Source organism: Camellia sinensis, chromosome 3 (genome assembly GCF_055761805.1).
Source record: "Camellia sinensis isolate YWXY chromosome 3, ASM5576180v1, whole genome shotgun sequence".
In the NCBI taxonomy this organism is placed as follows: Eukaryota; Viridiplantae; Streptophyta; class Magnoliopsida; order Ericales; family Theaceae; genus Camellia; species Camellia sinensis.
This window is the reverse complement of record NC_138963.1, coordinates 44,042,301-44,114,389: the sequence shown is the minus strand read 5'-3', so window position 1 is coordinate 44,114,389 and position 72,089 is coordinate 44,042,301. Positions and strand designations below refer to the sequence as shown.

Below are 72,089 nucleotides of genomic sequence, written 5' to 3'. Positions count from 1 at the left end.
CTACCAATACAGATATATTTCTGGAGACTGTTTCGGATTTATCTCAAAAATATTTTATATATCTATATATATATTAAACACGTTGTCCAATAACAAATAATTTAAGGATACAATATCATGAAACACAAGTATCTCCAACATAATACAAATTTAGATATTTGAAAGAGAGTATGAAACACAAACTTGTAACATTTTAATATTACAAACCACTAATAAATATATTTGATCCAATATATATAATTAGAAATTCAAAAAATTATGTACCATTCAATGTCATGGATTTACATTTTGGGGGCCGATATTATCCGGCATTGATGACATTCATCAAGAAATTAGATAGAATGGAATTAGCCTAGGTGTATCCTGTTTTTTCTTTGATGTGAAATGTATCAATCGGTACTATACAAAATTGACAACATTAATCATAACATAGGCTAATTTTATCTGGTATTAATTAAATTGACGCTAAAACTTACAATTAATGACCTTTTTCCGTAATAAATTTTTTAAACTATCATTGAAAGTTGAAAATTAATGACATTTTTTTAGGATGATTTTTTTAAACTGTCGCTAAAACTTAAAATTAGTGACATTTTTTATGATAAAATTTTTAAACTGTCATTGAAAATTAGCAATTAATGACATTCTTTAATATTATTTGACAAAAAATATCATCAATTATTATAAAACTTATTGAATAATAAATTCATCTATAAAAACTTACATGTAAATCCCCTAATTTGTATATAGTATATGGATTTTCGATAATGAGTCATATATATTCCATTTAGGTAGTGGAGTTAACCTGACTTCTTTGGTCGGCAGAGGGATATAAGGCTCGCATCTTCTACTCTTTTTGTGCTTATATGTTTGTTTTGGAATTCTTTTGATTGCAAACTATAAGTTTAATTATTTTTTAAGAGAAAAAGATGGAATTCACAATTTAATTCTTATAATTTTACTTAGGGTGATATAACAGGATATGTATCAATTTTTTATTTATCATAACTCAACTATGTAAGGTTCGACACCCTTGTCATGTCATTGTAGGTAAATTGTGATGCTTAAATTGTATTACGTCTCCAACATTTTTCATTTTTATATTTATTTTTATTTTTAATGAATTGGTTTTAAATTTTGAATGAAAATATGTTTCTTAGAATAGAAAATCCTAAAAAATTTAAAATAAAAACAAAAAAAATACAAAAAAAATTTATAGGCTTTTGTTATTTATAAATTGTGACTTATTTTCATCTTTTGCAATTTTTTTTTTTTTTTTTAGGATTTCTAGACCGATCTCAAAAGTAAATTATATATATCTGTAAAATATATATATATATATATATAAACAAAAAAAAAATTATAAAAAAAAAAAAGAAGAAGAAGAGAGAGAGAGTTTGAAGCGAAGGAACATTGATTAAAGGATGGATTGGGGTACAGCCATATGAGACTAATGTTGTAAGATATTTATTTCCAATGCCCATTAGTTTGAAATTTGTTTCGTTAGGCAGGCATGCAGTGTGGGCCGAATTATTTATTCAACAACTCTACAAATTTACTCTTATCAACTTGAAATTTATTTAGAAAAAAAAAAATCAGCAGTTCAAATTAATTTTACTTATGTGTCTCACATTTTATCAATTTAATCTCTATCATACAAATTTATTCAGAATAAATTATGAATTCCTAAGGATGGATTCACAGCATTTTTCTTATTTATCATCATATGGAGAGCTGAAAACTTCACTCTATTGAAATGGTTATCTCTTTTTGAATTATATTTTCTTCGACCATTCAACAATCAAAAGTAATATTTTACATTTATTTTATTTTAACTAAGTAATCCCATTATATAAACTAGAAGGTTGCACACAATATGTGTGTAACATTTTATTATTCAAATTTAAAAATAAACCTACAAATTTGATTTTTAAAATTTGAAACTGTTATGGCCGTTAAACTATCATGAACAACGTGTATGTAGGTATAGGGGAAATTTTTATTATTATTATTTTTATTCAATTTACATGTGACAGAAGTTTTGAGAGGTCAAATTTAGATCTCACTTAATATAATAAGAATAATGCTTGGAACCCCTTTTGGGGTCACCTATAGATAACTCCTAACAATTTTCTGAACGTGAGAGACATGCCGTATTAATCTCTCTAATCCAAGCATGTCAAACAAACACGACATTTATGGAGTTGGGGTCACTGCTGTGTGGCTTGCACAACAGTCACACAGTAGTGACGGATAAAAATTTTAATAATAAATTTTAATATTTTAATAAATTTATGAGGGCACTTTATAATTTTAATATTTTTTGATGATCAATAAAATAATAATAAATTTATGAGCTAAATTTAAGTATAAAAATTTAATTATTCATTATTAATAGTAACTAATCAAAATTCTATAATAATGTGGAATAACTTGAATGCAATAGTAATGTAAATATGCAATTTTAGCACAAAAAGTTATAAATTAAAATTCTTAATTTTAGAAAATAGAAGCCAATCATTTATAGCACAAATCATTCTAAAATTTCTATAATTTTTATTTGATAGAAAAATGTTAGAGAGAGAGAGTGATTATAAAAATGTGTTTTGCATAAAAATTATTAGATAATCTCAAAATATTATGTGATGTTGATCACATGGTGCTTCAAATATAAGAAATCGTAATGCACACTAAGTGATTCACTTATTATTTTTCAATTACCTAATAATAATGAGCAGGCGCACTTTGGAAAGATTGATAAAAAGCTAGCTTTTTGGCTTTTTAGCCAAAAAATGTAGCTTTTTTACCCAAAATAACTCAGTTTTTTGCCAAAAAAGTCACCAAAAAAATCAAAAAATTAACTTTTTACCAACTTCTCAAAACACCACTATACTATATCCATAAAATTTGACACTATATTATTAATTTAAACTACCACATAAATAACACCACGTGACATTCTAAGAGTACAAAACAAACTACATATTGTGAACAATGCAACATGGCGCTCTAAGAGTACAAAATATATTACATATGGTGAACAACGCAGCAAAAAAAAATAAATAAATAAACCTAACCAAAGAGCATAAGTAAGCGGTTACATTTTGTATTAAAAATAATAAAAATTCTCAAAATTGAGGGGGACACGTGACACCCCTCGTCCTTCTTTAGCTCCGCCATTGACAACAGTGACTGTTGTGTAGCTCATGAGAATTATTTTGAATTTTATTTTTATCATCCAAATTGTTTAAAGAACATCAAGTGGAACACACCTGTAAAAAATCAAGTTGATTGGATGTCGATAGACCCTTCATCAACTCACACTTGTATTCAATTTAATACTTACATATTTATTTTTTATATATACAAATTTGAGTTGCTGAATGATGTATCGATATCCAATCAATTTGATTTTTTACAGGTATGTTTTACTCGATATTTTTTAAAAATTGAACGATTCGAATAATGAAAATAAAATCCAAAATAATTTCTATGAACTGCACAACAGTGACCCCTGATCCAACATACATACATGGTCACATTTGGAGAAGCCTAATCACTAATGAATTGGAAAGAATAAAAAAAACATTATCATTTTTATATAATTTTATCCTTTTAAGAGGTCAGAAATGATTTTTAAATTTTTTTTTCAAAAAAAGAAAAATTGATTTTTATTTTATCAAATTGATTTTAATTTTTTTTAAATTAAATTTTTTTCTCAAAAAGAAACCAAACATGACCTTGATCTTTTCGTTTTGTTTCATCCCAAATTTCTTTTTTTTAAGTTGGCTCTTAAATAATAATTAAAAAAAAAAGAATATCATAAAAACATTCTAGAGAGAAATTCATCATCTAATAATTGGCATCTACGTCTAGACATATATCACAAATAATATAGGGTAAATTACTCTGACTGCCTTAATATTTTAATTAACACTAGGACTATTTTTTGTTAATAATTTATTAATTATATAGATGAAAAAATAATATTATTATTTTTTTATATTAAAATGCATACGTTATTGAATTTTATATTTTTATACCATCTGTATAAATTTTGGTCAATTTAATCTTACTACAAGAGAGATCAGTATAATTTACTCAATGAATTTGATTTGTCTCAAGTTGTCGTTTCAACTTGAGAGAGCGTTTGGGTTTGATAAACCTATTTTAAAACCAATTTCAGTGATACGAACTGAGAGGGAGATTTATGAGCTGAATTGGGCCGTGGTAAAGGCCGGGGAAATTGTGGGCCGTGGTAATGGCCGTGCAAATTGTGGGCCGAACACAATTGGGCCGTGGTTGCTTGGACTTGTCCGGAAAGGTTTTGCTTGGTTAAGGCACAGGGCATGTGGGACCGAGCTACTTGACTTGTTGGTGCGGAAGCCGATCTACTGGGAGTTCGGCTGAGATGTCTGCCTATCTACATGGGTTCCACGGTTCATGCGTTAGCTCGGCAGGAAGACCGACGGCTAACCGACTCGACCTACCTCGAGCTCGGCTTGCCGGAATGCAGCCAAGTTCTATTGTACAGGAGCTCGGCAAATGGTTCATTAAGGTATGCCGCGCAGCGCGGTCAGGAGAAACCGAGGAGGTTCCGCCGGTCTGCCGAGCTCCGCCGAGGTATCCTAACCATTTGGTTAGGTGGTGATTGCTGGATTTGTGCTGACAAATGGGATAGCAGCACCACGTGTCGAGAGACTAACGGGAGTAGATTTAGGGCGCAGAAGGTATATAAGCGAGTCTGTGCCCCCCATGCCTGGGCAGATAAAATTGGGTGAGAAAAACACTTAACACAACTTAGCCCTCTCTCTCTGTGTCTATCCCTGTGTGTGTGTCTAACTTGATCGTCGGAGGGGTTTTTCGGCCACACACTGCCGGGTAGCTCACCGCCGTTGTGCTCGCAGGTCGATCGGACAGGCAGGAGCTTGGAAGAAAGGAGTGCGGGCTTGCCTGAATATTTGCTCCCCGCACAATTGGCGCCGTCTGTGAGAATTCGACAGACAAAACCTTGTCTTTCAGGCTCATCTGATCGCCATCCATGGCGAACATCGAGGAGATTCCATTGTCCGCCGTCAACGGAGTTACCCCGGAGTCGGGCTGACGGAGAAAAGGACATCCAACCATCATTCCTCCGATGGCGGACCTAGAGACTTCTCTTGGAGGACATTCAAGAGACGCGCGGGATAAGCGCGGAAGAAGCTTTGGACATTCACGGAGTCCAGACGGTCACCAACGGCGGAGAGAATCGCACGCCAGGCGACTAGAACACAAGCTAAAGGACCAAGACGCCGTCATCCGGAGAATAGCGGCAGAGATGGAGGATCTTAAGCGACGTGTCAAAGGGAATGGTGTAACTGGAGTGGGAGACCACAGTGAGCGCACCCAACCCCGCCGTTCATGCAGTTAGAGCCAGCGGCGTACTCCGTTCATCTCAATCACCAGAAGTTATTAGGTTGGAGATTCCGACGCGCACGTAGAGAAGTCCAGCTTGCAAGACAGCACCTATCAACCCTCACGTCTGGTGACGACGTCGAGGTATTCTTATTCTGCTCATTCAGAGGATTTGCGGGTAGTCTTGAAGGAACGGGCTCGCCGGCGGGAGGCTCAGAGGGTGCCGGCGTTCCAGCGGCTATCCTATGGGGTTCACACCAGTGAAGAGGTCGGAATGCCTCCACCTCGCCTAGCTGTGCCTCTCCTTCTAGACACAGACTTGGCAAGACTGAGCGCCACCCCTTTCTCCGTGGAGATAGAAACAACACCGCTTCCCTGCGGGCTTCCACCAGCCTAAGTTCACGCTCTACGACAGAAAAACCGATCCCTATATGCATGTAAGCCACTTCCGGCAGGGCATGGCCGGACATAGGCGGAATGACGCTCTTATGTGCCTTATCTTCCCATCAAGTTTAGGCGAGCTGGGCTTGAAATGGTTTGAGAGGCTACTGGATGGGAGCATAAAAAGGTGACAGCAGTTGGCCGAAACCTTTGTAACGCGCTTCAAAACCAACACCAAAATGCCAAAGGAAGTTGACCACCTTCTCAGTGTCAAGATGGAGCCAAGCGACACACTGAAGGCATACAACTCTAGATATTGGGAAACCTTCAATGAGATCTTGGATTGCCCGGTCAACCTGGCAATCACCCAATACAAGCACGGTCTCCCGATCGGGCATAGGCTAAGGGACTCGCTTACAATGAACCAGTCGCCATCCATGGGGCAACTGATGCAGCGCATCAATGAGCACATCCGAGTAGAGGATGATGCAACGGCGTCCACCGCGAAGACAACCTCGGTGGCAACAGACAAAAAGGCCTTACAAGATAACCAGTCTGGCGAGTAAGGGGGCATACCACTTAGAAGATTTGGATGGCAAAGGCGTACCCCGGCCATAGAATGCGGCTAACCTCAAACAATTATATTCTTATCATTCTGAAGTAATTTTTTGAGGAAGAACTTGTTTCCCCTACACTTCTGAATGTGATACTCTCTTTGTCAATGTAATAAAAGTGAATTACTTTTGCTGAAGAACTTTTCTGATTCAGCCGAGATGATTTACTCCGGCCAAATGAGTTGATGATTTGCTCAACTCTGAAATTTCAGCCGAGATGATGTACTCCGGCTAAATGAGTTGATGATTTGCTCAACTATGAAATTTCAGCCGAGATGCTGTACTCTGGCTAAATGAGTTGATGATTTGCTCAACTCTGAAGTTTCAGCCGAGATGATGTACTTCGGCTAAATGAGTTGATGATTTGCTCAACTGTAAAGTTTCAGCCGAGATGATGTACTCGGGCTAAATGAGTTGATGATTTGCTCAACTCTGAAGTTTCAACCGAGATGATTTACTCCAGCCAAATGAGTTGATGATTTGCTCAACTCTGAATTTTCAGCCGAAATGATTTACTCCGGCTAAATGAGTTGATGATTTGCTCAACTCTGAAGTTTCAGCCGAGATGATGTACTCCGGCCAAATGAGTTAATGATTTGCTCAACTCTGAAGTTTCAGCCAAAATGATGTACTCCGGCCAAATGAGTTGATGATTTGCTCAACTCTGAAGTTTCAGCCGAGATGATTTACTCCGGCCAAATGAGTTGATGATTTGCTCAACTCAAGGCTCTAGCCGAGATGCTTTATCCCGGCGGGAAGCTCAGAGGATGGCGGTGTGAACAACCGTGGAAAAGATCTACAGAGTTTGGTTTTGGAAGACGTCAGTCAGAAGGCCGAGGAAAATGGGCAATTGACAATCATTTTGGTAGAAAGACCAGAGTTCCTTGTCGAGCTGATCTTGCTCGCCAAGAAGGAAGTCGCAGAGCGGACCTTGCTCGCCTTCTTTGGAGTTCCTTGCCAAGCTGATCTTGCTCGCCAAGAAGGAAGTCGCGGAGCGGACCTTGCTCGCCTTCTTTGGAGTTCCTTGCCGAGCTGATCTTGCTCGCCAAGAAGGAAGTCGCGGTGCAGACCTTGCTCACCTTCTTTGGAGTTCCTTGCCGAGCTGATCTTGCTCGCCAAGAAGGAAGTCGCGGTGCGGACCTTGCTTGCCTTCTTTGGAGTTCCTTGCCGAGCTAATCTTGCTCGCCAAGAAGGAAGTCGCGGAGCGGACCTTGCTCGCCTTCCTTGGAGTTCCTTGCCGAGTTGATCTTGCTCGGCAAGAAGGAAGTCGCGGAGCGGACCTTGTTCGCCTTCCTTGGAGTTCCTTGCCGAGCTGATCTTGCTCGCCAAGAAGGCCTTCTTTGGAGTTCCTTGCCGAGCTAATCTTGCTCGCCAAGAAGGAAGTCGCGGAGCGGACCTTGCTCGCCTTCCTTGGAGTTCCTTGCCGAGTTGATCTTGCTCGGCAAGAAGGAAGCCGCGGAGCGGACCTTGTTCGCCTTCCTTGGAGTTCCTTGCCGAGCTGATCTTGCTCGCCAAGAAGGAAGTCGCGGAGCGGACCTTGCTCGCCTTCTTTGGAGTTCCTTGCCAAGCTAATCTTGCTCGCCAAGAAGGAAGTCACGGAGGGGACCTTGCTCGCCTTCTTTGGAGTTCCTTGCCGAGCTGATCTTGCTCGCCAAGAAGGAAGTCATGGAGCGGACCTTACTCGCCTTCCTTGGAGTTCCTTGCCGAGCTGATCTTGCTCGCCAAGAAAGAAGTCACGGAGCGGACCTTGCTCGCCTTCTTTGGAGTTCCTTGCCGAGCTAATCTTGCTCGCCAAGAAGGAGGTCGTGGAGCGGACCTTGCTCGCCTTCCTTGGAGTTCCTTGCCGAGCTGATCTTGCTCGCCAAGAAAGAAGTCGCGGAGCGGACCTTGCTCACCTTCTTTAGAGTACCTTGCCGAGCTGATCTTGCTCGCCAAGAAGGAAGTCGCGAAGCGGACCTTGCTCGCCTTCTTTGGAGTTCCTTGCCGAGCTAATCTTGCTCGCCAAGAAGGAAGTCACGGAGGGGACCTTGCTCGCCTTCTTTGGAGTTCCTTGCCGAGCTGATCTTGCTCGCCAAGAAGGAAGTCATGGAGCGGACCTTGCTCGCCTTCCTTGGAGTTCCTTGCCGAGCTGATCTTGCTCGCCAAGAAAGAAGTCGCGGAGCGGACCTTGCTCGTCTTTTTTGGAGTTCCTTGCCGAGCTGATGTTGCTCGCTAAGAAGGAAGTCGCGGAGCGGACCTTGCTCGCCTTTTTTGGAGTTCCTTGCCGAGCTGATCTTGCTCGCCAAGAAGGAAGTCGCGGAACGGACCTTGCTCACCTTCCTTGGAGTTCCTTGCTGAGCTGATCTTGCTCGCCAAGAAGGAAGTCGCGGAGCGGACCTTGCTCACCTTCTTTGGAGTACCTTGCCGAGCTGATGTTGCTCGCCAAGAAGGAAGTCGCGGAGCGGACCTTGCTCGCCTTCTTTGGAGTTCCTTGCCGAGCTGACCTTGCTCGCCAAGAAGGAAGTCGCAAAGCGGACCTTGCTCGCCTTCTTTGTAGTTCCTTGCCGAGCTGACCTTGTTCGCCAAGAAGGAAGTCGCGGAGCGGACCTTGCTCGCCTTCTTTGGAGTTCCTTGCCGAGCTGATCTTGCTCGCCAAGAACGAAGTCGCGGAACGGACCTTGCTTACCTTCCTTGGAGTTCCTTGCCGAGCTGATCTTGCTCGCCAAGAAGGAAGTCGCGGAGCGGACCTTGCTCACCTTCTTTGGAGTACCTTGCCGAGCTGATTTTGCTCGCCAAGAAGGAAGTCGCGGAGCGGACCTTGCTCGCCTTCTTTGGAGTTCCTTGCCGAACTGACCTTGCTCGCCAAGAAGGAAGTCGCGAAGCGGACCTTGCTCGCCTTCTTTGTAGTTCCTTGCCGAGCTGACCTTGCTCGCCAAGAAGGAAGTCACGGAGCGGACCTTGCTCGCCTTCTTTGGAGTTCCTCGCCGAGCTGATTTTGCCCGCCAGGAAGGCAAGTTGAGGCTTCAGCCAAGCAAGCCAAGAAACCGAGCAAGAGGAATAGCACAGTTGATGTCTTGCAAACTAAGGACCGAGGAAGAGTCTATCCCGGTCAAATCATGTAATCCCAGTCATGCTTGTGTGGACGGAATTAAGGGGCAATTGAGAAGGAGATTTATGAGCTGAATTGGGCCGTGGTAAAGGCCGGGGAAATTGTGGATCGTGGTAATGGCCGTGCAAATTGTGGGCCGAACACAATTGGGCCGTGGTTGCTTGGACCTGTCCGGAAAGGTTTTGCTTGGTTAAGGCACAGGGCATGTGGGACCGAGCTACTTGACTTGTTGGTGCGGAAGCCGATCTACTGGGAGTTCGGCTGAGATGTCTGCCTATCTGCATGGGTTCCACGGTTCATGCGTTAGCTCGGCAGGAAGACCGACGACTAACCTACTCGACCTACCTCGAGCTCGGCTTGCCGGAATGCAGCCGAGTTCGGTTGTACAGGAGCTCGGCGAATGGTTCATTAAGGTATGTCGTGCAGCGCGATCAGGAGAAACCGAGGAGGTTCCGCCGGTCTGCCAAACTCTGCCGAGGTATCCTAACAGTTTGGTTAGGTGGTGATTGCTGGATTTGTGCTAACAGATGGGATAGCAGCACCACGTGTCGAGAGGCTAATGGGAGTAGATTTGGGGCGCAGAAGGTATATAAGCGAGTCTGCGCCCTCCATGCCTGGGCAGATAAAATTGGGTGAGAAAAACACTTAACACAACTTAGCCCTCTCTCTCTCTGTCTATCCCTGTGTGTGTGTCTAACTTGATCGTCGGAGGGGTTTTCCGGCCACACACCGCCGGGTAGCTCACCGCCGTTGTGCTCGCAGGTCGATCGAGCAGGCAGGAGCTTGGAAGAAAGGAGTGCGGGCTTGCCTGAATATTTGCTCCCCGCACACGAACGATTCACTTTTTAAAGCTCATTAAGTATAATATTCATACAAAAAATTAAAATAATTGAATATCGATAAGTATATGTTTAAATTATATTTATTTAAAAAGAAAAATAGATAACAAATATAATTTCAAGAATAGTCATATATTTTTTGTAGTATAAATTTCATTCAAACGTATAATTGTCGATATCTGATTATCCTAATTTTTTGCATGTACTCAATTGATTATCGTAATTTTTTGGAGGTACTCACCAAGTTTTAAAAAGTAAATAATTCGAATCACTAAAATCGATTCCAAAATTGTCATACCAAACGTTTACATATATACATCTCCATCTATCTATATTATCATTAAGGCCTCGTTTGGGAACAAACTTTTTTAGTGACTTTTTGATTTTTTGACTAAAATGTGATATACAAAAAAAAATTAGTATGTTTGATATGACTTTTTGAAGGCTAAAGTAGAGAAAAAATAAAATCTTTGACTTTTTGGTATAATTGTTGACTTTTTAATTTTTTTAATAATTTTTTGACTTTTTAACTAAAATAATCACTTGTCAAACGAGGCCTAAATGAAGGCTAGAGGTAAACAAGCTTTGAACATATCTACCTATCTAGGGAAATTCTAATATACATGCACTTTTGTAAAATCTATCTAGCAAGGCACGTATTGTAATATTAAATTTTTTTATTTTTTTATTTGAATTACACTCTAGTAGATAGTTGACAATAATTGTAATGCAACTTTATACCTTAGTTTTAATAAATAAGACTTTTATCACTTTCCTAATATATCATATATGGTAAAAGTTTTATTTTAATTTTATTTATTTTACCCCTAATACATGATAAATTATTCAATACTATTAGGTAAGTCTAAGTGATGCTCCAAATGAAGAGTTATTTGTCTAAATCTTGAAACCCACCACTTTTATGTTAGAATTTTATGGGATAATGTGTTAAGTGTCAACTTAGGCCTATTTTAGGAAGTGGGTTATAATCCACTTCCCAGATTATAACACACTTCTTTTCTCACAAAAAAACTGTTTATAAGTAATTTTTTATTAAAAAATTGATTATAACCATCTTATAAAATAAAGTATTACTCCCAAGAGTATTAAATGATTTCTAAAGTAGTGTAAGTGATGCTCCAAATGAAGGGTTATTTGAATAATTTCTCCCAATATATGTAGGGGTGTTTAGAAATAAGATTTGGTTAAAATAGTTCATTAAAAGAAAAAATAGATTAAAATAATTAATAAAATAAAATGTCACATTTAGAAGCACTTGGGAAGCTAACACATTGTAAATCACATTACCTCTCACATTTTTTATTCACAAAAAAGAAAAAAATTCAAAAAAAAAAGTCAAAAAGTTAGTTTTTAACCAACTTCCCAAAACACTTCTTAACTTAAAGTTTCGTTTGGCATTGGCTAATATAACCAATTTTTTTGTGTTGAGACTTTTTTAGCCTCATTTGGTTTGATTTTTTTGAATTTTATAAGAGAAAAAAGTGTAATGATTATAAGTTAAATGTGATATTTTATCTTATTTAATCTATTTTGTGATTTTATGCTTTTTAGCCCCAAAATGATAACCAAATCAAGGCTTATAATTATTTATTTTTTTCTCTTACAATCATTAAATTAATTTTTTTTAAAAAAAATTAATTAACTTTTTAAACACAACATTTTAACCATGTTAAAATAACCAAAAATCAAATATCCATCTCTCCCAAACAAAGCCATATATATAGCCCTTTTTAAGAAGTGCGTTAAAAGTTAATTTTTAATTTTTATTTCATTTTATATCACATCATTTTATTTCTAATATTTTTTTATATATTTTTTAAAAAAATTAAAAAATTAATTTTTAATCATATTTTCAAAAAAAAAAAAACCCATATACGTACAAATAGATATGCTTTAGACGGCTATTGTCGTGTCGTCTACGAGCACGACAAACAACTGTTCCTTTGAGGGAGAGAAGAGTCTTCCTCTTCCTGTTCCTGACAATATGAAGAAACCGAGAAACCGGAAACAGCCGGTTTCCTCGGTTACATACCAAAATGTTTCTCTTTAAAAAAGGCCCCTCAAAATGTTCGTCTCGCTTCACACGTCCCATCTCTCTCTCTCTCTCCCTCTCTCTCTCTCTCGGAATCGCAGAGTCGGCGATAATCCCACTTGGAATACGGAACTATCTCTGTAATGCAACTACACATACTTCGAGGCCTCTCTCTCTCCTCTCTGGAATTCATCGGACACTCTCGCTTCATCTTCTCCGGTCACCGGCAAAATCTCCGGTGATTTCAAGTATATCGAAAGTTTTGATTTTCATTCTCTCTCTCTCTCTTCACATTCGCAATCCACTAGTCTCTCTCTGTTTCTCCCTCAATTTTGGCTCGATCACTTGTTTGTTGCGTAATTTTATTGATTGATCGTCACTGATTCTCGAAATTTCTGATCCATTCGATCGTTTTCTGAGTTCAATTAGTTGAATTTTTGGCGAAACTACTTGGAAACTCAATAGTTGAAAACAACATAGAGGGATTTACATACATAGAATTGTATAGGAATTTTGAGTGGTAAACCAAAGCAGACATGTTGGATCTTAATCTGAGTATTCTCGACAATGAAGTCTTGGCGAACGTTCCAGAAAGTTCGGAGGAGGAGTCAGGGACTTCGAATTCTTCGGTGGTAAATGCCGAAGCTTCTTCTAGCAATGCCGGCGACGATGACTCTTGCTCCACACGCGGAGACATCTTCGCCTTCAATTTCGATATCTTGAAGGTCACCGCCGCCACCACAGAGTCTGAGGTGGAAGGTAATGAGAATCGGATGACTCGGTCTGAGTTTGTGACTCGCCAGCTCTTCCCTTCGATCGGAGGAGTTGGTGGGTTAACTCAGGGTCTGAGTTCGTCATCGCCCTCGTTTTTGCGGCCTAATTGGGTAGATCCATCGTTGAATCAAGCTACTAGTCATGGTGGATTAGCAGAGGTGAGAGTGGTGAAGCAGCAGGTGAAGAAGAGTAGACGGGGACCGAGGCCTCGGAGCTCACAATACAGAGGAGTCACCTTCTACAGAAGAACTGGAAGATGGGAATCGCATATATGGTCGGTATAATTTGTGTTTCCAATGATCTTCTCATTGTATTCGTGATTTGAGCCCCTTTTTTTATAGTTCTTTCTTCTTCTATGCAGGGATTGCGGGAAACAAGTATATTTGGGTATGAATATATGATAACATGACTATCTGTTGCAAATTGTTGTTTTGTTTAAAAAAAAAAAAATTTGATGAATTTTGATGTTGGGATGTGGTAGGTGGGTTTGACACTGCACATGCTGCTGCTAGGTAATAACTGGTGTCTAGACAAAATTTATTCTCACTTTATTTTTAAGCTGTCTTGGTTAATTCTCATTCTACTGGGGTTTTATGATATCAGAGCATATGATCGAGCTGCAATCAAGTTCCGCGGTATTGAAGCTGACATTAATTTTAATCTCAGCGATTATGAAGATGATCTGAAACAGGTTGGAAAATACACACATTCTTTTTAATCATTTCACACCAAGGATTGTTGTTTTCACTAGTGGGTTTGGTTTGTTCTTAGCTTCTTTTGAATATCTGCAGATGACGAATATGACCAAAGAAGAATTTGTGCACATACTCCGTCGCCAGAGCACTGGTTTCTCGAGGGGGAGCTCAAAATACAGAGGGGTGACTCTGCACAAATGTGGCAGATGGGAAGCTCGAATGGGACAATTCCTTGGCAAAAAGTGAGGAACTATATCTCTTTAAAATTTCGTTTTCTTGTTTATATCGTAGGAGTGACTATTGAATATAAACAGTTTAAGGATCTTTATTAATGTGAGCTGACAATTGGTTTTTAGATAATTCACAATGGGATTTCTTGTGCGTGTCTGGAAAATAAATCTAGGATGTCTATCTGAAAGAAAAACATGATTGGGAACCCAATATTCATCTTGGGGGTAATGATGCTTGTGTTGCAGGTATATATATCTTGGGCTATTCGACAATGAAGTAGAAGCTGCAAGGTCTTTATGATCATGAATTACACTCTCTTCCTGATACTGAATTTATTACCCTGCATTCTCAACCTCAATTGGTAGTCATTCAACACGTATCTCCCTTTTTTATTTTCTGGAAATTAGGGCTTATGACCAAGCAGCTATCAAATGTAATGGAAAGGAAGCAGTCACCAACTTTGAGCCAAGTACGTATGATGGGGAGATGATCTCTGAGGCTTATCATGAAGGTATTGCTTTATTGTGCTTATGTTCAATCGTTTATATAGCTTTGTTTTTTTAGTTGCCTTCTATAGTACTATTAGCTCCTTTGTGAGGACGAATGAAGTTTTCATGACCTTCAATGCAGGTGGTAACCACAATCTTGATCTGAACTTGATGATTTCAGCCCCGTCTTCTGGAGATGGCCCAAAGGATAATGGAAGTTTGAGGCATTTGCAGTTTCACCCTTATGAAGTCCATGGTGCAAGGAGATCAAATGTAATACTTTAAATTGTACTTTCTATTTTCCCTTTTCTGGCCATTGTAAATTTGTGTTCTTCAGCTTTTACTTGACTATGAAAACTGCTGAATCTATTACCCTAGTTGGAGACTAATTGATGTAGAGAACCCTGTTGATGTTCAATCTGTTTGCTTTCGGTTTGCCACAAAGAATACATTTAGCTTGTTCTTGTTCTTTTAATGCCATAAAATGTTGAAACATGTTATCTGCATCTAGAATGTTGAAGCTATTAAGAATCCATTTCCTCTAATTCTGCTATTACAGATGGAGAGCCCTGCAACAACTACATTAGGGAATCCAACTCTTAAAGGGCAGGCAATGACATCAGACCACCATCCCTTGTGGACTGGTTTACATCCTAACTTCTTTCCCAATTATGAGGTAAATTTTATAACCTTTGTTTCAAAACATATGAAATCTAGCTGACTTCAATATCGTACTAGCTTAGCAGCATTTGTCTGTTTTCCCCCAAACCAGTATGCTATTTGCAATAACCAATCATTTGATTTGCCAAACTTTCCATTTGCTTGCTGCTGGATTCCTTAAAATATCATCTACCTAAAAAACAATTTAGAGACTGGATTTCATTCATTCTTGGAGCAGTAGATCAGTATTTGTTCTCTTGTGAAGTGTGGAAGTTTTGAGAACAACAAACATGAAAAACTTTGTAATTGCGTAGCTTGTGGTATCCAGTGATGAGAATAGTCATGAGAAAGGGTTTTAAATATTGTCCCTTACATATCGTATAGGCCATACATAACGAGCTTTGGCCTTCCAATACTGTTATTCACCCACACGTCGGCTGATATATGACCGTATCACCAATATCAATGCATATCCCGATACCATTATTTAAAAATTAAAACCATACAAGACCTTGGGCAGTGTCATGTGCTTGCTAATGGTCTACTAGTTTAGTAATTCAGAAAAAGAAAAATATATATTTTACAATTTCAACAATTTATTGCTATCATATAGTGGTGGGTGTTTGGGAAGTGGATTTTTTTGTTGAGTTTTTTTAGTTGTAAGATATTATTGGAGAAAAAAAATTTTGTGTTTGGAAAGGTAGTTAGGTTTTTTTGTGGTTGGATATGATATTTGTGAGAGAAAAGTGAAATGATCATGGGGTTTGATGTGATATTTTGTTTGGATTTGTTTTTTTTTTTTGTTTTGTAACCAATTTGTCTTTTAGTGAAAAAAAAAAAAAAAAAAAAAAAAAAACCAAAAAGACCAAAAAAACTCTTTCCCAAACAGCGCCAGTTATCCTTACTCTGACATTCATTACAATAGCAAGAGTGCAATGCCAAATGATGGGAGCCTTCATGAAAGGAGGGGTAAAATAAAAGCAGAGAGAGAGCAATAAAAGGATGAATATCTTCTTCTTGTATTTTGGAACTAGCAAATGTTTGTCTAGGAAAGCTTCACAACTCACGAGACATCACAAAGTTATGATTTATTTTGCAGGAAAAAGCAACAAGAAGAGGAATTGAAGAGGGTTCTTCACAAGGATCACCAAACTGGGCGTGGCAAATGCATGGTGGTCAGGGTAACACTGCCCCAACAAGAGTCTCTACGGCAGCATCATCAGGATTCTCATCTGCAGCTACTACCACTGCTGCTTTCTCAGCTTCCGTTCATCCATCAAAACTCCTCAAACCAACCGCCCTCCATCTCTGTTTTCCTTCATCTGCCACGGCAAGCAGTAACTATCAATACTACTACCAAATGAGGCCGCTACAACCCCCACCGTAATCGGTCTTTTTCACTGCACCAAGGATAGATAGGTAGGCATAACCATCTCTTTTTGTTCATTTTTTGCACTTCAAATATTGATCGATATACACCAAGATCTGGCTTGTGACCTTGGCAAAACCATTACCATACCATGTAGAACTTGAGAGTTGACAAATACAACATGGCATGTTTGATTTTAAACTTTTTTAGTCTTCTGTTATGTGCTTGGATTTATCTGAAGTGTTTTGCTTGTAAGGGAAGGAAGCTTATATTCCTCATGAATCCCATATCCTTTGATCCATCATGGCTTGCATCAAATTTTTTTTGATAGGAAGAAAAAAAAGATAAAAAGATGTCATTTAGAATAATCCAGTGTCTGTTGCCCTTTTATTTGTCAAAAAACATTCGAGTATAGCATTACTAGAGAAGTAAATCATGCTTAGTGTTTATTTGTTTTCTGTTTTGGTTTATGGGAATTTTTCCATTTTTGTATTGGTTATGAGTTGGTTATAATTCATTGTTGTATTGATTATGATATATTAATTATTATTTTAGTTATGAGCAAAAGATGTTTGATTATGTTTCGAGTCGTATTTGGTTATGACTCATTGTGTTTCTTTTAATCAAAACAAAAGTGATTTAACTGTGGCATTTATGAATATTATCACAACATATTATCATAACTTAGATATAACACAGACGCCAAAATAAGATATGTATTATAAAAATACCCTAAGTTATATTAATCAAAACAGATGTTAGACGCTGCTTCATAAACTTGAATCTCAAATGTTTCAAATGTTTTAGTACCTTTTTTTATTTTATTTAATTTTCCAATCGCTTAAAAGTTAATTTAGGGTTTGTTTGGAATGTCCTAAATAAGTGTATTTTTTGACTTTTTAGACTAAAAAGTTAGAAAAAAAATATGGTTGTTTGGGTTAACTTTTTAATTTTTTATGAAAAAATGTGTATTAAAAAATTGTATAAATTAGTGTGTAAGGAAAAATTAAGATTGAAAGTTGTGCAGTCGTAATTTTTGACTTTGGGTGAATAGTAATAACTTTTTAACTTTTTGAGTAATTTTTTAACTTTTTGACAATTTGCCAAACTTGGCCTTAGTATTAATTTAAATTTGTTTTATTAAAAAAATTAAGTCATTTGGGCATACTTATTTCTTGTTAAGAGGGTGGTTTGAATGATTTATATAAATATATTTTTTAACTTTTTATGAAAAAATATAAAAAAAAAAACAAAAAAAAAAATAGAGAGGGAATGTGATTAAAAAAATGAAAAAAATAAAATAAATGAACCTTTGCAAGAGATGCCAAATAATGCCTAAAAGTCAATTTAGCCCCTCTAAGAAATTAGAATAATGTTTGAGAGCTCGAATTTGGCCTTCCCTAATCCCCAAAACGACGTCATTTTTGGGATTTTTTTTTTTTTTTTTCTATTTTCGGCTCAAACGCAGAGGGGAAGAGAGAAGAGAGAGAGAGAGAGAGAAGCAGAGGGACGGAGGGAGAGAGAGTCGCCGATCGTCGCCCCGCCAGTTGCCGATCATCGCCCCGCCCAGCCGCCGATCGTAGCCCAGCCCAGTCTCGCCCCACTGCAGCCTCGCCGTCGCAGCCCCACCTCTGCTGATGGTCCCCTCCAGTCCCCTCCTTCCTTTTCCCCCTCCTCCTCCTCCCCCTCCCCCTCCCCCTCCCCTTCCGTCTTCTTCTTCCTTCTGCTGAAAAAAAAAAAAAAAAAAATAGGGGGATTCGGGGGAGCTCGTTTTCGAGCTCCCTAGCACGGTTGAAGAAATTATTAGATCAATAATGATTTAGAGCTCTAAATAATGATCTCTAAAACCACCACTAATGAGGTGAAAAATAAAAAAAATAATAATAATAAGGCACAACACACATTGTGGCAGTGGGTGGGATTTACTGTCACATCATTAGTAATAGCTCTAATTAGAGGTCTCAAACATTATTGTTATTAGAAAGGTTATGTCAAATCAATTGATTCAATTTTTAGAATTTATTTTGAGAAAATTTTCTTTTTTCGTTTTTTGTATTTTTTTGTTTTCATTGAATTTTTTAATATTTTTAATAATTTTTAAAATTTTTAGACACATCTAATATAAATACATTTAAAAAATATAATATTTATAATAAAAAAAATTAAATTCATTAAATATCAAAAATACAAAAAAATGAAAATGAAAATTTAGTATATTTTTTATATTTTTGTGTATTTATTAATTTTTTTAAATATTTGTTCACAAATATTTTACTATTTAGACACATCTATGTAACCATCTAAAAAAAAATTTGTTTAAAAATTTAAAAATATTTATTAAAAACAAAAAATAAAAAAAAACTCAATTTTTAAAAAATTAAATTCACAGCACCGAAACCAAACACATTGAGAAATGGGTTGGCTTTTTGACTTTTTTGACTATTTTAGCCTAGGTTAAAAAGCTTAGTTTGGGAAGAATTTTTTGGCCTTTTGGCCTTTTTTTGTGAAAGAAGAGTGTAATGATTATGGGTTGAATGTGATATTTTGTTTGTTATGACTAAAATAGTTTATTTTATCTACTATTTTAGCCACAAATCCACTTGCCAAACAACACCGGGTTGAGATGAGTTAAAATTTAAGTCACTTAATTTTTTTATTCACAAAAAAATAAGAATTTTAACTCTCTCTCAACGCATCAAATTCTTTATTGTTAAAAAAATTAAGTCAAAAAATTAATTAAAAAAAAAGTCAATGCCATAACTTTTATATGAACACCGTTTGGAAAGTGATTTTGTGGGGTTTTTTTTGGCTATTTTAGCTATAAAAGATAAAATAGGTTATTTTAATCACAACAAACAAAATATCACATTCAACCCATAATCATTACACTATTCTCTCACAAAAAAAGTTTAAAAAGCCAAAAAGCTAAAAAATCATTCCCAAACTAAGCTTTTTAGTCCAGACTAAAATAACCAAAAAATTCAAAAAGCCAACCCATTTCCCAAACCAACCCTTATTATTTTTTAAGGATAAATTGCTCGTTTGGAAAAAAATATAATTAACTTCACATTTTTGATATAATTACATCGATCTCTTATAAAATTCTAATTCATATAACACGTACATTATTTTTCATTGATAATTTATTAATTGTATAAATGAAAAAATAATATTATCATTTCTTTACTACTGAAGAGTATGTTTATTTTTATTTATTCAATATCTACATATTATTTGTATTATGTTCGGTTGCTTTAGCCTTATTAAAAGAAAATTAGTGTAATTATATCAAAAATATAATAAATAAATAAATAAAAGTCAAATTTAAAAAATATATAAATATAATTAACTTATTTTTAATTTGTAAATTAATTGTATTTGTTTTATTATTCCTCTCGCTGTAGGATTGAACAATTCACTTCTTTTCACTTTATGCAGAGTAGTGTTTTATATCTTTTATTTTATGTTTTTTTTTTGGTATCCAAAGTTTAAGTGAGGGGGCTATTCCATTTCAAGATCAAGCAAGTCGCAGGCGTTGATAACTTATATTAAATTTATAAATTATTCATCAAAATAAATTATTGATAATGAGAATCAAACCTAAACTTTAAGAGTAAAAATTCTTATCCTTACTAACTCAATTAATCTTCTTGATTGTTTTCTATTCCCATCGTTCTAAAATATTAATTTTTTATTTTATTTTTTATTATCTTAAAATATTAACTTCTTTTCAAAAATCAAAGATTAAAATAATATTAATTTTTTATTTTTCCCTTCTTTTAAATTTATGAATAACACAAAAAGTATAATTATGATAATTAATATTTTCAAAAAAATATACTATAAAAAGATAATTTTGAAAAATTAATATCTTCAAAGTATAATAATTATACTATCAAAAAAAAAATTAAATTTTCTAACAAAAATTATGGTAGCGTTTGGTTTAGTTTTAAAATCATGATTTAAAAGTTGAGTTATATTTTGAGTTTGTGAGTTGTTGAATCTTGATTTGAAAAGATAAAGGGTGTGTTTGGTTTGTGTTTGTAAAGTAGTTTTTGAGATAAAAAGTACGAAAACTTGTTTGGTTTGCCTTTTTTCAGAAATGGTTTTAAAAAATTGTTTTGAGGAGAGAGTTCTAAAAAAAGTGATTGGTTTGATGTGTAAGAGAGAAAAAGTGATTTTGGAAAGTAGATAACCAAACAAAAAATTGAGATTTTTTTTGAAAAAATTTGTTTTGTTTGGTTTGATTACTCTTGAAAATTTGTTTGTAAATTTTTTTTGGGAAAAACAACCAAACAAGGCCAAAATTTGTTTAGTTATGAATTTTGAAAAGAATTTTAAATTGAGTTTTGAATTTTTGAAATGAGTTTTGAAATAAGAAAAATTGTTTGGTTATGAATTTTGAATTCAAAAACTTATAACTCATAACCAAACATACAACTCAAAACTCTATTAAAAATTCTATTCAAAATTCATAAACAAACTCTTTTTAAAATTCAATTCATAAAAATAATTTTTAAAAAAATAAATTTTTTATTTAAAAAATTCAAAAAGTTCCAAAAAAAAATATTTAAAATATTAAAAAATATATGTTATTTTTTTGTTAAAAAAAAATATTCAGCTAGTGCTTTAAAATTATTTTTGATTGTATATTTGATTGGAAAATTTTTTTAATTGTTTTTTTAAAAAAAAAAATCAATTTTAAAAAAAAAATACTGTTTCAAAAAAAAAAATTTGTTAATTTTAAATAAATGGCCAAATAATTTGTCATTTTGGTCTAAAAAAATAATTTCTATATCTAAAAAGTATCAAAAACAAATATATTTTTTTTTTCAAATAATAGGTGGCGATTGCCAAAAAAAAAAAAAAAAACACATTATTCCGGTCAACAAGCTGGACGTGTAGGAGGATGTCCGAGTGAACGATTGGATAGACTTAAAAATTCAAAAACTCTTTAGTTATCAAACATGTCTTCAAATGTATTTTGGAATCATATTTTGAAAACTATAATCAAAGGGTTAGAATATGAGGGTGAAATCATAAATCTAGAATGAAACCAAAGCCTAATATTTTCACATAGACGAATTTGGGGTGATTGCTGTGCAGGAGGCATAACAGCCATTGTTGTGCAGCGAAATATGTCCATTTCGATAATTCGAACCGTTCACATTTTAGAATACATCAAATAGAACATGTCTGCAAAAAATCAAGTTAATCGAATAACGTTTACCTATTCATCCACTCACATTTGTATATACAAAAATAAATAATAATTACAATTTAAAGTATTAAAATGTATTCATCCACTCACATTTGTATTTACAAAAATAAATAATAATTACAATTTAAAGTATTAAAATAAATATAAATATGAATGGATAAATGATATCCGATTAATTTAATTTTTTACAAACATGTTCTACTTTATATATTTTAAAATGTAAACGATTTGAATTATCGAAATGAGTTTCAAAATAAGTCTATTTCACTACACAACAATGATTATGCCCTCTTTTAGAAAGTAAGTTATAATTCACTTCTCAGATTATAACCCACTTCTCTCTCTCACAAAAAACTAGTTATAATCAATTTTTAATCAATTTTCAACTAAAACATTAATTATAACAATCTTCTCAAAATAGCTTGCCCCGCACAACAATTACCCGAACTTCTTTTTTTTTTTTTTTTTTTTTTTATCTTTCTTTCTTTGCTCACTTGAGTTCATAGGACTTTTTATCCTACCTACCTACTACACGTCGTCAAACATGGCCTCTTTTTTACACTCCCATGATCTCTCTCTCTCTCTCTCTCTCTCTCTCTCTCATGATTTGATTGGGATGATAACATAACGTAAGGGAGGACATTTTAGATCACGCTGAGGATTTGCACCACGTGGTGGGTCCAAACTCGGTTGGATTTTTGTGACTTCTTATTCATTAGTAGTAGTACTTTGATTTATCAAAATCAAAAGTGGGCTCCACTTAAGCTTTTAACGTTTTGTTTTTGGTGGGTCGGTGGGACTCATTTATACATCTTTTAGTGCATTCCTCCCATAATTAACATTATGTAACACAGACTTATTTTAGTAATTTTTAATTTTTTATAAAAAAATAAAAATAATAATTTGACAATTTATAATAATATTTTAATTTCTTTGCTAAAATATCAGTATGCCCAACGAAACAAACCGGTACAAGTGATGTCCCAAATTAAATTTGACTGATTAAAATAATAAAATTTATCACTTTTGTCTCTTTTTTAAAAGCAACAGGTCAAATATTTTCGTTTGAATGATCTAAAGAAATGTTATTTTTCAACGGTGTTATATGTATTAATTGATATATCAATATATATTATGATACTATCATTTTAAAATCATAAATCTCACTTATTATATAAATTATAAAGATTTAAATTATAAAATTATGTCATATTATCGATTAGTACACTAATTTATTTATTTTTTTAATTCAAAAAAAAGATGCTTTGAGGTGTTATTAGACATCCATAGGCCCAGACTCAGGAGTAATCGATTATTCGTCTGATTTAACATAATCTATAGATAGGGATTTACCATTAAAGTATTAGTGAATCTCAACCATACGCCGCAGACAAGTTTAGAATTTAATGGAAGTACAAAACGAGATCTCAACAAAAAGTCACTAAAAAAATCTAACATTTTACACCTCTAAGAGTCGAACCTGAGCCACGCCCGTAAAGAAAGATATTTTTTCCCGTTAGGCCACCACCCCGTGGTGATTAGTACACTAATTGATAGGGATGTTTCGAGGTTGAAAGCTATGTGAAAACTTTATTCGTAACTTTTGTCTTTGTGAGAAGAGATATTGTAACTTTTGTCTTTTTAGAAGAGATATTGCCTGACATGTGTTGTAGGAATAATTATTCAGTAATTTTATACTATAAACATGTGGTACTTTATAGTAATGTGATTTATAAAGAAGATAAGTATATAAAATATTATGCTAGATAATTGAAAGACATGAGAAAACGTAATAAATAATAATTATTTAGGGAATACGGACATGTAACACTCCAAAAATATTCTATAATTTCTCTGTCTTATAGTCTCTATAAATTCAATTTTTTTTTTTACAAATACAATGAATTAAATAAGATGTAATTAACAGATTAAATCTAATATAATTTTTAAAAATAAAATACATGATTAGCTCAACAACAAATAATTTAAATCATTAAGACAGAGAACATAAACTCAAGAAAAATCCAATCTAATAAAAAAGCACCCAAGTGCTGTCTACCAACAAAGTTAGAATAATACAAGCTATTATAAAAAAATATATATATCATGAAATACTTTATAAAAATTTTCTATCATTTGGTTAATGTAATGTTTTATTATGTGTAATCTAATGGTAAAAAATTTTCAGACAATTTTTCGTGATATTTTCTTTCATGATACCTAACATTACTCACAAAGTTCCACTCATTATACAAATTACAAAGATCTAAACTCTCTAAAATTATGTCACATTATCAATTAGTACACTAATTTTTATTTTATTTTTTAACTCAAAAAAAAATACGCTAAGGTGTCATCAGGCGTCCGTAAGCTCAAACCTCGGAGTAACCAGTTACGAACCTGATTTAACTTAACCTATAGAAATGGACCCACCACCGAGACACTAGTGGAGCTCAACCATACACCACAGACGAGCCCATGATTCGATCAGTATACAGAGTAAGGTCTCAACAAAGAGCCACTAGAAAGACTTAGCATTTCACACCCCCATGAGTCGAACTTGAGTCACGCTTGTAAAGAATGATGTCTTCTCCACTAGGCCACCAGCCCTAGTGGTGATTAGTACACTAAGTGATCCGTAACTTGTCTTTCTTGGAAGAGATATCGCATAGGAATAATTATTCAATAATTTCAGACTATAGACACGTGATATTTTATAGTAATATGATTAATAGAGAAGGTGAATTAATAAGATGTTGTGTTGAGTGATTGAAAGACATGAGAGAACATACTGAATAATAATTAGTTAGGATAAACGGACACGTAAGACTCCCAAAATATTCTATAATTTCCCTTGTGTTATAGTGTGTTTATAAATTCAATTTTTTTTTACAAATACAATAAATTAAATAAGATATAATTAACAGATTAAATCTAATATATTTTTTAAAAATAATATACGTGATTAGCTAAACAATAAATAATTTAAATCATTAAAACAGAGACAAAAACTCGAGAAAAACCCAGTCGTATAAAAAAAAATACCCAAGTGCTGTCTACCAACAAAGTCAGAATAATACTAAGTATCATTAAAAAAATATCAGATTTGATTGGTAGCTCGAAATTTAGGGTCCCGAATGCCCCTAAATTTCCATATAAGGCAAAAAAAAAAAACAAGGCAAAAAAAAAAAAGGAAAAAAAAAACAAACTTATCCAAAAAAGGAAATTAGGGCCACTGTTTTTAGGGCCACAATTCATTTTCCAAAAAATATATATCATAAAATACTTTATGAAAACCTTCTGTCATTTGATTAAAATACTGTTTTATTATGTGTAATCAAATAGTAAAAAAAAATTTATAAAATTTTTCATAATATTTCTTTCATAATACCTAACATTACTCACAAAATTTTGCCTTTTTTGGGAATTTGAAATTGATTCAATTATGAAACATGATAATATAATCATTGCGTCAGTCTTTACATAATAATCTATACATTTTTTTTATAACACAAATGAGTAAATTTTATAAATATTTATTCATATATAAACTACATTACTCTGAAAAAATGAGGTAAGAAACGAAATTATGACTTCATAGCACAAATTGCATTTTGAAAACTAATATCGAAGTACTTTGAACACTCCACCGTGAAGAGTCATGCTATTATCGAGTAAGTCTGTCTTAAGAATAAATCAAAAATTAGATCGGTCACTATAATTTCCAAAAGTTTGACATCGCAAGGATAACCAGAGTAGTTTAGTTGGTTAAAACTGATCAATTTCATCATCAAGACTGTACGAAACTCACTACCTCTACTCTCTTGTATACCTCTACTCTCTTGTATCTAAACACAAAAATATTAAAAAAGATAATAAACACATATATAACATTTCAGTTCAAAATCGTTGTTAAAGCCCAAAAACCACAAACCGAACAAATACAAATGGTACTAGCATTTTAAAAATAAAAAACAAAACTGATAAAATCAAATCAAACTGGCGGCTTAGACCAGATGGGGGGATTTGTTTACCAATTCACCTTTTTTTCAAACACCCTCCTCCTTACATGCTTAAGAAGATCGCAATCACAAGCCAAAAAAATCCACCATTGGCTTTGTAAGATTTTGCACCACAAGATCTTCTATTCCCAATTTCTTGTATTTCCCCGCCTCAATATACTAGAGCATATTTTAAGATCCAATTATACTTGTAAACTATAACTTTCGCCAAACAAGGAAAAAACAATTAATATGGAAAAAAATTGGCACACAATTTAAATAATCCACAATGGGGGAGGAAAAAAGGGTAAGACTGATCTATTCCAACTCTTCAAAAATCAACTTAAAAAAACAATTCACATTGTGACAACTGAACTGACATTCATACCCCTCTTGCTCGGTAGCCCATATAACCATTGGCCAAAAGAATGAAACAAAAAACAAAACCGATTTCCAATTTTATCTATATTCATTATTACATCTTGATTATCATTATTTTCTTTAATTGGAAGCAAAACAAAACACTCGATGTCTCAAGTATAACTTACCAGTCTGATCATATACAGCACACCCGTCAATCAACCATTTGTAGCAAACAAAGATCTCAGGCTTACATCTGCAAAACAAAAACGTTCCGTTTGTATTTAAAGATTTGAAATACATAGATTTGATATTAATCAAAGAAAATAGCTTAAATTTAGATTTGATAGTTTAACTATGGATCTCAACTTATCTTCATCTATAATTGTTCTATCCACCTATAATAACTCTCCAATATTCTTTATAAAATTCAACCTCAAATGCCTTGTTTTGATATCCACGTCCATCCAAGCAGACAGAAAAAAAATGCGCCCAAACATCTGGCGGACTTGTTAACACACTCACATTCGCATAAACAGGGGAAGAAATAGAGTACATCCCATACCTGCTGGTTTCCGGCAACCCCAGTTTCGGAGGGTTTGATCCTTCTACCACAATCCACAAAGTCAGACCAAATCAAGGGACTGTTTCATCTTTCTCGAGCAAGGCCATCAATTTCGACATGATTCTTCTGTTTCTCAGTTTACACCTCTATATGCCAAGGCAAATAAATCAATTCACTACACATCAAATCCCATACGTTCTGTTGTATATATCGCCTGAACTGGGCATCCGAAACTTCGAATCCTCATAACCATTGTAGACCTTGTTATATCCCAAAATCTCGGTTCTAAGGAGTTCTGACATACCCAGATCATTTCCACTCTGAACCTCATTCCAACCATCCCACTGACCATTTGACATTAGCGCAGGTCTAGACTGTTGACGAGAGAGCTGTGGAAATGGGGATAGATTGCTGGCTAGTGTTTGCTCCATAATCCTCGAGGGAACTCTGTAAGCATCACTATGTGTATTATAACCATCACCCATGTCAGCAAATCTGTGGTTCTGTAGTGGAGAAAGAGATCTTTGCATCAACAATTGAAGCCTAGCCTCATTTTCAAAGGCATTTAATTGTGGAGGAAAGTTTGATCTCATGTCTAAGCCGGCAGCATTATTATTAAGCCCACCCGGAAGTCTCCCCTTGCCTACTGCCAAAATCGCAGGATCCATAAATTCAATGTCCCCAGCACTACCAATATTACCTGTTAGCGATGCCTGATATGGATTTCTCAACAAGGACGAAGCATCAAGCAAATGATTCCCTGCAAAACGGGGTAATAAAAAACAGATCTAAATTAGACAAGTTTCCTACATTAACAAATCTGGTTAGAAAAATGAAACAGTAATCATATTACAGAACTAACCAGACATGGCATCAAAAGTTGGTTCCATTCTCTCATGAGAAGGAAAGCCTGGGGGTGGTGCTCTGCTGGAAGTGGGAGCTGAAAATCCAGGAGGGGCAAAAATTTGAGCTCTTGAACCTAACAAGACATTCAAGAAGTGTCAGCAAAAACCACATACGTAACAAAAGAAGACATACACAAATTATTTACTAAATACAGATGAAAGAGAGATGATGGGTCATATTAAAATAATCAAAATAATGTTGCCCATAAATCATGTATATGAGGACTACATTGATAGAAGACAAGTCAAGGACATGTTCACAAAAAACCAAACCACATAAAAAGGACATGTTCACAGCCAAGCATTGAACAACAAATTAATGAAGCGCTTACTGGGAACCAGGCTCCCCAAAGTACTGGTGGAGGACATCAACTTAACAAGAGAGCATAACTGGTCTCCACACTCTCAATAGTATTTATTACTGAGCACCTCCACTCTACCATCACCATCTAGGAAGCATGGATACTCTGAAAAACATGTCATACCCGTACCAGATACTTACCGACGTATGGTATCTCATTTGGTACTTCTGCACACGTACCAAGTACATGAAACACGTACTCAATTTTTTTTTTTCTTAATTTTTGGCGTACCAATACTAGTACTCGTACCTATACCCGTGCTTCATAGGTCACCATTATAGACTCACATCCAGTAAAGCATTCAGCTGAAGTCCAAGATTAGATTCATATTGAAGTCTCAGACTTTTCCCCTACTTCAAGCAGATAATATATTCAAAAAGTACAGGTATCTGGACACTTTTTTCTTTTTCTTTTTTTATATATAGGTATCTGGACTTATTTTTCACCAACTCACCGCATTTAAAGGTCCCACAATTGTTAACGCCAAACTCTACTCCAACCTTACAACACACAAGTATCAACCCTGCAATAATTAACACTTTCTACAGAGGTTGAAAGAATTGACAATCAATGGAAGCATACTGGACTGGACCCATTACTGGGATTGCCCAGGCCAGACAAAAAGCCATATGAGCCAAGAAGCCAAACCACAACCATATGAGCCAAGAGCTTCCTATGTTACTCTTCATTTTTTCTAATGACAAACTACCATCCACATCAGTTTCAGATTTGCCACAAGGACGGGGCATGTTAATCATAAAACTTGCTTTCAACTACACATGTAAGTCGTAGATTAATGAAATCTTGCAAGTAGGAATACAACTGCACTGATGAATCATCATAAATTCATCCTAATTATATATACAAGCTGCCATAACGATCAATTAGAAAATGGAAAAATAAAAACAAAAGAAAGAGGCGGCACAAGCAGGAGGAGAAGAACCAGTATAAAACATAGTTCAAATATCATGACAAAGTTTTTTTAAAAATCAGAAAATGGAAGATGCCCATCAGAGAATAATTTATGCGAACCAAGAAAACAAAATGGTGGTAACAAAAGAATAAAAAACAAAAAAACAAACAATATCAGCATGCTGGCATGCACAGGCGCACACACAACACAAACAAGGGAGGGAAAAAATAATCATCGAGACCCACCCGTTCAAAACAAGACAAATCCAGCCATTGATGCCACATAGCAAATTATAAATAAATCATGGGTAAATTGGAGTAACCTCCCCTGACAAATGAACAAATTAGAGTCCATCCCCAAAGTGACTTTTATTGCATTGCATTAATGTTACTGGGGCGGCAGCTGCATTTTACTCATTTCCTAGAGATGAGTGAAATTTATTAAATTACAAGTACATAATTCTTTGCTAAAAAGCCAAACCAACATGAATATCATTTAAAACAATCATACATACAATCACATAAATGAAGAATGAGCATGAGTTGATTAGTGGCCATCATAAGATTAGGAACAAGAAGAGAAGCATATCCAAAAAACATTATATACAAAACTATCAACCAAAACCAATCATAACTCACCTGAAAGCTTGTTAGAAGATATATAAGAGTGGCTGTTCGCAAAATTATCAGATTCCTCAATGTTAAATGTAGAGAAACCATTACTATCACCAAACTTATCAAAATTGAAATCTCTGCTTTCTGGAAAACCATGGCTTAACGGACGATCCTTCAGCACTTGCCCAATATTATGCAAAGATGGTTCAACATCAGATACTTGATTTTTAGATTCCTCCTGTCTTGCAAAAGAAAACCTGGACTGACTGCTGTTTTGCGCTTTCCAGGAATTTGATAATTTAAGAGATCTTTGCTGTCTATCAGTTTCACCCAACAATTTAGCCAAATTCTGAGGTGAAGTTAATGACTCATCCCATACATCAAAGTCCATGGACAAAATATTTGAAATTATGCTGTTCTCTCCCATATCTGTAGCAACATTTTGGTTAGCATTGGCTGCTTCACCTACAAATCTCCCAACGTGCTTCTTTTTCACTTCATTTGGAAGCAAATATGAATATTCAACTGCCCTGTCTGAATCAACAGAACTACTGACTATATCCTCAGGGAACCCATTACGTACTGCTGGAACACCAGATGGATGCAGCAGTGAGCCTTTGTCAACTTTCTTATCTAACATTTGAGGATCTAGGTTGAAACTAGTTGAACCATAAGGCTCATTCTGCTTAAGAGAATAAACCCTAGAATGATTAGAGAGAGGAAAGGAGGGAGATGCATGAGTAAAGTAGCTCTTGTTAGTAATGACTTCTGGATCCTTGAGTCTCTGATCTTCAAAATATTGCAAATCCTCTTCCACGTCAGGAAATGTGACTTGAGAATCTGTGTTTGCTACTTGAGTTTGGGAATCCGATCTCAAATCAGACTGTTCTCTTGTAACAGAATCTGATCTCCAATCTGATTGATCTCTTGTAACATAAATATCATCAGTAGATGCCACAGCTTTCCCAAGGACATGTGCCGTTAATGGTTCCCTAAATTGCTCAGTATAGCATTGTTGTAACCCTTGATTTCGAGGTGAATTAACCAAGGTATTATCAGAAAGTAAACTATTAGGCCTGTTATCCCCATAATGTTCACCCATAGGACGTTTATCAATGTTCATTGATGCCACATCAGAGCATAAATTCTGAATATTTCCATTAGCAGAAACATTCAGGTCTTTGTCTGAACCAGAAGAATAAGATTGCCCACAAAGATCAAAAGAATTTGTATTATCAGGTGCTACACTGATGCATCTATCCTTATCCTCTGATGCTGGTGGAGAATGTAACTGACCATTCACAGTTGACATATCAGGAAGTCCTGGAGTGTCAGGAGCCTCAGAAGTAGTTGTTTGATGATCTGTGCCTACATTCTGTCTAACAGGTTCAAGTGGCTCCTGTTTACCTTTATGTAGAATTGTCCGGCCTTCAAAAGGAACAAGCTTCTTTCCAACATCACCATGCAATAGAGGAACCTGAGCTGTGCCTGCAACTGCTGTTGAAAATGCCACAGAACCACTGCATGTTTCAGGCTTCTGTTTTGAAGGTCCATTTGAACATATTAAACTTGGAGATGGTGGCTGACCATTAGTAGAAGGTCGAGTTCCCCTGGTACGATAATCAAAACTTAAGGACCCACATCTTAAAATCAAAAAAGATGATCTAGTTCAGGTAATGACATACCATGAGGCTGCTGCTGGGAGAGCAACAGATCGACCAGAGCTGCTATTTGGCGGAGAACCTTTGACACTGCTTGCTGGATTCTGCCAGTCAGATGCAACCTACATAAAATCAGAATTAATGTCAATTTACTGCACCAATCACCATTCACAACACTTTTTTATTTGATCAGTCCCATTCAAAACGCTTTTGTCCAAAAACAACCACCACAAGATTGGGTAGTGGCAAAATGCATCATTCTTCAAATACATAAAATACCTTCAACATCTTGTACAAAGGAATTTTTAAAAAATCCCTAAAAGCTAACCTTTAGCTTTACATAAGGAAACACAGCTTAGCCAAAAGAAAATGCACAATCATATTTAATTTAATCCATTGTTTAAGAAAAATTATAAATTTCTCATTTAAAGAACAAAAATCAAAGAAACAAAAAAGTGAACACTGAAAGTCTTACATTTGAAGCACTTTTACTAATAGGTTTTCCTGAAGAAACAGAGCTGTTAATGCAGTACTCATCTGCTGGTGGTGGTAGAACATTCCCTGAACGCCTTTGCATATCATTTATAGCACCAGTGACTTGTTGAACTCTACTCCTTTAAAATCACTATGCGAGTTAATTAGCTATCCAAAAAAAATGTCAAAAAAGAGAAAAACAACGCATCCTTTCCTTCAGGTATACATAAGGACATCTAACCATTTCAATTGAGATAAACCACAACATAGAGAATTTAAAACCAATTGAGTGGAGACAAAAGGTTTGATCATAGATTTTGATACAATTTCAGCAATGTTCATAATATATAGCAGGAACATTAAACTGCTAGCTTTCACTTTCAAAACTTCAACATTTGGGCACTTCAAAGTTCAAACCCCACTAACATTTCCCAATGATTCAAGAAGTCTAAAACATTTTTTCCAAACAAAATAAATACATGAGGTTACAAGAATTTCCTAAGATTTCAAGTGATGGTTTAGTCAACTTTCCATTTTGAATTACATCCATCCAGCCATCCAGCCCAAAGACAACTGCATAAACCATGGTGGAGGGGGGAATACAAATAAGACAGCCCCACTTTTATGCATAAGATATTTCATCTCAATTTGAAGCTATTTTGAAAATAAGATGTTCATAACATCTTCAACAGTATCCGGCTCCTCGAAGGAGCTCAAAAAGAGTCAACAATTATTCCAATTCCCAGAATCTGGATTATAATAAGAGTCTAACAACTATAGCAAGAGGGGGAAATGTTTTAAAAGAAATTGCCATTTTATTCATCCCAATAATATTTTCAATTTTGTAGAACATTAAGCAATCTCCTAAAAAATTGGGGTAAATGAAGTTTGAAGAACTGTTTATGCTTTCAAATTTTGGTCCCAGGTAGACCTGGACATGAATCAGATTCAGAATGGATAAAGATTCAACGATAATCCTAGTCCACACCGTGATTCACAAAATGAACTAAGAGATCTTTCATATACAACTTCAGGAAGAGCTAAATGAAAGAAAACAAGTTAATATAGAACTTTTTCCTGTGTTTATTTGAAATTCATATGAGGTTTCGATTCTTACTCAGACTAGAAATCCTTTTTTCTGGTAAGTGAAGCCCCTGGTTTTTTATCGTCAAAAGGCATGGTTCAACATAAGAAACACTAAACATCACATTTTGTCATAACATGACAGGAAAAGATTAACAAAATGCCAAATTCTAAATTAGAGAATGGATCTATTCAACAGAAATATTGTGTACATGTGTGAAAATGAGTGTTTTTATGTACATATATGCAGATGTTTTACAGTGAATAGGCATGGGAAGGAGAAGATGAGTAAGAGAAAAATGCAACACGGTGATGTGCACACGTGCGTGAGAGAGACAGAAAGAGAGAGAGAGAGAGAACCACCAGCCAAGAGTCTGAGAGAAACTTTACATAAAAAGAGAAGCCACCATCCAATAAATTAGGATTTGACAGCTGAAACATTTTATAACTAGCATATTCATCTTTATAATTGAACAGAATCATTAACAGATCAGATCAACTAAATCCATGTCTGATCTGTTACCAATCAGACCTATTAGATTCTGATAGTAATTGAATAATCATATTTCAACCACAAATTATTGGATTAGATTGGGCTTAGAATACAGTCCATTGATGGGCCTAGTCTCAGGTTTATATTCCTTTCCATTTTAAGACAAATTTTCCAAGGACATCTTGTATTTCTGATTTGCCTCACCGCCACCAACAATGATGATAATTATAGTTGTATCAGTGACTAATTAAGGTGCTTAAAAAGATAAAATCCACATCAGGGACGTTCTTAGTTAGCTCGCAGAAAAATAATCCCAAGTCTAACACTACAAACTCAAGTGTAATTCACAATGTTCATTCAGAATCTTATAGTATGGACTTAGGGCCATATTTTAATTAAATGAGAGGAAAAGCAGAGGGTAATCAAAATATGAAAATACCTTGTGTATGCTGATATTATTTCATCTTTAGTGAAACTATCTTCTTGTGTGCCAATCTCGTGCAAATACAGACAATCAGGATTGCTGCAAGGCTGCACCAAAAAAATTTCAATCCTCACCTAAACCAATTTCACCAAACAGTATAACCAATAGTCCAATTTCCAATCAATAATTCAGAAATCATACCACATTTCTCAGCCAGGCATGACAATACTTTGTGGTTCCAAAGCATGCCCTACAAAATGAAATCCCAACACCTACATAAGAGAATACAGAATAGAACATAAATCTTGAATGTAGCCATTTCCCACCTCAATGATCTACCATCCAAGGTAAACCCATGCACTGATTGAATACATCGAACCGCTTCCTCCTCCTTTGAGTAAGTAATATATCTGGGATAGAAATCACGTTTAAGAACCGAACAATTGTAGTGAAGTAATGGAACAAAAATATGTAAACAAGCCAGTATCAACATACAACTGGATAAAAAGCAGAAACAAACTCATCTTCAGATTAGGCAGTTTCCTTGTACATATGAACTAACAGAATAAGCAAGAGATTGAAATGAACAAGCAATGTTTGACAGAAACATTTTGAAGTATTTATAACTCAATTTCACTTCTCAAGGAAGATAAAAATAAATACATAAACAAAAACTAGCAATAATGAAAACACTTAGACTTACACACTACACGTATTGTTTGCAAAATGTTGAATAGCACCAGCGGCTGTCCGAGATATAGACACCTTCAGCACCTTTCCATACTGACCAAAATACTCTCTCCGCTGGAGAAGCTGCTAATAAAATGATAAAACTGTTAATGAACAGACCTATACCCATGTTGTGAGGGGTGGTGAGAAAGAGGGGGGGGGGGGGAGAGAGAGCAAAAAAGTACACACGTCTTCATCTGCCAGATTAAGAGGTAACCCCACAATGTAGACAAGATTTCGTTGAATCACTCGCACACTGCTAAGTTGCTTTCTTCCTTCAGATGTTTTACCTTTTGCCTTTTGTGGCTTTACTTTTCTCTCCATATTCATCTCAACCACCAACCTGCCACGTGGAAAATGATGACTATGAAGTTAATCATAAATTTAAGGATAACAATGTCATCGTGAATGAATTGGGAATATTCTAGGGAAGAGTTTGTCACTAAAAAATTATTTTTCCAGATGATAACCTTTCACAATTTGCTGCCATCCCTACAATCTTTTCCTTGTTGTAGGGAGTACGGCATGCTGGACACCGCCCTTCTGTCTCATCCTTCTCAGCCATGTCCATTACGTGATGCCAGCACCAAACACAGATCTGCAAAAATACTTCCACGGTTAACAGTTTCAATACTACAGCTAGGAACAATATACAATCAAATATCAAAATGGTAGGTCTAAGTGGCTGGCAATATGATCTTTCATAATTTCTTTTGGAAGATATCAGCTGCATTAACTTCTGTCTAGCAATATTAGGTAGGATGATTATGTAGAAGATTCCTACCCATCACTTTGGATTTAGTAGAACCCATAAATAGATATAATTGCACAAAAATGAGATTAACATTGTCAGATTTATAAATCTCAGATTCAGAATTGTGTTATTTCATTCCGGTTCTGAACTTTATAGATGGAAGGTTCTCAACAAGGTTTAAAAAAGGGTTTCTCATTTCATGCCAATAGGTATCGCAATAAGGTTATTTGATTACCTAATGGCCAATTACGCGGATGGCGAGGACTTCCCAAGTGCAATAACCATAACCAGCTCTGCAATGGCCACTTGACTACACAAGCCAAGAGAGATGCAATTCCTATGCTGATCCCCCAAAAAAAAAAAAAAAAAAAAAAAAAGAAGAGAGATGCAATTCCTAAAGGGTGTGTTACGCAGCACAGAAAAGAAAGGGAAGGGAAGGAAAGGAATAAAAGTAATGGAAGGAAAGGAAAAGGATTATAAATCATTTCCTTTCCTTTAACTGACAGTGACAAGGAATACAATATTTAGCACTTGAACGTTTTCCATCCCTCCCAAATCCCGCCAATTTTAGACATGTTCATTTTCTGCAGACTAGAAAGCACGGATACGGATACAAGGTACGGATACAATACGATACGGATACGGCGATACAGCAAACTCTAAAAAAATATGATACGGGTACGGCGATACAGCAAAATCTAAAAAAATAGGATACGGGTACGGCGAGGATACGTTTGTAAAAAATAAAAAATAAATAAATTATTAGCAGTGAGTTACACATAAGTTCAAGAATGTTGAGAAACCACAATAACTTATAATGCAAAATACTAATCTTTAAGAATTAGGTATTAATTTAAGGCAGTAGCTAGTTTAGTTTTTAAATTTTCAATAGGTCTTGCAAATATTTCATTTCAATATCAAGTCTAATATGTTGATATTATAATATCAAAATAATCCACAACTTGACCCTATACTTTTTCCTTTTGCACTAGTCAAAAATATTCTATGCAAGTTTATTTGCTTATTTATTTATTGATATTTGATTTTACTATTGTTATATTATCTTATTAATCCTTACTTCTATATAATTATAGGGGGACATGCATGATATAATGAAGATATGTCAATTTGATGAATTCTATTACTTTAGCTTACTATGTTATTTTTATAAAAAAAAAAAAACTAATTAAAGTATTGTAAAAATATTCTATTTATCCTCGTAATTATATTATATTATGAAATTATGCAAAAAATGATACAATTCTAATTTCGCAAGAAGAGTAATATGTGACTTGGAGCACTTGATACTTTAAAATTAATTAAGAAGTATCCGATCTTGGAGCATCCAACACTTCAAAACTAAGTATCCAATACTTTAAAATTAATGAAAAATAATTAAGAAGTATCCGATACTTTTAATAAGTATCTGATACGTATCCGTAAGTATCCAAAGAGTATTAGTATCCGATACGGATATGATACGGATACGTCTTCCTATTTGAAGTATCTGTGCTTCATAGTCTGTAGATATCCCTCAACAATTCCTTTCCCATGACATTTCCATTCACTCCAAACAAAGAATTAAAGGAAAAGGCACAAGGCACAAGGGAAGACAAAACATTGGGGCCTATTCAAGGCTGTAAACAATACCCATGAACAATATTTTTTTTTTTTGGGGGGGGGGGGGGGGTGGGGGCGGGGTGTATGAATAAAATCTTGGTAGGCCTTTTTTAAAAAGGGGCACAAACCATGTACACATGGCATATATATCAAACACTATGTCCCATGGACTCTTCTATATTGTGAAGTTCCCGTGACAAACACTCAAAACCTTAGTAAGGGTATGGGATGTGTGACTATCGTGTTCAATTGAACATGCACCCAACAAGTATGCCCAAGTAGTTGAGTTTAGTATGACTACACATAAGACACTAACTTTATTCATAAAATGCTCTAATATTAGTATATAAACAACATTTTACCCCTAAAAATAAAATAAAAATTTACAAATTACGGGATCTAGTTGTGCCATGGTATCCTTGGCCATAAGAATTAGGTGTATCAAACACCTAATTCATGTGAAGTAACATAGAGCTCAGTCTTCTAAGCATAAGCCTTATGCATGTGTGCATGAGCATATGCACCTATTGTATGTGTAACTAACAATTTCTTTAAGATATGACAGCTGAATTAAGGTGCAAAATGTATGGTTTTGAGCTAGTTCTCACGAGTTCAACAAATTGGTAATAAAAAGCAATCACTCACCACCACATTTCCAATGGTGCTTCATCATGTAATATGTAACAGCTAGAATTCTTAAATTTAATGAATGGAAAGATACGAGTTAAAAGCGGACAAACCTAGACAAGAAGCATATGATAAAATCAAAGAACGGGACCAGGAGTATCAAGAATGGGAGTAAAAATATTTGATGCCAAGATATATAATAGGAACTACTGTCTTATTTCTTTTTTACAACAATTAATGTTCATAGAGAATAAAAAGATGAATGACAAATCTATCTATATCATCAGAAAATATCAATAAAGACCACATATTTTGGAAGAGGAGTGCCATATACAAACCAAACTAATTAGAGGAAGAAACCCACTGGCTAGAAGAAATGTGCTAAATTGTTTTTACAAACTTGGATAAGGTTGTTGAAAAAGACTACTGTATCTAACAACACAAATTGTGGAGCAGTCAAGGAAAAAAAAAAAAAACATCCACAAAGATATCCTAACAATAATGAAATATCAAGAAGAACACACAGACGAACAAATGTTTCCATAAACATTAAGGATATTGACAAAAATAGTGAGGACACAAGCAAAACACATGGTTGTCAGAACTTAGATTAATGAGATTCATGATTCGATACAAGTTTCAACCAAAATAATTTGAATCATACTATGAAGTGAATCATGTGATTTAATTTGCACTTCATTACGATTCATTGCAATTCACGACGATTCAATTATATTTTTGTTTTGTTAGTGTGGTGTAGGAAATACCATCATTTTTACATCTCTATCAAGAAAGAAAAAAATGATCAATTAGTCATATTGATTTATGTGGTTTATATGTATTGGGAAAATTACAAATAAACAAACAAATTAACAAAGGTGAATATAAGTTTAAGTAGAAAAGAGATGATAACATTATTTTTCATTTATACGGCTAATAAATTAGTCCCCATTGTATAAAACTATTTCGATTTGGTCCTAAATATTTAAATAGGTAAGCATAAAACTCCCCCACCCATTCTGGCCACCCCCCTCATGTACCTTACGTAACCAACGTAAGGGTGGCCGGAATGGGCAAGGGAGGGGTGGTGGAGTGTTGAGTTGGGTGGGAAACAATTTTTTTGTATTTTTAAAAATTTATATTCATGATCCACAATTTTAGTAGCATGATTGTCGCTTCAATTGGCAATTTGACAACAATGACAAAAAGTAGTTGGCCAACAATGGTTGGTTTCATACAACATAAAAATACAACAATTAAATTAAATACATAAAGAAAACCCAGGTAAGGCAACCATATGCCGTGTGACTATATCATGAAGAATATATACCACCACAAATGATTTATTTGTGACCCTAAATCATAGGCCTTCAAATAGGAGTCAATTTGAATGATTCTTTCTTTAGAAAACCATCAAACTAGATTTAAGAACACCAGACTATTTACTTGATGATCAGCTTAATTTGACACCTGACATAAAAGGGATTCTCCACATATATGAATCACGAGACACTCAGTCATGTTACCTAAAATTAATTAGTGTTCGTGTGGTTAAGATGTATAGTTTTGCACAATTCAGTAGAACCCTGATTTTGAAATATTCCAGAGTTTCTTGTGGAAACAACTCAAAAGGAAGTTCTGACTAATTTACTTCACCTATGCCATCATTATGTGCATGATATATTGTTATTTGCAATAATTAAAAACCTGGTCAAAAGACTTGACAAAGAAAAAGTTTCGAACCTCGTAACCACATTTGCAAGGCTTCAATTGCTGATCCGTCAAATCCATCTCCTCAGCACAGAGAGGACAAGTCTTTTCTCCCTCATCGCTCATGGTTGCCTTAAAAAGAAATAAGGTCAGAATTTAATAAGATTCTAACAAAAATATTTTAATACCCCTGTCAATTTCATACAAGCGCATACACACGGTAGTAGAGACTATAACCCAGCAATTATTCTCAAAATTTATACTTAAGTTGACAAGTACAACTTTTACGTCTTGGCAACATTCTACATAGTTGACAAAATTGATAAGTTTAATCTCCCACATTCTTCTTCGGTGAAAATGTGTTCCACATTCACGGATTACAAATCCTCTAAACGATTAGAAGACAATTTTGGGGTTCTTAAGAAGAAACTCCACTGAGTAACAAAACCCTAAGAAACAACTAACTGTGAGCTGAAGCCCACTTTGTATCTAAAAATCTCAAATAAAATCCTGAAAACTAACCTTTAAATTCAGAAATTTCAAGATTTTGTTCGATAAACAGATAAACAACGATAGGCAGATCCAACTTTAAAAAAAAAAAAGACAACATAAAATCAACTCAAATAAATCAAGCTATCTACATATCAAGAACTAATCAATGGTTTTAACAATTGTCAAAAATCGAAATTCGAACTTCATCTATAATCAATTTCAATAGGTTGCATGTAACAGAAAAACTAACAATCATCTACGAATACAAATCGATTAGATAAAGCAATTTAAAAAGGACAAAATACAAAATTAGGGATCTTAATCTGATGATTGAAAGAAGGATCTAGAAAGACGATTGTATGGGGTGGGAAATTAGGGTTTGAGATTGGAGCTCGAAGACTTACAGTGGTGGTGATGAGTGGTGGATCGAGAATAGGACGAATCGGAGAGGATGAGATTGTAGAGAGAGAGAGAACCACAAGGACTTTAGAGAGAGAGAGCGAAATAGAGGAGGAGCTCGTCGATGGCTTTGGAAGGCCTTTTAAAGATGCTGTCTTTTCTGAGTCGCTGTCGATTAAGGCTGTGTTTGGAATTTGTGAAATAGAATGCTTGGTTCTTGCTTTTGAGGGAAAAAATTATTACTAAAAAAAATTAAAATTTATGTATTTATACAATAATGAAATAAATAAGGATAATCTACTTATACACCACAAAATCTCTCAACATATATTATTTCTATGATTTTTTTTATACCCCTTTATCAAATTAGTATTGTGGACATAATTCTATACCCTAGACTCTTTTGGGCACCACCACCAGCTACCACTAGCCTCTACCGCTTACTTTTATATCTTCTATATCTGGCCACCGTCACCAAAACCCGGCCACCATTGCAACCCCACAACCTCCGTATCTTGCTGGCAACCTCTCGCGAAACCTTACACACCGACCGCACTCTGTAACTTGCCCTCTAGTCACCGATTGTAAACGTTATCCTTTTTTCTTCTTTGCAAATCTCTCTCTCTTTCTCTCTCTCTCACAACGAATGTGTGACACTCAAATTTTCTTTTTAAATTTAAAATTGCAATAAATAGAACTCAAAATAAATAATAATAGTAATAAACAAATAAATGCATAGTTTAGGAAAATAGGAATTAATTGATTAAACTGTTAAGGAAATAAATTGTGAGACACCACGTGTTAAATATTTTAGTAAGTGGTAAGTGATGTTTTATAGTTTGGTAGTGAGATTTTTAGTTATGAACCTAAGTTGTAGTCATTTATAATTTTAGGAATCATCGTGGATTGCCAAAGAAGGTAATAACTTTTAGAATAGTAAAAGGCCAAAGTGACTCTCGATAAATTCTAAAAGATAAACTCAACAGAGTTAATAAATAAATAAGAAAAATAGATAAGATTGAATCTGCCAAGATTACACGCGTCAACACTCGGGGACTTTCCGTAACTTATACCTGCCTATAAATAGGAAGGATTGGCTCATGTTAAGGGCAACAGAAAAGAAAAAGAAAGTAGAAAGTCAAGAAAGACAGCACGGGTGAGGAATTCTTGAGTGGTAGAAAAAAAGAATAAGAAATTAATTTAAGGTAAGTTATATTATACCTTGAGCTAGCATAATATGTTTTAAATATGTCTTCAGTCACCATAATATATTTTACATATGTTTTGACTCACCATAATTTATTTCATACAAATTATATTTTATAAATTATATTAATATTTCAATTACGTGGGTTCTTTTCCAAACTCTATTTGCTTAAAATGAAATTAATGGATATGTTTGTTTAGCTTTTAATGATTATTTGACAATGATCTTGTAAGCAATTATGTTTTGTAAGTACCACCACGAGAGTTCCACGCATTGGGGGACTTAAATAACTATTGGCCCTTGTTTAACCACTCTGTGGTCCCCTGTTTGTCATGAATCCATTGACCCATGTTCTGTTATGTTCTGTACCGTGGTTATAGTTATTTATTTCAGTTTCTGCCACTTAATTAATTTGTTATTCAACTCAATTATGTTAATGTTTTAGCTTAAATAACTATCCATGGCTATTTTGTACCCTATACTCACCATACAATATTTCTCACTCTACCATGTGCTTATAGCTGTTACCCCTTTCAAGTGACGAGGTTTAGCAGGGTCAAGATGGGAAATGAATCGCTGTGTTGTTTTTATTTTTTTTTAAAGATTTCTTCTTTTTTTCCGGACACTTATAATACAGAAAAAACCCAAATGACTATGTTTGTTTCCTTTTAATAAATATTTGGTACCCAATTATATTATTTTAATTTACTTAATTTATCCGTTGCGCCACAACTATAGAAAATTTCAGAATTACTTTATTGTCATCTTGTTGCGACGCCGAACCTTTGGGTACCGGGTTTGGATTGTGACAGAATGCAAACCCTCTTCGTCTTCTCCTTCTATCTTCACTGCCACTTGATTTGCCACCACAAACCTCTTATCCACCTTGAGTCTTCAACCCAACCTTTTTCCTCAGCAAACAGCACTGCAACATAGCCTCCTCATCATCACGAACCCCCCTCATTCTACTACTTCCACAAACCTTAGATCTAGGGTTTTCATATCTAAAAATTCATCTAGCGAAGAAAAGAAGAGAACGAGGAGATAATAGGGGTCACCGATGAGTTCTAGATGAGAAAATGGCAAAGAAATGAGGACCAACGATGTTGTAGAGGTGGCTTTGGTGAAGAAAAGTGACGAAAGTGGAGAAGAAGACAAGATGAGAGGTTATGAAAAGATAAAGGGAATGGGAAAGGGTTTGGAAGTGAGGCTGGCGATGGTGAGGCAAGAGAAATGATGGATGGAGGAATGAGGAGGGGATTCGTAAGAAAAATGAAGATGAGTCGACAGCCGGCGACGAACAACAACATAGAGCAGCGAGAGCTAGGATTAAGGTTAGGGCTAGTGGGGTGGTTAAAGAAGATGAGGATATTTTAAGTATATTTGAAAATTAATGGTGTGCATTAAGGAAAAATAATAAAGTTAAAAGTGTGTGTGGTATACATTGAGTAAATGATGTGTACTAAGATGATATGTGGTGTATAAATGAAATTTCTCAATAAATAAATAACACACAATTTATTCTCTATTTGTTTTGACCGAAAATGTTTTCTTGCATTTTATAATGTTTGGTATAATAAAAAACGAAAAACAAAACTACTTAATATTTTTCACTTTTAAAATGTATAAAATGTTTCATAAACTAAAATCTTACAAATATCACCACATCATCACTGCCTCTATCATCTCTGTTGGAAAGAATGGTTTTTATAGGCTTGTTTTGGGCCAACTTTGAGCCCAATTTTGAGTGGGTCCCAAACGTCTTTTGGAGTAGGTCCAAAGAGGTGACGTGTTCCTTACTGCATGGCAAGTCACACAGTGAAGACGGTTTGTCAAAACCATTTATGAGTGAATGGGAACTTGACATCGCTTTCGGGTTCATGGAATGGGTATTTAAAGAATTAAATGTGGGGTTTCCTTGTAAGGCTTGTCTCACATTGAAACTTTAAGAGAGCTTGTGTATGCATATAAGCTCTAGATGGCAACACTTGGCTTGGGCCCCAAGGGGCACCCCAAAGTTATTAGAAATGGAGGAGTTATAGACAAATAGAACTTTGGCTCAAACCACCACATACGCGCATGTGCCGCCACAGGTGTGAGCGGGGTCGATTCTAATATTAATTTTTTGAACAAAAAATTATTTGAATTTTTTCAGAAATTCTTAATGAAATTAAATTTTAATTTTGTGCCAAAATTGAATTTTATTTTTTTGTCCATATGTTACTCCTACAGTCAAATTTTCCAAACAATTTCCAAATCTGTTGCACCCGGACAGATTTTGTTTTTTCAAACAGATTTAAATCTACCCAAGCAGATTGAACAGATTCAAACTGAAAGTTCAACAGATTCAAATGTTCAGTTATCAGATCTATCCAAATTGATATTGTATCTGTCCAATTTGAATTTGTACCTGTTCAATTCAAAAAACTTACTTGTTTGGGTCTATATATAGTAGGCCATTTCCAGCAGTCATTCAGTCCGAAAATAGTCTAAAAAAATCATTTTGTTACATTCCTTTTACTCTCTTACATCAATTTTTCTTCATATTATTTTAGAAAAAAATTCTGAGAGTTTAGAACATAGGTTTTGTTCGCCGAACAAATTGTTTGGAGTGCTATTATAATTTATGAAGATCATTATATATTGGGAGATAGACGCATTTTATCCGTAAGAACCGTAGCGGGCCGAATCTGTCTTAAGGACAGAATGTCACACACTCGACTTGATCTTTTTAATATTTATTCGGTTCAGTAAAATAAATTATGTAAGTAATTTATTTTTATTTTGTTTGATTTGTTTCATTTATTTATTGTACACAAAAAATTGTTCCAACAATCTCCACCACCGCCATCTCCACCGCTCTTGTCGCCATCACCATTGCCCCACTACCTCTAATACATTAGTTTCAACGACGTAACTAACCATTCATACAAAAATCTCTTCACCACTTTTGTCGACGTCATCATTGCCCTACTACCAATAATACATCAGTTTCAATGACACAACTAAACATTCATACAAAAATCTCTTCAATACATTTTCTAATAAACTTTTTCATGCCAAAATAAAAGGAACATCCACGCCAACTTATCTCGTGTTTTTTTCTTATACTAAAATTGCCCTTGTGTTTTTCCTCAAGTTTCTTATTTCAAATTTTAACTTTTCAGCATTTTTTTTTTAGGTTAGCTTGTGAATTGGACCAGTCCAACTCGGGCTCTAGACTCATTACAAGTCAGGATTTGATAATTTAAACCATTAACTTTGTAACCTTCCATATGTAAATCATTCATACCAACAAAAAAAAAAAACGATTGAACCGATAAGTGTACCCACTTAATCTATTCACATTTATTTTCAAAATTATGTACAATTTTTTGTATGAATAATCTATATATGAGAAGTTACAAAATTAACAATTTCAATAATTGAAGTAGAACTCGCAGTGGACCAATGAGCTTAAATTGGACTAAGTGATTCTTAATTTTTTATCTACATTAAATTCATTTTTTTCAAATAACAATCGCTCTGTTTGGTTTCAATTTTCAGAATTTACGTTTCAGAAAATTCTACTTTTTCATTTTTCGTATTTTTTTTGTTTTTACTGAATTTTTTTTAATATTTTAAGTATTTTTTAAAAAATTTTAGACACATCAAACATAAATACAATTAAAAAATATAATATTTGTGAAAAAAATCTTTAAAAAATTTGCTAAATACAAAAAATACAAAAAAATGTGTATTTATTAATTTTTAAAGATATTTTTTTCACAAATATTTGACTATTTAAATACATCTAAGTAAGATGCATCTAAAAAAATATTAAAAAATTATTAAAAATTTAAAAATATTCACTAAAAATAAAATATGCAATTTTCAGAAAATTGAAACTAAAACACACTGAATAATTGGTATATGGTGAGTACATGTTTTGGAAAGGTCAATTTTTAGTCAAAAAAATCAAAAAGTTATTCTAAGTTGTCAAATCATTATTGTTAGGTCCCTTTATTGTCAAATCCGAAGACAAAACTTTGTGTTGAACAAGTTGTAACTTTCTCTATGTTTTTGTCTTTCCCGTTCGAGCGGAACCATTGGCGCTCGAGCGGATTTTGGGGTCTCTTAGTATTTTGTCTAGTCTGTAAAAATGTTGGAAGGTGTGATTTCGCGCTCGAGCGGAACCCTGTTTTATCACACGCATGTTTTGCTGAAGCCGCTCAAGCGGGATGTTGGGTGCTCGAGCGGAGATCGCAGACTCAGGCTGCCTATTTATACCTGTTTAGGTTGTTTTTAGGGTTTACTTTTCCTAGATCTTATTCAAGAGTCCTAGGGTTTTGTTTGAAGTTTTCTTCTGAGGTTTTTGTGAGTTTTCCTTGATGTTTTTGAGAGAGTTCTAAACTTATGATTTAAGATTCATACATCAAGGAGTATGTTACTTTATATTCAAGAGAGTTCTCTTCGGTAGATTCGGAAGATTCAAGCGTAGAGTTTTCAAAAGGCGTTTGATTCTGTACGCAGTCGTTAATTCGACAAATGAAGTTGTGGATTCAACTTCAGGATTGATCAGTTCCAAGATGAAGGCGTTGTGAAAGAGTTACAGGAGATTTGAAGACAAATTGACTGAGTTGGGTAATTTGTGTATTATCTTTGTAATCTTTCTTTCTTTAGTAGTGGATTGATTAGTGGCGTTTCGCCCGTGGTTTTTTATTACAATTCAAGGTTCTTCAATTGTGGTTTTTTCCACGTAAAAATCGTTTGTGTCGATTTATTGTTTATTCCGAAAAACAAACAATCTAAATCACTTTCGTAAGTGCTTGTTGATTTAGATTGTGTGTTTTGGATAATTGGGATTTGGAATATTTTAATCTTGATCTAATCGCGAATCACTCAGGATTTTCAATTGGTATCAGAGCAGGTCACTCTTTTTTTTAAAAATATAGGAGTGTGATTTTGTGTGACTAGTGATATGGATTCTATTCGTGAAGGTAACTCGACCCATAGACCTCCTTTACTCGATGGTACAAACTATTCTTATTGGAAAGCTCGTATGAGAGCGTTTTTAAAATCTATCAATGAGAAAGTTTGGCACGGCGTAATCTATGGATGGAGTGAACCTACTGTCACCGTTGATGGTGTTGATATTCCTAAACCCCTTGATAAATGGGACACAACTGATTACCAAAACTCGAGTTGGAATAGCAAGGCTCTCAACTCCCTGTTTTGCTCCGTCACACCTAAAGAGTTTCGTCGTATCTGCACGTGTGAGGTAGTAAAAGAGGCTTGGGACATTTTTGAAACGATTCACAAAGGTACAACTTCTGTCCAAAGGTCAAGACTTCAACGTCTCACCTCCGCCTTTGAAACCCTTTTTATGCGCGATGATGAGACGTTTGATGATTTCTATGCAAAACTTAGTGATATCGTGAATTCCCGTTTCACACTCGGGGAAAAAATCCCGGAAGCTAAAGTTGTTGGAAAAATTTTGAGGTCCTTACCTGAGAGGTTCCAATCAAAAGTGACAGCCATTGAGGAGGCACAGAATGTTGATACCCTCAAGCTTGATCAATTGGTTGGAAACTTGTAGACTTATGAAGCCCACCAGATTTCAAAGAAAAAACAAAAAGACAGTGTGGCTTTCTCTAGTGCTCATGAGACTGCAAAAACTCCGAAAACTGAATTTGATTTAGAGTCTGAGATGACGGCTATGTTTACTAAACAGTTTTAAAAAAATTTAAAGAAAAATAAGCCTAATTTCAGAGACCCTATGTCAAAAGACAAGAGTAATAAAAAACCCAAAACTTTTCCACCAAAATTTGCTCCAAAAACTGAAAAGAAGATTGTAAAGGGGCAAGGGGTCAAGTGCTATGAATGTCAAGGGTTCGGTCATATTGCCCTTGAGTGCCCTTCAAAAAAGAATCGAAAGAAAGTCTACACTGTGACCTGGGATGATGAAAGCGGGTCGGAGCAAGAACCCGATGAACCTGAATCCGGTGAAGACGGGGATAGTGCTTTCATGACATTTTGGTCCACTGTATCTCAACCGCTCACAAAGCCAGCAGAATTAGCTCGAGGTCAGAACCTGCATAATGCTCCCACCTTTGATGGAAGCAACTACTTGGATTGGAAGATCAGAATGAGGGCGTATCTGAGAGCTTTCGATCCAGAAGGCTGGCAAGCCATTGAAAAGGATGTCGAAAGTGTTGACAATCCAAGTAATCAGAGAGTTCTGTCTACTATTTGTGGAGTAGTTTCTGTTGAAGAACAACAACGGGTTATTCAGTGCACAAAGGCTAAAGAGGCATGTGAAATTTTAAGCCAATTCCATGAAAGAGGAAATTCACCTTCACCACCATCCAACAACTTTTCTGTCTTAGTTGCTAGATTGGATGAGATCAAGGAGAATGAAGAGCAAAAAGAGGATGATGAAACATCTGAAGACAATGATGAGATCAATGGGGATGAACTACAACAAGCTTACAAAAAGCTGTATGAGGAATCTCTGAATTTGTCCAAAATCAACGACAAACTCTCTCTCAAGCTCAAAACATGTAAGAGTGAGAATGTCAGGCTGAAAGGAGAACTTGTAGCAGCAAAGCAGAATATCATCAAGATCTCGAGTGACAGGCAAGACTTATGTGGAAAACTTCTATCCTGTGAAACTGAAAGGAATGAACTTCTAAAGGTGTATTCCACATATGAAGAAAAGCTTAAAAGTCTTGAGATGTCACAAGCTACATTGGAAGAGATAGTCTGTCAAAAAGATGAAGAATTTCGTGTTGCTAGAGCCACTATTGCCATGTGGAACAAAGGTTCCAAATCTTTAGAAAACATCCTCAGGTCTCAACAAATGGGTTGTGACAAAAGCGGGCTAGGCTATGGTGCGACAGCTCACAAGGGACAGGCCTCTACTTCACATGACATGAAGACTCAAGCAAAGGGAAAGTTGAAGGTAGACTAGGCTGATCTCTCTCTTCATCTACCTAAAGTTGGTAAGATCAACAAAAAGGAAGTAAAACCTGTTTTTATTTGTCATCACTGTGGTAGGTATGGCCACATTCATCCTTATTGCTATGAATTGTTTGGTAAGGTGTCTCAAAATGGTAGAAATTCGAATACTTTTTGGGCTAAGAGACAACCTTATATGTCTAGGCGGAATACCAAGACTAAAAAGATTTGGGTGAGAAAAGATGATTTGACTTGTTTAGTTGTTCACACTGTTCTAAAAGTACGTGATTCACACATGTGGTATCTTGATAGTGGCTGTTCTCGTCACATGTCCGGTAACAAATCCTACTTCACCTCCCTTGAAAAATATGAAGGAGGAATTGTTATCTTTGGAGATGGCGGCACTTCTAGAGTCATTGGTAAAGGCTCTATAAGTGTTGCTGGTCTTCCCAAGCTCGAAAATGCACTTCTTGTTAATGGCCTGAAAGCAAATCTTTTGAGCATTAGTCAAATGTGTGATTCCCATCATGAAGTATTGTTTTCAAAAAATAAATGGGAAATTTTGGATAAAAAGGGAAATACTGTCTTGTATGGGGTTCGCACATCTGATAATTGCTATGGGATTGTTACTACTAATGATTTCACTTGTCGCTCTGCCATCATGAGTAACACTGATTTATGGCATCTAAGATTAGGTCACTTGAACTTCAAAGACCTAACTAAGATAGCCAACAAAGAGCTTGTGAGAGGAGCACCTAAACTGGGTAAGAATCTGAACCATATGTGTGGACCATGTCAACTTGGGAAACAAACCTCTGCCCCTCATAAAAAGGTGAACAGCTTTACAACCAAACGTCTTCTTGAATTGGTTCACATGGACTTAATGGGACCTACTCGCATTGAAAGTATCGGAGGTAAAAGATAAATTTTTTTGACTGTTGATGATTTTACTCGATTTTCGTGGGTAAATTTTTTAAGGAAAAAATCTGATACGTTTGATGCTTTCCAAGCCTTAGTCCTTAAAATCCAAAATGAACAGGGTGTTTCCATTGAGCGTATCATAAGAATCCGAACTGATCATGGTCGTGAGTTTGAAAATAGTTCATTTTCGGATTTTTGTAATATGCATGGAATTAAGCATGGATTTTCTGCAACTATTACTCCATAACAAAATGGAGTTGTTTAGAGGAAGAACAGGGTTGTTCAAGAAATGGCTAGGGTCATGCTCCTTAGTAAGAAACTTCATCCAAAGTTTTGGGCTGAAGCCCTAAATACTGCTATTTATGTCATAAATCGCGTGTATTTAAGGCTCGACACTTTACAAACTCCATATGAATTATGAAAGGGATTGAAACCTAATGTAAAATACTTCAAAACCTTTGGGAGTAAGTGTTACATCTTCAAAGATAGAGAGCCTTTGGGCAAATTTTGACTCCCGAAGTGATAAAGGTATTTTTTTAGGGTATTCAACCACCAGTAGGGCTTTTCGAGTCTATAACTTGCGAACTTCTTCTTTAATGGAATCTATCAATGTGGTTATAGATGATACAGGTTCACCTACTCCAGCAACAAATGAGGATGACAATGGTGAGTCTTCAATCTTGGATACTGAGCCACAAAATCAAGGAGAAGTTGCGGTCCAATCATAATAAATTGTTACAACACCACCCTCACAGGTAAGTTCAAGTCCAAAGAGTCCTCAAAGGGACATCACACCTGTTGCTTCTATCACTGCAAGTCCTGAGCTTAAACCATCAGCAAGGGTGAAACTGAATCATCCAGCTCAACAAGTGATTGGAAGTGTCTCGGATCGAATGAAAACCCGACAACAGATTCGGGATGAGGTATCACATATGTGTTATGTTTCATTAATTGAACCTAAGAATTTTAAAGAGGCCTTGCTAGATGATAGTTGGGTCAATGCTATGCATGAAGAATTAGGTCAATTTGAACGTAACAAAGTTTGGACTCTAGTTCCCAGACCTAGAGACATGAATGTGATAGGTACCAAGTGAATCTTTAAAAATAAATCTAATGAGAATGGTACTGTTGTTAGGAATAAAGCCAGGTTGGTTGCTCAAGGCTACAAATAAGTAGAAGGTGTTGACTATGATAAGACGTTTGCCCCAGTTGCACGTCTCGAATCTATTCGTATTTTGCTTGGTGTTGTATGTTTTCTTGGCTTTATATTGTTTCAAATGGATGTGAAAAGTGCCTTCCTGAATGGATACTTGAAAGAAGAGGCATATGTTGAGCAACCAAAAGGGTTTGAGGACCCTAAATGTCCAAATCATGTCTACAAGTTAGACAAGGCTTTATATGGATTGAAACAAGCTCCTCGGGCTTGGTATGATAGACTTACTACATTTCTTCTTGATAATGACTTTCGAAGGGATAGTGTGGATAAGACCTTATTTGTGAAACATACTAAGTCTCATATTCTTGTTGCTCAGATTTATGTTAATGATATTGTATTTGGATCCACTGCTGAACATCTTATGAAATATTTTTCGGAATAAATGACACATGAGTTTGAGATGAGCATGATGAGAGAGTTGTCTTATTTTTTGGGTCTTCAAATTAAACAGTCTCCTTCAGGTATGTTTGTTTCTCAGTATAAGTATGCCAAAAATCTTGTGTCCAAGTTTGGTCTTGAGTCTGCCAAACATGTACGTACTCCCATGAGCACCAGTCTTCACCTCTCCAAAGACTCCTCCGAAATTGATGTAGATCCTACCCTTTATAGGAGTATGATAGGAAGTCTTCTGTATCTCACAGCCAGTCGTCCTGATATTTCTTTCAATGTCGGTGTTTGTGCCCGTTACCAAGCTAGTCCTAAAGAGTCTCACCTTCTTACAGTCAAACGCATCATCAAATATGTTAATGAGACATTGGGGTATGGGGTTTGGTTTTCTATTGATACTACTGCTGAAATTACTAGTTTTTCTGATGTCGACTGGGCAGGGTGTACGGATGATAGGAAGAGTACATCCGGGGGGTGTTTTTACCTTGGGAATAATCTGGTTTCCTGGCATAGTAAAAAGTAAAATGCCATCTCTCTTTCGACTGCTGAGGCTGAGTACATTGCTGCAGGGAGTTGTTGTGAACAAATGCTGTAGATGAAGCAAATGCTTCATGATTATGGGATAGAACAGAACACTCTCACTCTTTTTTGTGATAACACAAGTGCTATAAACATTTCAAAAAATCCTGTCCAACACTCTCACACCAAACACATTGACATTCGTCATCATTTTATTCGAGAGTTAGTGGAAGAGGGCCTTGTTGTTCTTGAGCATGTTCCCACTGAGCATCAAAAAGCTGATATTTTTACAAAACCCCTTGATCTTTTTCAGTTTGAGTTCCTTAGAAAGACCTTGGGTGTCATGCTCGATCACTAGAGTGTTACTTGTTCCTTGAGTAGGTGTAAGTGTTTTGCCTTATGTATGCTTGGATGCCATAATCTCATTGTCATTGATATCTGTTTTTCTTGCATCCAACTTTTTATGTACACTACTCATGCTGCTTACAAGATCTCATTGTTCATTTTTCATAGCTCATTTTGAATGCCCATGCTCATTAACCTCATGATTTCATTCTGTACACATCCTTCAGATAAATTGCCGCAGGGGTTTCCGCACAAGTGATCAAAGTTCTCTATGGACCACTAACAGTGTTTCTTGTACTTTTACAGTGGAATTGACCGATACTAGTATATCATGGGTAATGTTGAGTCTCTTAACCATCTATCATCTGTTTTCACTTCCACGGTTTCTCCCTCAGTTCCTTGAAGTCCGGGCATTAGGAAAAGGCTACTTCAGAGGCACCAACCAGGCCATCCTTAATGATTTCATTCTTCTTTGGTATGGTTTCCATACTTTTGAGCATGAATGCCACCAGTGAGTGCCCACAAGAAAGAAACAATCAAAAAAAAAAAAAAAGGGGGACTCATTGATTGAGGGGGAGCCTCCGCATTTACTCAACAAATACCTCGTGATTCCTAGTGGTTTGACTTTTTGCTGTGTTGTTAAGTTACTCTTGGTGGAGGTCCAGCCATCCGATCACTACGAGGATTAACTTTAGCTCAGTGGACTCTCATGGATTGCACATACATACTTTATTTTGTGAGCTCTCATGATGGATTTTGAGTTGTACATTCTCATGTAGCTTATGATCACTGATTATATTTTATCTGCTTTGCTCATGATGTCCAGTGTCATTGTTTTTTTAAAATTGCAAGTTTACCGAAGTCATGAATTGTGGATTATCTCATCTTAGTAGTCATTTTGGCTAAATGTGATCATCTACTTTTATTTCAGGTCTCACCCCTTGATTTTGAGTTTAGTTTTTATTTTTATTTTTTTTAAAAAAATTATTTTTTTTCCCCCGCTCGAGCGGATACTTCCACGTCGAGCGTGATTTTGAGCCTTGCAGTAGTTTGCTCTTTGCGTTACAATTCTGAAAGAGGTATTTTTGCGCTCGAGCGGGTGTCAGCTTGCCTTGCCTCACGCTCGAGCGTTATACTTTACGCTCGAGCGGACCTATTTTGTATAAAACTCCCTCCCTTGACTCTCCAGGTCATTTTTTTTCCCTCTTCTTCAGTTTCTCAGACCTAGGGCTTGGATAGCGGTCTTTGTGTGCTCGATTCCACCTTCTTTCTTCTTCTTCCTTACCGATTTCACATTTGGCAAGTTTTTCCCTCTCTTCTCCTCTGTTTTTTTTTTGGAATTTCGGCACATTTGGGGGTTGTATTTCGATTTTTTTTGGTGTTTTGTGTTTAGTTTCTTTTCCCTTCTCTCACACACTTTCATCAAGTCATAATGTTCTTTTCATGGTGGTTTTCATGTCTTTGTTCTGTGTCTTGTTGTGTCCTAGACCTAGGGTTTATCATTGTTCTTTTTATATGGTCTCATGTTGTTGATGGGCTTGAGTTCGATTGTGTTACCTTGGGTATCCCATACTGTTGCTTTGGGGGTCTTGGTTCTGATTTACAAGGATTTCGATTCTCAGTGGCTTTTGTTTATCATAGCTTTGGACTCATGCTTGGTGTTTGACATTGCTATTATGCCCTACATTAGTCATTTTGTATGTGAGTTGCATCATATTGTAAGTGTCATACTTGTTTTCATTATTCTCAATCTCATTGTTACTAATATTACTAATGTTTGCTTTGTTCTCAGTTCGATTTGTTTTTTTTTGGAAATTGTTGGGTTTTTGGGTATTAGTTATGTCTCACATCATCATGTCTGCCCCTAAGCGCCGCAAGGCCACAGTCTCGTCCTACTTTTAATACTGATAGGTTTCAGACTGCCAAACAAGCCAAATTGTTCCATAAACCTTTTGAGGCTCGAACTGTTCACCTAGAACGGAATGTCCAGCCTAACATTTTCGAGTCCATTCAAATCCGTCCATTGTTTAACCCTCTAGGTGGTGATTTGGTGTTGTCTTTTTCTGGTCGTCAGAATCTCGACTGGGTTCGAGAATTCTACTCCAATATTCAGCAAATTAGTGACATTGAGCCTTCATTCACTACTTGGGTTTGGTCCAAATCCATTTATGTCACACCTGATCTCATTCGCAGACTTCTTCAGATTGATCAAGTGTTCCCTCAACACTATCCTTTTCCAGTTCCAGGCCGTCCTACCTGTGATTTCAATAATGTGGCTGAGGTGTTATATAGTGCTTCCCGTACTTGGCCTAGGGGTGCATTTATTAAACAGTTTCAACTTCTTCCGGAGTTTAGACTGCTTAATCTTATTGTTTGTGCCAACATCCTTGTGACCACTCACTCATCCGAAATTAATCAAGAGCAAGGATTTGTTTTGTTCTGTATCGCCCGTCACATGTCTATTGATCTAGTCACCCTGATTGTTAAGAAGATGATAGGTGTTTCTGGGAATAAACAGTTAGTACTTCCTTACGGTTGCATGATCAACCGTCTTTTGTCCGAGCTTGAGGTCCGTGTCTTAGAGGATGATGAGTTTTCCTTCCCCTCCTGACCGTTCACTAAAAAGACCATGTTCCAAAGTCGTGCTCATGTTAAGGGGGAGTCTTCTCGGGCCGACACTTCTGCAAGTACCACTGCTGGACTAGTTGAGGAGGCTGAGTTTGACGCTGCAGCAGCAGGGGGTGAGGAGGATGCTATTCCACCTGTTCCACCTCGAGCTTTTCATGATCAGCTTCAACATTTTGAGGAGGCCATGACCCGGCGGTTGGACTTTCTAGATGCCTGCTTTGATGCGTTTGATGGTCGCCTTGGTCAGTTGAAGCAGACTGCCGTCCACACTATTTCTCAGCTGGCCCACATCATTTCCTTAATTCAGCTTCAACAGCCACCACCTCCCCCTGGTGCATGATTCATTGATTCCTTGATTCCCAGTCAAAAAGGGGGAGAGTTTGGTGATACAGTGGTTCATGGTTTAGTGATACAGTGGTTCATGGTGGTTCATTGTTCATTGCACATTGGTGATATTGGTGGTATACATTTTGGACATTTTTTTTTGATGGTACATATTTTGTTAGATGGATATATTTTGTTAGATGGATATTTTGTTCATATGAATATTTTGTTCATATTTGGTTATGTCGGATGGATACTCTTGTTAATATTTGAATGGTTATATTTCTATGTATGTTTTGATATATTCTTATACAGTTCCACAAGTTTTGTTTTTTCTGGTATGTTGCTAGCCTTTTCACAGGTGAATGTTGGATGAAGATTGGATGGATGGATTGATACATGGCAAGATTGTTTGATTATAGAGTTGTTTTGAGTTTTTTTCTTTTTTTTCTTTTTTGTTTTTAATCTTGTCTAATGCGTGTGTTTAAGGACAATTGTTTAGAAAGGTTTTGTCCGGGAATTGACAAAGGGGGAGATTGTTAGGTCCCTTTATTGTCAAATCCGGATACAAAACTTCATGTTGAACAAGTTGTACCTTTCTCTATGTTTTGTCTTTCCCGCTTAAGCGGAACCATTGGCGCTCGAGCGGATTTTGGGGTTTCTCAGTATTTTGTCTAGTCTGTAAAAATGCTGGAAGGTGTGATTTCGAGCTCGAGCGGGTTATCAAGTGCTCGAGCGGAACTCTGTTTTATTACACGCATGTTTTGCTGAAGCCGCTCGAGCAGGATGTTGGGCGCTCGAGCGGAGATCGCAGACTCAGGTTGCCTATTTATACCTGTTTAGGTTGTTTTTAGGGTTTACTTTTCCTAGATCTTATTCAAGAGTCCTAGGGTTTTGTTTGAAGTTTTTTTCCGAGGTTTTTGTGAGTTTTCCTTGATGTTTTTGAGAGAGTTCTAAACTTATGATTTGAGATTCATACATCAAGGAGTATGTTACTTTATATTCAAGAGAGTTCTCTTCGGTAGATTCCGAAGATTCAAGCGTAGAGTTTTCAAAAGGTGTTTGATTCTGTACACAGTCGTTAATTCGACAAGTGAAGTTGTAGATTCAACTTCAGGATTAATCAGTTCCAAGACGAAGGCGTTGTGAAAGAATTACAGAAGATTCGAAGACAAATTGATTGAGTTGGGTAATTTGTGTATTATCTTTGTAATCTTTCTTTCTTCAGTAGTGGATTGATTAGTGGCGTTTCGCCCGTGGTTTTTTATTACAATTGAAGGTTCTTCAATTGTGGTTTTTTCCACGTAAAAATCGTTTGTGTCGATTTATTGTTTATTCCGAAAAACAAACAATCTAAATCACTTTCGTAAGTGCTTGTTGATTTAGATTGTGTGTTTTGGATAATTGGGATTTGGAATATTTTAATCTTGATCTAATCATGAATCACTTAGGATTTTCAATTATCTTTTTTATTTTCTATATATCTTTTCGTAAAAAAAATTACTAAAATAACTAATCTCCAAAAAAGCTTTTCCGATTGAAATAAAAATATTAATAATGTTACACTAGTAAAATTTAAATAATTAATTTTAAATACTATTTAATTTATTACTAATACATTATTATAAAACATAAAACAATTTACTCATTAAATTGATAAATTGTTAGTGCACCTGCATTATTTATCGACATTCTCACCATGACAAATATGTAAGTTGGATGAAAATGGATTACTCTCTCTAGCCATTCCTAACCTTTTTATCTCTAGATGATGATAGGCTCAACGAATACAGTGATCAACAGATGGCTACACTAAGGTCACATTTATTTCGCAGTTTTAGTGACTGGAGTGGATTAGGTTGGCTATGGGTACCCATAGCATGTTGAGTTGTGAAATGAGAGGATGGACTGATACTCTAATTGTCACGCCCCAAACTCGCCCCTAAAAGTTCGGGCATGACCTAAGCAGAAACGGACACTTAACCTGGTATATATAACATATGGGGCTTGAACGGAAGCATTTAACAATATAAATTAACATAAATAAAATAACTATATCCATTGAGCGACCACTATCATGCCAGGATCACAAACGGAACATAACGCAAACAAACATACAGTGGCATGCATCTGAGAATTTAGCTATGGACATATACATATACAGACCCAGCCCTTATAATTGGGCGTAACAAAAACAATAAGAAGAAAAAGGATTATATACACTACAACCTTAGACAAACAATCAGGGTACAAAACCAAAAACTTAGCAAAACTCCATAAAATAGTTGCCTTCACTTAAGTGCCTGGACACTCCGGGGTTGACAAAAGAGGAACGGATGCCACGGGTTTTGACTGGCCTCCAGATGGAGTGCCCACAGAATAAACATAATACAGGGTGAGTCAAGCTCAGTGAATAGTGGTACGTAAACAATTTAATGATTAACTTGAATTATAATGTACAAACATAAGTGCAGAGAACACATAGTTAACTTAATCTTGTAATTATTTTCAGAATGGTCTTAGGCTTAAACTTTAAACATAATGGCTTGAAACATAACATCTTGAAGCATAATGGCTGTAAGCCCTTGAATAGAGTGGCGTAAAGCCCTTGAACATTGTGGCGTGAAGCCCTTAAACATAGTGGCATCAAGCCCTTGGATAATTTGGCGTTAAGCCCTTGAACATACTGGTATGAATTCAAGAGGTGTCTCACGTGGATTCTAGAGGTGACTCACAACGTAGCACTTAGTTCCGCGTAGCACTTTGCTTCATATCATAACAACTTATACAGAATGGCCATAAGCCTTATAACTTTCACATGTGTATGGATTCAAGAGGTGGCTCGTACGAATTCTAGAGGTGGCTCGCCTTGCAGCACTTAGTTTCGTACAACACTTTGTTCCATATTAGAAATACATAATGGCCTCTGGCCCAGATTGGCTTTAAGCCTGGTTCATGTATGTATGGACTCAAGAGGTGGCTCACACGGATTCTAGAGGTGACTCGCATTGCAGCACTTAGTTCTGCACAGCACTTTGTTCTGTACAGCACTTTGTTCCATACCCGAAATAGGTCGTGAAGACCGAATAATTCATATTATGTCAGTGCATAACATAAACAGAACGGATAAACAGAAACAAGGTCATACATGTTCTTAATTATGCTTGAATCATAACAGAAATCATAATTCATGTTTGACTATACATGGTACATTGAATAGCGCTAATAAATCAATATAGAGCATACCTTTTAGTTCCGTAAAGGGACTTCCAGTAATACCTGAACCATGGGATTATTACCCCCGGGCAAGGGCCTTGTGCTAAAGATGTCCTGAATACTTTGATATATATAAAGACAGTCATTTACTGGTTCAAAATATACATATCAAAAAAATAAAGCATTTCTTGTTATATCGTTATCATTGTCATCACAGTACGCTTAACAGAGACAGAGCAATATACTTTCTAACGTGGTTTACATAATGATGATAAACCTTTACATTCATGTCGTAGATACTAAACGACTTCAGGTCTCTTAGTAGCAAAATAGTATGCTCTCATATTCATACCGTAAGGTGAATCAATATCATTGCTACTCAATTCTTGACATTTAAGGCAACCCATGGTTCTATCCGATTTTTATTTCGTTCCTTTCTAAGCAAATTTCTATGTCATGAAACATGTGTCGAACCAAATAAGATTATAAGGGTCCCTGATAGGATGTTCAAATATCATATCTCCATTAAGCGGAGTTTATAGTCATAATTTCTTCCCGTTATCTGCTTGCATAGTATTAGTACTTCTTGTACGGAGTCTTAGGTAATTTACAGGCTATAGCACATTAATAATAACCATTAACCATAAACAGAATGCAGAGGAATTCCAGAGTCATACCGAGGTACACATCATCTTTCAATGTTCTCACCGATCTTCAAACAACGTAAACGTTAACGTAATTGCTTATGTAAAACAGAACGTTAAGAATAAAATGGTTAACGGTAAGTAAACGTACGATTACAGTACTACTACTCACAGTGTTGAGGCGGAGCGCTACTTCCCCCTGAAGCGTGTCCTACACACATACAAAGTTCACAAATTAACTTCCCTCTTTCCTTGTTAAATTACTTCCTGACTCATTACGTTTCGAATGAATTTACCGCCATCTTAAGATCATCAGAAAAATATTTTAAAAATATCAGAGGGTTGAGCACGCGAAACTGTGCCGAACATTTTTTTCAGCTTGGGCCGCACGTGCGGCAGTGCTTCCCACACGTGCGGCAGTGAGCCCCGCACGTGCGGCGATCTGGACAGAATGCAGTTCGAAATTCAGACAAAATCCCATTTTTTGGTGAGTATTCTTAAGGCTCAAATAGGTCCTTTAATTGATGAAGTATGGTTCAAAAATCATGTACATAGACATCATAACACATAACAATCTCAACATAACTTGGGTCTTGATCTTCACTACTACACTATAATTCATTTTCTTTAACATCTAAACACACACATAGATCCATTACACACATAAATGGATGCAAATATGTAGAACTAAGAATAGAATGCAATTTCCTTTACATGGTTTCAATTAACACCATTAATCAATTGATGAAAACACCTATTCAAACCCCAACTTATGTGAATACCCAAGAAATTCTTACCCATATTCAAGAGAGGAGTTAATTAAAGTATAATCAACATACCTTGAGCTTTTAAATCCCTCAAACCTTCTCAATCTCTTCCTTGGAAGACTTCTCTTCTTTCTCCCTCATTCTCCTCTCCTAACCCTCTCAGGAGATATTTTAGTTTTTAGGTTCAAAGTCAAATGACTTAAGCATACATATACATTATGTCAAATGGCTAAAGCATTCATTATATATATATAACAATTGAATAGGACAAAACTGATTCAATTTAATCACTCCGAATTGGAATTTCACAAAAATGCTTATCATGGCTTAAAAATCATGCTGATCTCAAATATAAAATTAATTTCGAATTATTGATCTCCTAAGGCTTTCAATTCCTGATCCAACCATTTTAATTGTGACAGATATGTTTTCTTATTAAACAGATATAAATCTATAATCATAAAGTTTACTTAATTACACTTAATTCTACATGGAGTTTCACAATAAGCATATAAAGGCACAGATTCAAGGACTGAAAGTATACCAGAATCATAAACAAGGGTCGGGTTATTACACTAATCGAATTACTAAACTTATTAATGGGAAGATTAGCTTTGTAGAGATTAAGGTGGGATCGAGAATAATGAGGAGATTATAGTGCGATCAATCGTTTGCCTGAATATTCGGTCAGTTGACTGGAATAGTGCTTCTTTTTTTTTTTTAACTGCTGTTATGTCTAAAAAAAAATTATAATTGTTTTTAATATAGAAATATTTTTTTATTTTATTTAAAAATAATTTAATAATCTCATCGCTAACCATTTCTTACACTATCATCAAAACAAGCACTTTCACTTAATCCCCTCACTAAGAGCAACTCCAAGGGAAGAGGCATATTAATCCTGTTAGCTATTTTAGCTAATATTACCCTAAATTCTCACTTCAATCGGCTGGCTAAACGGCTTCCTATTCTCCCTCATCCTTTCCCCGCTGGCTTCAATTGGAGAGTGATTGAAGGCTCTCCAAACTCGTCTCTCCCGCGAAAGTATTCTGCTCCTTCTTCAAACACGTCTCTCCCGCGAAATCGATCTACTCCTTCAGCGCGAAGTCAATCTGCTCCTTCAGCGCGAAATCGGCCTTCCCCTTCAGCGTTGTCTGCAACTCCCTCTATCTGACCTCTTCCTCAAGGTATGGATCCTTCTGTCTCTCTGTCTTCCCCTTCTATGCAACTGATAAACCTTCTCTCTCTGAGAAAAGCAATCTGCAACCCTAGAGGCATCCAATCTGATTTAAAATTCCATATTTAATCTCATATTTATGTCGTATGGAGTATAGACAACTTGAATGCAATGCACATCTTCCTGTATATAATGTAAAACATCAAAGTCTAGACCAAAATTATGCATCCGAATTTAAAATTGTGTCAATATACTGTTTACACCTGTCTGAAAGACCAACTTATCAAAGGCATCTGATTTAATGAAAGTAAAAAAACTCCTCACAATGGGGACTGAATGCCTTTCCTTGAATATAGATGATGTTTAGTTTATGAATTTTAGTTTATCAATTTTACTTTCAATGATCAGCAATCAGGACATAGGGATAAAATTAGTTTATGAATTAGGACCTGCAAATCATTGGTTGGTTTGGACCTTTGGAAAGTCTTGATGAAAGAAGATATCTTTACAGCTATTGATTTGAAAGCAAAATGGAATGCCCTCAACAAATACAAATTGATTGATTGATTAATTGATATAAGGAAGGAAGGAGGGGAATGGAGGGGAGGGGAGGGAGAGTGAGTGAGAAAACGAAAACAGTTATTATTGTTATAAGGGAAGGGTGTTTGGTGATAAACAAACATGGAAAGGTATGAGATTCTGAGAGACATATGATCAGGTAACTTTCTTCACACAGGGCACCCTGTCAAGACCACTACACAACCATATTCATTAGTTTATTTAAAGAAGGGAGAAACTACTGACAGTAAGACTCGATCCGAGTATCACACTCGATAAGACATCACAAACTCATTGGTCTTTATTCGATAGTCAAATTAACTAGCACAGATTAAGCAAATTGCTTTGACTAATTTTTTAGTTAATTTGTTTGACTTTTAGGAATGTTGAGGGTATATGTACATAATACTAGTTGCAGAAAAATAAATATAAAAAGTTCTACATGACATGAGAGACATAGAGAGTGGTGTTGGGTCCACACCCTTATCTGTGTTCAGTGCAACTAGCAAAGTTGTGAGGGTAATTAGAGAGCAACCCTTACCTTTGAAAAGAGACTGGAACAATTCCAGCTCTTTATTGAGCAATTTGCAAGAAAGCAGGCTCTGCCAGATCAAAGTGTTGGAGGGGAGGGTTGCACCACCCACCATTGTCATTAGATTGGGAAGGGTTAGGTGGACAGAAGTTTGTAGCAGTCACAATGATGGTCCCAGGGAGGCACAATTGTGGGTCACTATTGCATTTGATCTGATAGCATGCCCCATAGCTCAAGCCATTGTTGAACAGAGCAGTGCTTAGGTCTGGGTCTTAGTCTTTCCTCAGATTGGTGGTTCTTTGTTTCCCTATCTATCTGTGCTGATTCTGATAATTCTGTGCTGATTCTGATAATTCTCTGCTTCTGAGGTGGGGATCTATTAGTCTGCTAAGCTCTGCTACTGTGACAAGCTTGGCCTTAGTCTCAAGTTGGATTCATGTGTGGCTGGAGTTATGATATTAAATGGAGTTGGTTACTAAAGTTATGTAGCAGCTACTCGAGTGACTGTAGTGAAAGTGGAAGTGATTTTGCTTGCTTTGCTAATGTCATCAGGAAGTGTGATATTTGATTTGGTTATTCAACCTGCAAACCATAAGCTCAGGTGGAATAATTAAATTTTATATCATATTTATGTGAGTTAATTGTACAATGTCAGCAGAAAAGACAATTTAAATTCTTTTGGTTTAATTCTAGTGATAGTTATTGAATGGAATTTTTTTTAGTAGTCATTTTTCAGGAAAAAAATGTTAAAATTGGTCAAGTGATAGTGAATGATATATATTTGGTTTTGCTAAGGTGACCAAGAAATACAAATACGGAATGATGGTTGAAGGAATTACATTTTTACAATGTGAGATAACTACCCTAACCTTGTTAAACTATCTCCTTAGAAATAAAAGCTCAAAACTCTTAAGGCAACCATCTCCATTTGAGAATAGACAGTATCTTTTTTATGACTAGTTGGTCTCAGTAAAATAGATAAAAATAAATAATAAAAAATTAAAATTTCCAGTTTTTCCGCCTCACACAGGCATTGTGCATGTCATGTAACTTGTACAGATGCATGAGTTTCATTTTTGTTTCGTATTTGAATGGCTTTGCCAAAGATGGATGATTTTAATCTCATTATCTGTCATATTAATTCATCTGTTATGCTTTTCATCTTCGATTCAGTAAACATAATAGTGCTCTAGTGGCTGCTCTAGATGGAACAATTTATTTAGTGGAGACCAATTCAAGAAAAATCCTGTGGTCATTCACATCAGGCCCATCAATTTATTCTTCATATCAGGCTCTTCCTCCAACCCATGACAATGATAATTGTAATGACTCTGAACTCCAAGACTTTTTTTATAGATTGTGGAGATGATTGGGAACTCTATGTGCATGGTCCTGGCTATAAAAAATCAGTATGTGAGAATGTGTTTAGTTTAGTTGTAGCTATTCTGATGTCCTTGTTGGAACCTGGACATTTCCTCCTCTTCAAACTTTTAAAGATTTGTCTATAAAATCTGTTCTCACTGTTCATATAATCTGAATTGTTACGAGAATAATGTGGATATACACTGATGTGATGTTCTCATTGATAAGGACGAGTCCTTCCTAGAGACTTGCTTATGTGCATATACTGTTGTTGCAGAAAGTGTGTCCATTTGAAAATGCAATCCTACCAAGAAAAGATGTAGAAGGATGGGTAGAGTCCGAAGTTGAACAGCCCCTTTATGTTATTGAATATCCAAACACATGCAAGCACAGCTGCATGAATGACATATATTAGCTTCATATGAAGTATAAATGGCCTGTACTTGCATGTCAACACAGACACAAGCATGCATGATCTCCATTTATTAATTAATTTGCTTCCAATTGCGAATCTTAGTCATTTCTCCAACCCAATATATGTTGCCATAATTTTCTTTACCTTGTGTATAGATGAGTCAGCAACAAAATGATGCATATTTCACCAACTTGATGAATGATGGGACTGATTATGAATTTATGGATGAACCTCTTGACCAAGGGGATCAGTCTTCCCCAATCTCTCCTCAAATAGAAACCACCAAGAAACCACAACGAGGTGGCAACTTCACTACAGAAGAAGACAGTATGCTCATATCGGCGTGGCTTAACATTAGCTTAGATCCAGTGCAAGGGAATGAACAAAAATCAAAGGCTTATTGGCTAAGAGTGTGGGAGTATTTCCACCAGTACAAAACTTTTTCATCTAATCGTAGTCAAACGTCTTTAATGAACCGTTGGTCAGCAATTCAACTTGCCACGAATAAGTTCAGTGGGTGCTTCGCCCAAATCCAAAGGTTGAATCAAAGTGGAAAGACTGACAAAGATAAGGTATTAATGCCATTGAGTTTTTTATACTTATTATCATTGGAATTGTCTAGTCTCATGATAATTAGTGTTGTTTTATCTATTATTCAGATTCTTGATGCGAAGAAATTATACAAAGAGTTGTACAAATCGTCATTTCCATTTGAACATTGTTGGCATGAGTTAAGAGATCAACCAAAATGGCGAGAGGAATATAGCATGAAGAAACAAAAACCAAAAAAAGTGGCAACTCCCGGCGTTTGTTCTCCTAGTGCACCGGATTCAATCAATTTAGAGGACAATGATGTTTCACATAATGACAATGTAGACTTGGAAAGACCACCGGGTAGGAAAGCTGAAAAGGAACGTTTGAATAAAAGAAAGAATAAAGACCGTGGAAATGAAGGAGGGTCACATATTTTAATATTATTAGAGGATTTAAAGGAAGATAGAAAGAAAATGAATGACAAGAAAATAGAGATGTATGAAAGGTCGTATCTTCAAGAGCAAGAAAAGATTGATAATGAGAAAAAGAGGACGCAAACGGAACAAGAAAAGGTTGATAATGAGAAAGAGAAGATACGAATGGAACAATTGAAGGAGGAAGAGCGAATAATGTCAATAGATACAAGTGGTCTGCCTTCATTGCAAGCAGAATACCTTCATCGCCGCCAAATGGAAATTCTCCAAAAAAAGATTTAGTTGTTGGAACTACCCAAAAAAAATTTAGTTGTTGGAACTATGTTTTTCACTTTATTTATTGTTGGATTTGATTCTCCATTGTAGGCAGAACTATGTTTTTATGCAGTTTATGTTGGAATTATTTATTATATGTTAAAAGTTTTTTGAAACTACCTATTGTTGAATGGTTGAACTAGTAGTAATTTAATTACTGAGTGGAATTCTCGTTGAATGCTTGCTGAAGTACTCCATGGCTAAATATAATTCTTATTGTATGTTGGATTGGAGTAATTTTTATTTACAGGACATTTCTATTTGTTGATCAATTAAATACAGATTATGTAAGTTGCTGGTGTTTTGATTTTGGAAGTTGTTTGATATGTTTTATAAATTTGACTTTGCAGAAAATTGAAGTTGTTAGGCAGAAACTTGCAAAGCTTAAGAAGCAAAACACAACCTAATATTTATTTTCAGTTGCTTATTACTCAGCTTCATTCTTCTTTTAATTTCCATGGCTCGCAATAGTGTAATGAAGATGATTATTGATGACTCTGATTCTGATAATGAATTGGAGATATTTGCAATAGCTGCTTTAGAAGAAGAGCGGCTAAATAATGAGAGGCAATTGGGATTACGTCGTGGTTCTATTCAAGGTCATTCAGTTATTTATCGTAATCGAATTCAAGGCCACAAGAGACTTTATCAAGATTACTTCTCTGAAACGCCTATATATCCGCCCAATTTATTTAGGAGGAGGTTTCGGATGAGTCGATATCTCTTTCTTCGTATTTTATCTATGGTGGAAGCATATGATCCTTATTTTGTCCAGAAGAAAGATGCTATTGGAGTTCTTGGTCTGTCTTCCCTTCAAAAGATGACAGCGGCTATGAGGATGCTCGCTTATGGAGTAGCGGCCGATTCTGTAGATGATTATGTGAGGATTGGAGAAAGCACTGCAATAGAAAGTCTACAAAGGTTTGTTCAGGCAGTGGTTGCAATTTTCTCAGATGTGTACTTGAGGGCACCAAACAAAGATGACATTGCTAAATTACTAGAGGTGGGAAAAAATCGTGGGTTTCCTGGAATGTTGGGGAGCATTGATTGTATGCATTGGAAGTGGAAGAATTGTCCTACTGCATGGAAAGGTATGTATTGTGGTCATATCCATGAACCAACTATTATTTTAGAAGCGGTGGCTTCCTATGATCTATGGATATGGCATGCATTTTTTGGATTACCGGGATCTCATAACGACATCAATGTGTTAGAACGTTCTTCTGTATTTTCTCTCCTTACTGAAGGGCGTGCTCCCCAAGTTGATTACTCAATCAATGGAAATGACTATACAATGGGATATTATCTCGCTGATGGTATATATCCTCAATGGTCAACATTCGTTAAAACAATTCCATCTCCACGAGGCAATAAGCAAATACATTTTGCTAAGGCTCAAGAGTCAGCAAGGAAGGATGTCGAACGAGCATTTGGAGTGCTCCAAGCACGTTTCTCAATTGTGCGAGGACCTGCACGTTTTTGGAAAGTTGAAACCCTTAAAGTTATTATGAAGGCATGTATAATATTGCATAACATGATTGTTGAGGATGAGCGAAATGAACAAAATATAGACTGTAATTATGATGCAATCGATGAAACTCTCCCTCCAGCAGTGTCACACGAGCGTACACCCGAACTTTATGACTTCATTCAAAATCATCATCGCATAAGAGATAGACAAACTCATTCTAAACTCCAAGCAGACCTAGTTGAGCATTTGTGGCATCTACATGGAGATTTGTAACAATTAGTGTTAGAAATAGTTTATTTATTTTGAATTTTATTCCTAACTTTGCTATTTATGATTTTTTTTCTTATTTATTCATTGACCTTTGTAAGGTTTTTAATTAGTTAATTTGTGTTCTTTCGGTTCTTAATTTTATAAATTATAATTATTGAAGAACTTCTTTTCTATTGTTATTTAAAAAAAAAAATTCTTTATTGTTTTCTTTTATTCTTCTCCTTCATTCCTTTCAAGATGGTTCCACCAAATTCATATGTTGAAATGTATTCACATACTATAAATTTTATAATAAAAAAATAAATATTACTTAAAATTATTTTTTATAATATTTTTAAAACTAATATTAAAAAATATTATTTTTAAAAATATTATTGCAAATGTCACATTGGCAACCATATTAGAGAGTAGGTGCATATGTAGCATTCTATGAAAAAGAGTAATATATATATATATATATATATATGTGGCATTTTTTGTTTTGAAAATTGGTTAAATTAGTTTGAATGACTAGCTAAAATAAAGAGTATGGTTGAAACACACAATAGCTAAACTAATTAGGTAAAATAAAGAGTGTCATTTTTTTATACTTTAGCTAGTGAAAAATAAAGAGTGTGGTTGGAGATGCTCTAATAATCCCCACATTAGTGGCAGAGGCACATAGGGCCTAGGGGGATCACGTGCCCCCTCCGGGTTTTGGGATTTTTTTTTTTAAATATAAAGAAAATATTTTAAATAAAAAAAATTATAAAAATATTTTTTTAATTGAAATGTCAATGATATTTTTAAAATTATGAGAACAATAATGGTTATTTTGATTGAAAATAAAGAGACTATGATAAGTCATATTATTATTTATGAAAATTTTAATATAATGGTAATATCTATCATTATTGACATGCAAACATAATTAATTTCAATGAAGATATAAAATTTATTGGATTGTTGGTTATATTTGACATATGAAGTTTATCCTCTATGTATTTAACCAAGTAACACATCTTCAAGAGAGAGAAACTAATATCACAATGAGTCATAACTAACTATTACTTAATATATAGTGGTCTTTTGACAACATGGTAAAAAGCTGCATTAACAGCTTGATTCCAAAAAAGCTACATTGGCTTTTTTAGTAAAAAGTCATTTGGCAAGATGAAAAAAAGCTACATATAAAATTACAGTTATAACCCTTTATATTATTTAAGGTTATGCATGGGTGAAAATGTAAATTTTCTAAATTGGATGGGGTTGTTTGGTCATTTTATTGTGATGTAATATCATAAATAAATATTAACCAAAAAAGCCAAAAACAGTTTTTTACCAACTTTCCAAATCACTTTTTAAAAAAGCCAAAAAGCTTGGTAACAAGTCAAAAGCTAACTTTTTATCATCTTCCCAAAACACCCCATAGTCATAATCAAAATAACAACCACAAGAAGTTACAACTAAATTATATCTAACACTATAATGTGTTATAACTAAAGACCACGAAAATCATAATTGCGACATATGATTGGCACTTTTTTTGCGGTATGTTTTATAGAATTTCTCTACTAAAATATATTATTTCTATCTTAACTTATCTTCTTTTTTAATTTTCCAATCCACCTATAAAATAGTTACTCCTTAATATTTGTATAAAATTTAATCTCAAATCCTTTAATTTAAAATTCACATTTATTCAAATGAACTCTTAATATTTAAGTTTAGTAATATCTCATTATTGTTTATTATGAAAAAAAAAATTAAAATGTTGTCATTAATTTGTGTCCCCTCTTCACTGAATTCATGGTTACGCCACTACTCCATATTGACAATCTCTTCACTAACCATTCCCTCATTAACAATCTTGTAATAACCCCGACCTCCGATTAATGCTAAACCATGATTATTTATGCCTAACAGTAATTTAGAAAGAATCCGGAACTAGATTGCATATGTATTGCATTATCTTTGTGTTTTTATCTGTTTGCTATAAAATGATCTGTTCATGTTTTGACCTTGAACTGAGAAATTGAAAGCCTTATCGGCGTTCGAGTCAGAAATTGACTTGATATATGTGCTAGTTAGGATTTATAGAATTTTATGGTAGGTTTAATTAAAATTTGGTTCGGAACGATTAAATTAAATTAAATAATGCTAGATTAAACATAGGTTAGTTGAATGCAAGTAATTACATTTTTGCCCCTAAGTGGGCCACTTTGTTCAATCTTGATTAGGAGCTTTTGATACATATCTCAGCCACTCTTTCTTAGACCAATTCGAGAGAGAGAGGGAGAGTAGGAGAATTTGAGTTCAACAAAAGATTTAGCTTGGAGACCTAGAAGAAATTAAAGAAGAATTGCATATTTGAGCTCCTACACCTAGAATTCAAGAGCTAAGGTAGAGATTTCATCCCCTTGAACTTGAATTTGAATTGTTTCTTTCATGGTTCATGGTTAATTAGTGTCAAAAGCTAGGAATTGGGATAAAATGTTAAATTGAGGATTAATTCATGCACGCATGCATGTTTCATAGCATTTTAAAGGATGAGTTTCAAGAATTTCCTCATGTATGTGTTGAGTCTATTCTGATTTTGGAAACACAATGAGTTTCATGTGATTTGGTAGCATTTGATCATGTTTTGAAGAGCCTTAGCTCAAAAATGTACTTGCATGTGATGTTCATCAATTGATTTTGAATTTAAGTTGAGTTTGTGTGAAATTGGTTGACTCTTGGGCCATGATTTCTTGAAATGATCTTTTAAACATGTTGTTCTATGAGTCATTAAGTGTTTTCCAAAGTTTTGGGTCCAGAAAATTGAGTTTGATGCTTTAAGGGTCAAATTTGAGCTTGGTGATCAAATCTGGAATTTCCAGAAATTTGATCCACGCTCGAGCGTGGAACTCTACGCTCGAGCGTGCACTCTGAGTACGTGCACTTCACTCGAGCGACGATGTTTACGCTCGAGCGTGAAGTGCCTATACCCAGAAGTTCTTGTGTTTTACAGTCCGCTCGAGCGAGGGAATCCACGCTTAAGCGAGGTTCTGAGTCTCACGCTCGAGCGTAGGTCGAGCGCCCGTCGAGCGTGAAAAACATGCATCCAGTACTTTTGTCAAGGTTTATAGTCCGCTCGAGCGAGGAAGTCCACGCTCGAGCGGGGCTTCATTGTCTGCATGTCCGCTCGAGCGAGGAAAGCCACGCTCGTGCATGGACCTTATTTTCAGCAAATCTTGAGAAATGTTTTCCAATGCATTCTTGCATCCTCATTCCATCCTAGGCATTTCTAAGCCATGTTTAAGAATCCATAATGAGGATTAAGGGTTTGAAACATACTAAGAGCAAACGACATAAGTTATGTACAGTTCGAACGTGTATTTCAAGTGTGTGTTCGTATGTGTGTTCATGTAGGTCACGCGCCTCAGAACAAGTGACGGGCCGCCTTACCATCTAGTTAGGGCTATCAATCATCTGTGAGTAATAACTTTGTAAAGTTATGTTCAATGTTAAGTATTTTTTGAATATTATGATACGAAGTAATTAGTTCTCTGAAATGCTATGCTATGTTTGAAATGAATGAATGGTTGTCCAAGATTCTAAAAGTTATTCGTGGCATCCTTAGCATCATATGATATGCGTCCCTTTATGGGTCATCAGGTCCCTTTATGGGTCATCAGAAACGTCTCTGTGCACATGAGTCATCAGAATGCCTTCAAGGCCGTCCTTTTATGGGCCAGCGGATTTGTTAACGCTAAGGGATGTACCACGTATGATTATATGCAAAATCTGAATATGGAAATGATTATGAATATGTATATGAATCCGTTTCTGATAAGAATTTGATTTCTAACTCTGTGATGGACATCATTCATTAAATCATGTACTCTATTATTATTCACTAGGCTTTAGCTCACAGTTTATATTATGTATGTAGGTGAGCTGGCGTATGACCAGGGCCAGAGTTGACGGCCTTTATTTCTATTTTTGTCAGCCAACCGTTGTGCTTCCCGAGGAGGTTCCTATCGAAGTCTAGTTGCATGGCTGTTTTTTTTTATACTTATGCTAGTTTCTGAATGTTGTAAAGTCAGGTCATGGGAACTCCACTGTAAATGTTTTGTAAATATTAAGGTCCCCCGACCGACACGCTTGTGTATATATATATAAGTTTCGAAATGTTCTGTCCCATGTACGTTATCACAGCTCATTGGACCATGTCTATGTTGTATTATTACTTCCGCAGCCCCTTTTATTTGCTAATCTGTTCAGAGGCCTTTGGTAATCCACGGATTACTGGCCGGTTATGGTGCTAAACCTACAGGGACGGGTTTGGGTCGTGGCAGAGTGGTATCAGAGCACGTGTTCTACCGCACACACAGGTCCATATGAGCTTAGGAAGTCCTAGTAAGGAGTAAGGGCATTTCATCTGCATGTTTATATGTATCGTTCGAAAATGAAAGCATAAGTTAAAGTATAAACATGTGAATTTGAATACATAAAGTTTTGTTTACCTATAGCAAATGGACAATGCATGGAATGATGACACAGCAGGGCCCTCTGATGCCCGAATGAATAGAATGGAACAAATGCTTGCAACCTCAACCGAAGTGGTAATGCAACAACAGAGGCAATAACCTTCACCACCTCCACCCTTACCGGCTCAAGTTGAAATGGGCACCGGTGACGTCATCAACGTGACACAGAAGTTCATGAAAATGAAACCACCAACATTCTATGGTGGAATTGAACCGTTGAAAGCAGAGACGTGGTTACTTGAAATGGAGAAACTGTATGAGGTGTTCCCTTGTTCTGAAGTCTAGGAAGTCCTCCTAGCCACCTATACTCTGAAGGATGAAGCCCGAAAGTGGTGGTTACTGATTCGAAATGGCCACGAGAATATGACGTGGACTTAATTCAATACAATCTTCTATGACAAGTACTTTCCCCAGTGTTTCCGAGACCGGAAGGTTTCAGAATTCCCGGAACTCAAACAAGGCAGAATGTCTGTAGCCGAGTACGAGGCTAAGTTTACTGAGTTGGCTAGGTTTGCTCCTCACATGGTTGACATCGACTACAAGAAGGCCCGCAAGTTTGAAGGTGGATTGGATCTGGACATACTGGATAGGGTGGGAGTCCTGAACCTACCCACGTACGTGAATGTTTTGGATAGGGCATTAATGGCAGAGTCCATTATAGCAGCGAAGAAACAAACTCTCGTTCCATGAACTGATTGGACGGGGAAAAGATATGGAAACAGTTTCAAAAAAGGTCGTTCATATTCTGGGGATAAGAGGCAAAACATGGGATCTTACAGTAACTCAAGCCAAAGTAGTGGTACTATACCGACTTGCTCGGAATGTGGTAGGAAACACAAGGGGGATTGTTATTGAGCTTTGGGCGCCTGTTTTAGATGTGGAAAGACTGGTCATATAATGAAGGATTGCCCAGTCAGGTTCGAAAATACTAACCAACCAGCGGCAAGCTCAGCCGGATCCGCTTCTGCATCCAAGACGAATACGAGGTCCAATATTGGGAAAGAACCCCTGGGACAGGGTCGAGTGTTCGCCTTAGTGCCTGGTGACGTACCAAACACCTATACCATGGTGTCGGGTACACTCTCTGTATGTTCTCAAGATGCATGCGTATTGATAGATTCTAGTTCTACACATTCATTTGTATCGCATGCTTTCTCTCGAAAATTGACTAGACCATTAGAACTTATGACATATGTGTTATCTGTATCTACGCCGTTTGGGGATTCTATGATGTGCACTCATGTTTATCCGACATGTGATATTATGATTGGCGATACGATGCTATATGTTGACTTATTGCCTTTGAACATTGACCACTTTGATTGTATTTTGGGGATGGACTGGTTGACTAAATACTGTGCTACCATTGACTGTGCAAATAAAACTGTTGTGTTTAGACCACCG

The 72,089-nt window shown here is 35.7% G+C and overlaps 3 protein-coding genes across 5 annotated transcripts; 2 read left to right on the top strand and 1 right to left on the bottom strand.

Moving 5' to 3' along the window:
* The first annotated feature begins 12,350 nt into the window (after window positions 1-12,350).
* LOC114298139 (APETALA2-like protein 3) lies at window positions 12,351-16,787 on the top strand. 2 transcript variants are annotated; one of them, XM_028242645.2, is made up of 10 exons: window positions 12,351-13,417; window positions 13,505-13,530; window positions 13,625-13,655; window positions 13,747-13,834; window positions 13,935-14,080; window positions 14,315-14,359; window positions 14,477-14,580; window positions 14,700-14,830; window positions 15,117-15,233; window positions 16,317-16,787. In XM_028242645.2, the coding sequence occupies exons 1-10, from the start codon at window positions 12,906-12,908 to the stop codon at window positions 16,602-16,604; spliced, it is 1,488 nt and encodes a 495-aa protein (XP_028098446.1). In that variant the 5' UTR covers window positions 12,351-12,905; the 3' UTR covers window positions 16,605-16,787. The 2 variants fall into 2 exon arrangements, with proteins under 2 accessions (XP_028098446.1, XP_028098454.1); XM_028242653.2 differs by lacking the exon at window positions 14,315-14,359.
* A 9,313-nt stretch (window positions 16,788-26,100) lies between these two features.
* On the bottom strand, window positions 26,101-40,324 carry LOC114298118 (uncharacterized). 2 transcript variants are annotated; one of them, XM_028242628.2, is made up of 14 exons: window positions 39,999-40,324; window positions 39,136-39,234; window positions 34,862-34,989; window positions 34,581-34,734; window positions 34,366-34,478; window positions 33,989-34,072; window positions 33,864-33,912; window positions 33,678-33,769; window positions 31,664-31,802; window positions 31,213-31,310; window positions 29,552-31,137; window positions 27,596-27,712; window positions 26,734-27,493; window positions 26,101-26,424 (listed from the first exon to the last, which is right to left on the bottom strand). In XM_028242628.2, exons 2-13 carry the CDS (start codon window positions 39,226-39,228, stop codon window positions 26,916-26,918), a joined length of 3,231 nt encoding a protein of 1,076 aa, XP_028098429.2. In that variant the 5' UTR covers window positions 39,229-39,234; window positions 39,999-40,324; the 3' UTR covers window positions 26,101-26,424; window positions 26,734-26,915. The 2 variants fall into 2 exon arrangements, with proteins under 2 accessions (XP_028098429.2, XP_028098434.2); XM_028242633.2 differs by having other exon boundaries at window positions 34,366-34,475; window positions 39,999-40,154.
* Window positions 40,325-63,305: 22,981 nt separating this feature from the next.
* LOC145821462 (uncharacterized) lies at window positions 63,306-64,482 on the top strand. Its single transcript, XM_082917984.1, has 2 exons — window positions 63,306-63,722; window positions 63,810-64,482. Exons 1-2 carry the CDS (start codon window positions 63,306-63,308, stop codon window positions 64,398-64,400), a joined length of 1,008 nt encoding a protein of 335 aa, XP_082774110.1. The 3' UTR covers window positions 64,401-64,482.
* The last annotated feature ends 7,607 nt before the right edge of the window (window positions 64,483-72,089 follow it).

Bases quoted from the DNA above. Each gene is read 5' to 3' on its own strand.
- LOC114298139 (XM_028242645.2), top strand. From the start codon at position 12,906: ATGTTGGATCTTAATCTGAGTATTCTCGACAATGAAGTCTTGGCGAAC. The intron at 13,835-13,934 runs GTTGGAAAATAC...GAATATCTGCAG, and splicing joins ATGAAGATGATCTGAAACAG to ATGACGAATATGACCAAAGA. The intron at 14,581-14,699 runs GTATTGCTTTAT...CCTTCAATGCAG, and splicing joins CTCTGAGGCTTATCATGAAG to GTGGTAACCACAATCTTGAT.
- LOC114298118 (XM_028242628.2), bottom strand. From the start codon at position 39,228: ATGAGCGATGAGGGAGAAAAGACTTGTCCTCTCTGTGCTGAGGAGATG. The intron at 34,479-34,580 runs GTGTGTACTTTT...TCATTTTATTAG, and splicing joins TTAATCTGGCAGATGAAGAC to CAGCTTCTCCAGCGGAGAGA. The intron at 27,494-27,595 runs GTTAGTTCTGTA...CCCGTTTTGCAG, and splicing joins AACTTTTGATGCCATGTCTG to GGAATCATTTGCTTGATGCT.
- LOC145821462 (XM_082917984.1), top strand. From the start codon at position 63,306: ATGAGTCAGCAACAAAATGATGCATATTTCACCAACTTGATGAATGAT. The intron at 63,723-63,809 runs GTATTAATGCCA...TCTATTATTCAG, and splicing joins GAAAGACTGACAAAGATAAG to ATTCTTGATGCGAAGAAATT.